This window comes from Tamandua tetradactyla, chromosome 1, assembly GCF_023851605.1.
Source record: "Tamandua tetradactyla isolate mTamTet1 chromosome 1, mTamTet1.pri, whole genome shotgun sequence".
Taxonomy (NCBI): Eukaryota; Metazoa; Chordata; class Mammalia; order Pilosa; family Myrmecophagidae; genus Tamandua; species Tamandua tetradactyla.
In genome coordinates, this window is record NC_135327.1 from 74,335,437 (window position 1) to 74,407,525 (window position 72,089).

The 72,089-nt window shown below is 36.0% G+C and overlaps 1 long non-coding RNA gene across 1 annotated transcript; it reads left to right on the plus strand.

The window, feature by feature from the left end:
- The first annotated feature begins 8,081 nt into the window (after positions 1-8,081).
- Positions 8,082-34,694, plus strand: LOC143684884 (uncharacterized). Its single transcript, XR_013176235.1, has 4 exons — positions 8,082-8,263; positions 28,716-28,851; positions 29,030-29,179; positions 34,482-34,694. It is a non-coding gene; the product is annotated as an uncharacterized LOC143684884 (long non-coding RNA).
- The last annotated feature ends 37,395 nt before the right edge of the window (positions 34,695-72,089 follow it).

A 72,089-nucleotide genomic window follows, 5' to 3' on the forward strand; every position in this document is an offset into this window, starting at 1 on the left:
AGAAATCAATATCCATTCATTGTGGAGTTTATATCAACAGTAGAAGTAATATATATTATGTCAATAGCTAAAAGGTTCTTGCATTATATGTGAAGTTTTATAATATCAATTCATGATGGAGAAATAATGATCACTATACTCTAGAATAAAGAAAAATAAAGGGTTATAGCAAAACTGTCAATAACATTTAAAATAGAATACTATGAATATTCAAATCTTCCAAAGAAGCCAGGAAAGAAACTGAAAAGAAATAGGAGTAAGTGTATAAATCTATAGTAAAGAAGCATTAGAAAACAGAGAAAAATCATTGAAAACAAATCCAGTTCTTTGAGAAGATCAATAAAATTGACATGAAAATAATCAATAAAATGGATATAAAAATAGCCACACTCATAAGGAGAAGTAACAAGATGACACAAATAAATGATACAAGGAATTTAGGAGGGGATAACACTTAAGATCTTACAGACACCATCCAGATAATGAAAGCATTTGTAAGAATCAAACTAGCTTAGTTTTCACAAAAGATGATGGCAGGCAGGAAAAGGAAGAGCCTCTGACACAAGCTTACACCTGGTGCCAAATCCTTAATGGCCAGAGTCATTAAAAATGTGGAACATAAATAAATAGGGAACTTTCAGCAGCAGTTCAAATTAGTTGGATTATCAGGATAGGCTGTAAACGCTGGGGCATCCAATCAGAGGAGAAAGAAGGGGGAGGTCGGGAGTGGACTTGCCGGTTGGATAAATATCGCTGCTTTTAGTTGCTCAGTGCGATGACCACCATTTTTCAGGTGGGTGTCCGTTCCTGGCAAGATCGTGAATAAATTCTTTTCTTCTCCACAATCTGGTGAACACTTGTTCTCTTTCAAGTACGGTGTTCTTTCTAGCAATCATCCAGATTATGAAAGCACAAATTGCAAAATGTTAGAAAATAATTGTGACAAATATATCTGACAAAGGGATCACATCAAAATATTTATTAAAAATGCAGGGCAAGATGGTGGTGTAGGGAGGTGTGGGATTTAGTTCATACTCTAGGGCAGATAGTAAATAGCCAGGTGCTGTATGGAATAACTATTTGGGGGATTTCCACGAGCAGATATGCTTCTTACACTAGGTTGGAAAGGGTGGCAAGGCGAGATCACAGCACAGACCTGTAAGTAAACTCTTCCACACTGTGGGGGCTGGTGGCCCTTCCGCACTGGCAGGGCAAACTGACTTGGAATCTCTCCCTGGTGGAAAACAGAAGCCTTGTCTACTAGGAGAAAGACAAGGAGAGCTCAACCAGGCTCCAATTGTGGATTTGATTAACAAATTCCGACTGCTAAATACAAGCTCTGAGCACAGGTAAAACTATAAGGCAAACATGAAAGAAACTGGGAGGTCTTTCCCAGCACTGATAAGGCAGAGCTGATATAAAAAAAAAAAAAAAAAAAAAAAAAACATTGGCTTTTGTAGTTGGCTGAGCTCAGAATACTGGAAAAAGGGCTGTGCCCCAAGAAAAGCAGCACAGGGTACAAATTCTGGCTCTTGATTGGTGAATCCAGGGTGTTGGGGACCAGCTCTGAAAATGATTTTTTTCTCATTTCTTTGTTTCTTTTCTTTTCTTTTTTCACCACTTTTCAGCAACCCATTAAAGAAAGCTGCAAGCATTCTCAATTTTCAGCACTGCCCCAGGCAAGGGTAGAATTCAGGAATTGATTGAGAGAAGAAATAATTTATCACAAGAAGGAGATAGTTCCCTAAAGGTAATATCTTCCCCAAGAAAAGGAAAGCAGGGCCCAGCACAAGTAGCAGCTCTCATTCATAGGATTTGAACCACAGGGGCTGGGTTATCAGCAGCAATTTTAACTGACAAAAATGGAGACCAGCCTCTCTCAAGCACACAACAGTTTCACCTAGAAAAAGCTGAGCTCAGCTTGTCTCAAACATATTCTCAGTAGGGAAGAAAGGGGGCTGCCAGAGAGACCTGTAATTTTTCTAGCCTGCAGGGAATATGGGGCTGAAGAGTGACTACCCCCCAATGAAAGGCAAGCAAGGCACAGCACAGTGAATCTTATGTAGACAATTCAGATCCCAGGAGCTGGAAAACAAAAACAGTTTAAGCCCACCTTCAACCTCAGCTTCTGTCTCAATTTAAAAAGTCTGCTGAGAATTAAATGCACCATACCTCTTAATGCCAGTTGGGGAGAAATGGACTGACAAGTGCTATTTTCTGGGTAGGACAGGAAAAGCACAGAATTAAGAGGCTTCACAAGAAAGACTGGCACCCTGCTGGGTCTCATCCATGGGGAACCTTGATACTGATATACTGATCACATCTTCATGAGACCTGAGCCTGTCTTGTCTGAGAAAATGTGAATAGGGTTGAACCTATTTGGGTAGAACCTCCTCCCAGAGTGAGATTTCCACGTAAAAGTTGCTATAGATATCAAAAGAAGTGTTGAAAACATATAAAGGAAAAAACAAACAAACAAAAAACAAATAGCAGATCAACATTCCCTGCTTTTTCTTGGGATGAAACAACTGTACACATGCAAAAAAGGGCAATCTCAAAAAAACTTCCTCATACCGGGCAAGAACTAGAAAAATAAGAGCTGAAAAATTCTGATCAGGTAAACAGAAGCTGCGCTAGAGGTCTAGGATAAGTTGAACTGAATATCAAAGAACAAAAAAACAAATCCAACTAAAGAGAAAACCCTAGGCAAAGGGAAGAAAACCTTTAGAATAAATTAATCAAGGAAATCAGTTGCCTACATGTGCTGGTTTGAAACAATACATACTCCAGAAAGGCCATGTTTTAATCCTGATCCATTCTTGTGGGAGAGCCATTTCATTTAATCCTGATTCAATATTGTAGGGTGGAAATTTTTTTATCAGATTGTCTCTATGGATATGAGACACACCCAATTGTGGGTTTTTGACTAGATGGAGATGTGACTCCACCATTCCAGGTGGGTCTTGCTTAGTTTACTGGAGTCCTTTAAAAGAGAAAACACTTTGGAGAAAGCTCAGAGCAGATGCAGACACTTAGAGAACAGCTGCTTCACAGCTGACAGGGACATGGAATGTTTAGCGGTGCTTGAGTACTGACAGAGAAAGCAGAAGCCTAGACATGGGCAGAGCTCAGCAGATGTTACCATGTACTTTCCCATGAGATGCTAAGCAAGCCAGAAACCAGAAGTGTATCCTGGAAGAACTAAGCGAAGGCGCCAGATGCTTAGAGAAGAAACAACAGGCATCAGAAGGTGGAAGCAATGGAACCTGGAAAAAGGAATAGCAGATGCCAACCACATGCCTTCCAAACTAATAGAGGTGTTCCAGATGGCATCAGCCTTTCTTAAGTGGAAGTAACCTCTTATTGGTGCCTTAATTTGAATATTTTCATGGCCTCAGACTGCACAGTTGTAATATATTAAATATCCTTTATAAAAGTCTTTCCATTTCTGACATAGTCCATTCCAGCAGCACTAGCAAACTAATGTACTAGATGTAAGAATAAAAGCATGAGTTAGGGCGGGCCACGGTGACTCAGCAGGCAAGAATGCTTACCTGCCATGCCAGAAGACCCGGGTTCGATTCCCAATGTAACAAAAAAAAAAAAACCATGAGTCATACTAGGAAGTAGGAAGATATGGATCAGGCAAAGGAACAAACTCATACTTCATATCAGATATAGAGGTTGACAAAACTAATTAAAAATGTTCACACAAATCTTCTAAATCAAATAAAAAAGTTGAAGGAAAATTTTACAAAAGAGATGAAACACATAAAGAATCACTAGGAGACCATAAAGAATAACTCAAAAACTTGAGAAACCAATGGCAGAACTTATGGGAATAAAACGTGAAATAGAAGAAATGAAAAACTGAACACATAAAATAGCAGATTTGAAGAGGCACTAGAAAGGACTTGTGAATTAGAGGACCAGAGATCTGCAATCCTACACACAAAAGAGCATATAGGGAAGAGAAAGGAACCACATGAACAGAGTCTCAGGGAACTAAATGATAAAATGATGCTCACCAATATACATGTTATGAGTGTCCCAGAAGGAAAAGAGTAGGGAAAAGAGTAGAAAGAATAGTTGAAGAAATAATCACTGAAAATTTCCTGTCTTATGAAATTCATAAAGTTACAGATCCAAGAAGCAAACATATCCCAAAGAGAATAGGGTTGAATAGATCTACTCCAAGAAACTTATTAATCAGATTGTCAAATATCAAAGACAAAGAGAAAATTCTGAAAGCAGTAAGAGAAAAGCAAACCATCATATATGAGGGCAAGTTGGTAAGACTATGTGTGGATTATTCAGCAAAAGCCATGGAGGCAAAAACACAGTAGTATGATATATTTAAGATACTGAAAGAGAAAGCTTCCAAACAGAGAATTCTATATTTGACATAACTGTCCTTCAAAAAATGAGGGAAGTTTTAAAATAGTTACATATAAACAGATACTGGGAAAGTTCATGAACAATGGACCAGCTCTACAAGAAATACTAAAGGGAGCACCACAGGCAGATAGGAAAAGACAGGAGAGAGAGGTCTGGAGATGAGTGTAGAAATGAGAATTATCAGTAAGGGTAGCTAAAAGAGTAAAAAGAGAGAAAAAAAATAAGATAGGACAAATAAAATCCAAAAAGAAAAAATGATTGAAGAAGTTATTTCCTTTTCAGTAAGATCATTAAATGACAATAGATTAAACTCCCCAATTAAAAGACATAGACTAGCAGAATGGATTAAAAAATCAGTTCCCTTGCTGTCTACAAGAGACTCACTTTAGACTCAAGGACAAAAATAGGCTGAAAGTGATTTTTGATAAGGAGGCCAATTTCACGCAACTGGAACAAAACAGCTTCTTCTACAAATGGTTCTTGGAAAACTGGACATCCATAGCCAAAATAATGAAAGAGAACCCCTATCTCATACCTTCTAGAAAAGTTAACCCAAAATGGATCAAGGACCTAAACATTAGAACTAAGACCATAAAATTTGGAGAAGAAAATGTAGGGAAAGCTTAAAGATCTTATGGTAGGAGGTGGTTTCCTAGACCTTATACCCACAGTACAACAATGAATGGAAGAAAAAATAGATAAATAGAGCTTCCTCAAAATTGAATACTTTTATGTGTCAGTGGATGTTCTAGTTTGCAAGCTGCTGGAATGTGATATACCAGAAACTGAATGGCTTTTATAAGGGAGAATTTATCAAGTTGCAAATTCACAGTTCTAAAGTCAAAAATATGTCCAAATTAAAGCAAGTCTATAAAAATGTCCAAATTAAGGCACCAAAAAGAGGTTCCCTTCACTCAAGAAAGGCTGATGAAGTCCAGGGTTTCTCTCGCATGCCTTTTGATCAAAAGGAGAAAAAGAAATGAAACAAAGCTTCAGTGGCTGAGAGATTCAAATTGAGTCAAGAGGTCATTCTGGAAGTTACTCTTATGCAACTTCAGCCAGATATTGCAAAGTGTCACAGAATGCCAAGCCCCAACCAACAGTATTTCGGAAAACCTTAAAGAATACCCTGGGCTCTAAGACTCTACAAAAATTTTTCTTAGTGAATTTATTTTTTCAGAAACTTAAGGCCTCCAGATTGTTCCTATGCCAGATAGTTCCTGACCCAAAGGTACCTATCTCTCTAACATCAACCAGTTTCATTTCTCTACCCATGAAGAAGTTTAAATGATCATTGTTCAGATATCCCTAAAGATTGGGAGAATGATTAAATGAGAGGGGGCAGCTGTAACAGAGAAGTCAGAATTTAACAAATGATTATGACTATTGATTCAATACATAGATATTTCTTTTTAGTTTCTAATGTATCAGAATAGCCACAAGAAAATACAGTACCTTGATCTTTGATAATGATGTTATCACTATACTGCTTTTATTATGTGACTATGTGATTTATAAAGCCTTGTGACTGACACTTCTTTTATCCAGTGTATGGGTAGATAAGTAATAAAATAAAGAAAAAAATAGAGGGTTTAGGGATATATGATGCTTTGGATTTTCTTTTTTATTTTTACTTCTTTTTTTACAATAATGAAAATGTTCTAAAACTGTAATGTTGAATGCACAACTAAATGATACTGTGTGAGCCATTGATTATTTACTTTGGATGGATTATATTGTGTGTCATTATATCTCAATAAAATTGCTTTTAAAATTTTTTTAAAATAATATATATTAAGAGCTTCTACAAATTAAGAAGAATTGTCAAGGAACCTATAGAACACCAAAGCATGTTCCTGAAAGAAAATTTCACATGTTGTGATGTCCAAATGACAATAACCATGTCTCCTCAAACATATTTTTAATCAGAGAAATGGAAATGAAAGCAGCAATGTGATATTATTACACATTCACCTGAATAACCATAATTAAAAATATATATATTTGTCAAAATGTGGATCAATGGAGGATCCCATACACTGATGGTGTGAATATATATTGTGATGCTACTTTCGAGAAAATGTGATACCTTCTATTAAACTTAAAAATTAGAATCCTGGGCCAGGCCACAGTGGCTCAGCAGGCAGAGTTCTCATCTGCCATGTTGGAAACCTGGGTTCGATTCTCAGCGCCTGCCCATGCATAAACAACAACAACAACAACAACAAAAAATGAATAATTATAATCCTGAATTTACCCTCCTAAGTATATACCAATTACATGGTATATTCCTTTTCCCAATGGGTCATGTGTAGAAAAGTTCAGAGCCACAATATCTACATTTTCACCAAAAAGAGAATAATAATGATGTCCATCAAAAAGATAGTGGTTAAGGTAAAAAGAGGAATACTGAAGAGTAGTAAATACCCACGAGTGACAGCTACACAGAACAACAAGATTGCTCTCAAATGATGTTTTGGAAAAAAAGGAGAGACAAGAATAAGATTACATTAGGATTCCATTTACATAAAATTAACAAAATTTAGATGTTTAAGTAAACTTTTTACATGTAAGCTTAGTTGACAGTCTTTGTAAAGAAATGCAAGTGAATATTTACCATAAATAGTGACTAACTTTTGAAGAGAAAGAAGGTAATGCTTGAAAGGGACCATGAGGGGTGCTTCTTGGCCCTGCTAGCAATGTTCTATTGCTTGATCTGGGAGGTGTTTCTTCTTTGATAAGTCATTAAGCTTTACATGGAAGATTTACAATTAAGAAAAACTTGTTAAGTTGAATGAGAAAATTCGATTAAAGGTCCCATGACAGAATCAATAAAGTTGCTTCTTCAGAATCAATAAAGAACCTGCTCATTGTGAATTACTATTAAGTAATTATTTCTTTATAAATTATAAAATGCCAGGTTGTAAACATGGATAAACACAAAGAAACTAAAATCATAAGCATTAATATAGAGAGCTATGTACAATTTTTTAAAATAAGAACTTTCAATATAGTAGAATGCCAATTCATGAAGAAATAATTTTGAATTTTGTATAGTTTTATTCAAAATATCAGTCTTTTTTCTTAAAAATGAAACAATAAAATTTATGTAAAATAATATCTCCATTGCAACACCCAAGAAAATGATGGAAGTGGAAAGTCACGATGGAGATTGAAATGACAAAATATGTATTTTGAAAATGTGCTACAGTTTGATTTCAACTCTGTTTCTGAAACAGGTATAAGTTTATAGAAATCAATGCAACTTTATGTAAAATTTTAGCTAAATAGGAGAGTATTATTTCAAGTCAATATGGAAATCACTGTTCATTAAGTAAATAATATGCAAATGATATTGCAAAGATCAATCAGCTAACTCTGTGGGAACAAAAAAGAATCCTTACAAAGAATCAACACCCTAATATATTTGACATGAATAAAAGATTTTATTCATGTTAAAGCAAACCATTAAACTGAACTTCAGATTATGTGGAGTATCAGCAGACAAACATTCATGTTAGCACAACCAACAGAGCAGAATACACTGGAGAAATTCCAAGTATGAAGACAATGGAGAGCTGTTGAGGCAATAAGGGCTCTAGGGCCTAAGAATATAGACAAGAACCTCTGAAATGTGAGAACACTCCCAAGAGACAGTTTCACATATGGGTATTTGCCAAGAGCAGGACGTCATGAGTTAGTATCATCAGTGGGGGCAGGTAAAGGAGTAGAGTTCTTGCAAAGGACTCAAATACTTGGCCAGCGCCTTCTTCTTTCCCTAGAAAAACACTGCAGCTGCATGAAATCTGAGACTAACTACCTAAACAGAAAGCTACTCTGAAGATCATAGACTGTTGGCAGTTCGGTAAGTCAAAGAACAGTGCTCAAGGCATGGTGGTGCAGGACGGAGGTTTTAAGTAGAAACCACAGTAGGGCTAGGGAGGACAAGTAAGTCTAATTAATGCCAAAATCTTCCCTCTCTTGAGTCCAATGTCATAATATTAAGATGATTAGGTACTACTCTTTCTCACTATGGAGGGATGTGTGAACTCTTGTGGGAGAAAAAAAAATTCATCTGAAAACTTTGTATTTTTCTATATATAGTTTCTGGAATTTAATAAAGAATGAATGTGCTTGCCAAAGGTAAAAGAAAGCAAGCATTTCAGCAAAACAATAGAAAAAATCTATACAAACACATCTTTGGGTGTTCCAGAAACTGTGAAGAATTATGAAATAAGAACTAGTGTTCATATGTTCAACTGAACAAGATGTAGAAATTTGATTAAAAAGAGAATTTCACAGATAATCTAGAAAACTATAAAATAAATAAAATTATATATGAGTTCCAGGACTGATGGCATATTTGAAATTAATGAATCATGAGAAATTTCTGAAGTAAGCATAATTGAAGACCCAGCTTGAGAGGAGAAAGGATGGAGCAGAAACAATATTTGAAGTGTTAATTACTGAGAATTTTACAAAATCATGTAAAGGTGTCTACCATATTCAAGAACATAAACACACCGACAGGACGATGACATATAAAGCCATTGTTATTGGACACATCATAGTAAGACTGTCAAAAAAGAAAAAAAGACAGAGACACAAGGAAACGCCTAAAAAAAGCAAGACAGTGAAGATCCAGTACCTATAATGAAGTAACAAAATGGCATGCCTGATTTCTTAACAACAAAGTCAGAAGACAATGAAACAGCATTTTTCTGAAAATGAAAGAAAATAAGGTCCAATTATTGTTCTACTATCAGAAAAATATCCTTCAAAAAGTAATGTCAAAGATATTTTCAGATCAAAAAAGATATAATTTGTCACATACTGAAAATAAATATAATTTGTCTGCATAAATGAAATCATATATGTAGAAATAAATGCAGAAATTCAGTAAGGAATAAACACCAGAAATTGGCATGTAAATATGAGGGAGAATATATATGCATGAAAATAATGGTATTAATATCTGGAGTTTCACATGTATGTAGATTTAAAAGGTATTTAAAAGGTACAATCATGCAAACATAAAAAGGAAAACTGAGTGAATGTGTTTGATCGGTCTAGCATTCCAGGGGAATGTAGTAATTATTTTATTAGATTATAATATGTTAAGGATACATTATATAATCTTTAAGGCAAACCTTAAAACAAAAGGAAAGAATCGATAACTAGCAATATAAAAGAGGAGAAACATAATAATATGTATTTGTTTAACCCGAAAGAAGGCTGAGAGATAAAACAGGAAGGTCAAGCATAGAACAAATATATAATGATTGGAAAATGATATATCATGCAAACATGAATGAAAAGAAAGTTGGTGTAGCTACACTAATAGTAAACAAAGTATAATTTAAGCAAGCAGAAATACTATACATGAAAATAATTTGCTAATGATAAAGACCTCAATTAATTGCCAACTATACAAGTTTAAATCTTAATTCACCACCAAAATGCAGAATTAAAGTTTATAAAAGAAAAATGATAGATCTAAAAAGAGAAATAGATACATCTGTAATCAAAGTAGAAAATGTTTTTTACTCTCTTTTCAAAGACAGATATAGAAAGCAAACAAAGAAAAGCAAGAATTTTATAGTAGAGAGAACAGGAATAACCATGTTGAAATGATGTGATATACCTTTTAAAATTAAAATTAAAATTTACTTTATATTTTTACAACACCCTTCCCCATCTCCCATTTTCCTCTGCCCAGTAACCCCTAGTCTGCTTTCTATCTCTGTGGATTTGCTCTTTCTAGTCATCTCTTGTGAGTGATGTGTTTATTTTTGTCCTTATTTGTCTTCTCCACTTCACTATATATAACGTATTCCAGGTTCTTCCATGTTGTAGCTTTCTCACAGCTTCATTTTTCTTATGACAAATAATATTCCATTGTGTGAATGTATAAGTTTTAAATTTTAATTTAAATTTAAATTTAAATTTTGATGAAAGCAAAGTATTTATTGTTTGTTTGTGTGTGTGTGTGTGTGTGTGTGTGTGTGTGTGTGTGTGTGTGTGTGTGTGTGTGTCTCATGCTTTTGTGTCATATCAAAGATCCATTGTGGGATTTCAGATCATGAAGATTTCCCTTTTGTTATCTTCTATGAGTTTTATAGCTTTAGCTCATACCTTTAAGTTTAAGCTTGGTCCACTTAGAGTAAATTTTTGTCTATGCTGTGAAGTAGGGTTCTACCTTCATTATTTTGCCAGTGGCTATACACTTTTCCCAATACCTTTTGTTGAAGAGACTTTCCCCTCACTGCATATTTATTTAGTAGCTTTGTAAAAAAATCAAGGCCATAGTTTTGTGGTTCTGTTTCTTGACTTTCAATTCTGATCCACTGATCAATTTTTCTGCCTTTCTGCCAGTACCACACTGTTTACATCACCGTCTTTTATAACCCATGTGTACCCCTAATTATTTTTAATGTGCATTTATTATACATTGAAATAATTTTATATTTTATCACCGATAACTTGTTGAATTTATCCTTTGCCTAATTTCAAAATATGGTCTTAAGATGTTTCTTACCAGCTTAGAAGAGTTTTATATATTAGGAATATTAAGACATTGTCAAATTAACAAATTAATATATTATTTGTTACTTTTCAAGATATGCAACTGATGAAATGATGACATATTTCCACATTTTGAAATATTCAGCACCTATTAAAATAATTGTATGAAAATCATTAATAAAATATGACATTAATGAGAAAAATTATATAAAATTATAGGTATATATTTCCAGTATTTAAAATATATCAATAGATTTGTATATATATAGTATAGGTATAAATGCATATAAAATATTAAAAATGTTTATGTCTGTGTTGTAGGGTTATTCATTTTTACATTCCCTTATGTCTTTGCAAATAAATATAACATTTTTATAGTCAGAAAAATCAATGAATTGAATATAAATTGGGATGTGAACCCTCCAACCCAGTTCTGCTTTTTCAAGAGTGCTTCTGTATTTAGGGCCCTTTGCAGTAGCTTATAAAATTAGAGTCTTGGTTTTTTCTTTCCTGCAAAAACATTGCTTGAATTTTAACAGGGATTGCATTATATTTGTATATAGCTTTGGGTGATATTGACATATTAACTCTTCCAATCCATGAGCATGAGTATCTTCACTTTCTGAATATGTAGCTACCAGGAAACTTAAACAGAGATAGAGAAAGCCACAGACGGAGCAGCCAGAAACTGCACAATCAATGAAATCTGGAAGAGAAGGGAGAGACCAGAAAATGCTGCCCTCCACCTTGCTATGTGACAGGTTAAAGACCAAGGATCCCTGACAGTCAGACTGTGGAATTTCACAGTCTTTGGGGAGAAAGCACAGCCTTTATGATGCCTTGATTTGCACTTCTATCTTAACCTCATGAGGTAATAATTTCCCTCTGTTTAAGACAAACCATTGCATGGCATTTGCTTGAGCAAGAAGTCAAGGAAACCCTGAAACAGTGGGTAAATAACTTTACTAAATCATATGTTCTTTGAGCCAGAAATTCCCCCTTAGGAATGAATCCTAAGAACAAAACAAAGAAAGGAGATTCAAAATATGTAGCCACCAGGATGTTCTTTCCATTACAATATTAGTAGAAACCACTAACTTTTCAAGATGTGCAACTGATGAAATGATGACATATTTCCACATTTTGAAACATTCAGCACCTATTAAAATAATTGTATGGAAAATCATTAATAAAGCATGATGTTAATGAGAAAAATTACATAAAATTATAGGTATATATTTCCAGTATTTAAAATATAGCAATAGATTTGTATGTATATAGTATTATATTAGCAATGTTTATGTCTGTGTTGTAGGATTATTCATTTTTACATACCCTTATTTCTTTGCAAATAAATATAATATTTTTATAATCAGAAAAATCAGTGAATTAAATATAAAACTGACAAGCAGTATTTGTTGCAAATAATATATTAATTTGTTAATTTGACAATGTCTTAATATTCCTAATACATAAAACTCTTCTAAGCTGGTAAGAAATACCTTAAGATCATATTTTGAAATTAGGCAAAGAATACAATTCAACAAGTTATTGGTGATAAAATATAAAATTATTTCAATGTGCAATAAAACCACATTAAAAATAATTAGGGGTACATATGGGTTATAAAATTAAATTTTACATAAAAACTGTAAATACTGGCAATGTAGAGTAACATAGGCATTCATACGTGGGGAGTAAAAACCTGAATTTACATAGCTCTTTACAGTTTGACAATATATATTAAAACCTTTAAAGACTTTCTTTCTTATTAATCTGAAAGCTACACATTTATAAATTTATCCTAAGGAGATAATGCAAAATGCTACCAGAATTTTACATGCAAAGATAGCTCTTGCCATAATATTTTCAACAGCAAACATCTAATCTCTACATTAATGCATCACAAACTTAAAGTTCACTTATACCCATTCCCATAAAAAAACAGAAATTGCATTTTAATAGTAGAATTCATTCTCCACACCATGCAATGTTACAAGAAAAACTGTTAATTTAGAAATTACTAAAAATAATTGAATATTTTAAAATCATCCCAAATATGCAAAGTAAACACACACATACACAAAGACAAGAAAAAAATAACTAATTTATTATTTCTACTTGTGGAATACAAATAAACAGCTATTTATTTCTTTTTCTATTGTTTTCTTAATTTTTCTATAAACATTTCTATAAAAAATGAAAAGGTAGTTCTTTAACATACAGATACAATTTAGTGTTTAAAAATATATCAAGTACTCTGTAATATTTCTATTTGAAATGGGCAATATTTAATCATATTAAATATTCACTAAGAAGTAGCTTGCATAATTAAAAACAAAATTTTGGCATGTTTTCTCAATGTTTGAATTGGATGAGATAATTAGATATTATTCTTATGAGGAATAGATACGTCTTAATAGACAAGTCCTATAAAGATATATGGAGAAACTGTATTTATACAGCAATGTGCTTTGTAATTTTAAATTAAAATATTACAGAGAAAAATCACAATAGATTTAGAATGTCAACATCTTCAAATATAGATCATACTCCAGAATGACATACTTCATGCTGGTTTTTTAGTCACAACTCATGCACTTTGTTTAATTTTGCCATCATTAGGCATTGTAAGACAAAGAATATCAAGCACTACTAAATGTGCTTTAGGTCATATTTTCATTTAAACATATAGAGTAGCATTGTACATGCTTATATAATACAAAATCAAATTATACAAAATACTTACCCATATAAAGTGCTAATGTCAGTGAAGATAGCTCGAACTTTCTAGAAAAGCATCCGAAATGCGTTGTGAAAACAAACCTTTTCGTTATAAAATTTCCTTTAACATTTATACTTCAAGTCTCTGGCAAAGATTTCCTCAGATTAATGCTATTTCCTAGTTAATGCTATAAATATTTTAATTATTATTGTCTACAACTTTTAGATGCTGTTTGTTTAAACCATTTTTTCTTTTTACATCTTAGTTTTGGTGATCTCTATTGCCTGTCTTCAAATTCACCAATTTTCCCCCAGCTATCTTGAATGTATTGATTGGTCAATGAACACACATCTTTATTTCTGATACTCTATTTCTAGTATTTCCATTTGACACATTTTATAATTTTCATCTTTCTGCTGTAAGTTCCCATATTTGCATATATGCTATCCACCATTTCCCCTAAATCTTTTAACAAATTATGCATAGTTATTCTAAATCTTTGTCTGATAATTGTGATATCTGAGTCATCTCTAAAACTAGTTCTGCTGATTCCTTTGTTTCTTAGTAATAGGTTGTTTTATTCTTGCTTTTTTAGTGGCTCAAAATATTTTACTGAATTTTAGGAATCGTGTAGAAAAGAATGAAGTACACAGAATTTTCACTTGAAATGGGCCTGTCTTTTCTTTGGTAAGACATTACAATGTGTGTGTGTGTCTGTGTGTGTGTGTGTATACAACTAGTAAGAGAGTTGAGATAGGTTTAAGATTTGTAGTTGCAATGGTTATCTTTGTCCCCCTATAGTCTTTATAGTTTCTAAAATACCTGTGTTTATGGTGGGGTGCCAGAAAGTTTTCCCTGATGAGTTTTGTTCTTCCCTTAGCTCTTATCTGTCCGTTTATGCCTATGTCACAAAGAATGAGTTTCTCTTCATTTTCTTGCCTTACCCTATGAGTGAATGATTGTCACATTGTAATCATTGCTTATTTGACTGTTAGGGGAAGGCAGGGGTGGTTATCAGTTGTCCCGGTCCATCTCCTTACTTTGGCAAGGCCTGGCTCCAATTGTAGAGCTTTTTCATTGTTTCTTCCCTTCTTTCCTGGGAAACTGAGCTTAGCCTTCTATTTTTGGCAGGACTTTTATTGGGAGAGAGTTCCCTACTTCTTTCTAATGTATTGGTATAGATTATTCATCACAGTAGCATTTCCTGTCCCTTCCCTAAGTGTAGAGTGATTTTTATATTATCATTCCCCAGCAACAATGGATCTTTATGGTGTCTCGAGGTGGTAAAGTTTTCTGCTCAACCCCTAGATGCTTAATTTGACTGCTCCCTATGAGAGAGGGATTTGTGTGGAGGAATTTCATGATTTTCCTGCTAGGGCAGTTGATCCCCTCTTGCTTGTCTGCTCCACAGAAGTAGACCTCTCTGGTCTTCCTTCCCTGTCCCCTACCTTTCTTACAAAGATACAATGGAGGTCCAAGGAAAATGTTTGTGAGTGAGAGGAAACTCTCTTTGTGTCTGGGTGACTGCAGTTTCTTTACTGTCATACTAACATACATACAGTATTTAGCAAAGCATTGGAATTTTAGCTGATTCTTCTTTACCTGTGTTTTATGACAGCCAATCCTCACTTCTTTGTTTTGCTTCTGGTTTGCCACTTTGCACATCTTTGCAAGGACCTGTCCCTCTGCAGATTTCAGAACAGGTTATGATTTTGTAATTTATTCAGCATTATTTCACTGGAGCATTGTAATATAGTTACACAGTTTCTAGAGCTCTGCTTCCTAGGATGAAGTGAGACCAGAGACTAATTTTTTTTAGAATCTATGTTGGGTTTTAATTATAGTAGATTCATCCACAAGGATGTATTCATTAATCTCTCGGGATCTTATTTATTCCAATATTAGAATAGGGTGGGATAATTTCCCATGAGATATCTATGTTTTATAGCTGTTTTTAAAATAAACAAATATAGTGTTGCTTACAAAAATATCTACAGTATGATGTAAGGCTGAAAAAAGAGAAAACTTCAATTGCAAAAGGGTAATAAGGCAAAGCATATCATAAAATCTTATATAATTTTAAAACATTGAATGAAATATGTTCTCAAGAAATAAACAAACCATTTTCTCAGGAAAGAAACATATATATTTGATGGGAAATTATTCCCTTGAGAACTCATAAAAGAGGGAAATTGTGATACGGTAGACAACACCTTAAACAGCATCCCAAAGATAAGCACGAGTTTTATGCAAATACATCTTCTTAGATATCCTCTATGGAAGTTGAGAGCTTCATGTTAAGCCTGCAATAAGTAAAGGTAGAATATCAAGTAATTGAAATCCCCATAAAACCAAACCCCACCCAAAATTCTTGTAGTATCTCTCTTTCTTGATCTGAGAATAAAGTATGGAATACAGAGAAGAAGGGGGCAAGGAAAGTATGAGGTATATGACTCAAGTTGCTCTTGGTAGATATGTTAGTTGATAATGGAGATTTAGGAAATATTGCTGAGGATTTACATATACTATAAGGAAGTTTGTGTGTGTGCATGTGTGTATATTAAGAACTTAGACTAGGATGTAGGCTATTCTATGATGTCAATTGGAGAAAATAAAAATTTCATAGATTCTTACAAAATAAAACATTCTAAAATGTGAAAACTGAAATATGCAAGCATCTCAATTTTGCATTATTAGAGAATACTGATTCAATATGCAGGAAGAGTCAATACTTTCCACCAATTCACGGAAATAAGACCTGGCAGCCCTGATGACTGATAATATGAAATTAAACTTGGTGTTGGAAAACTTCAGGACAGGACATAATATATTTGAAAACTGTTTTGCAATCTCTGTAAATGTATATATTTGAATTGGTCTTCAAATATGGTACTATGTCAATATTAGAGTCTCCTTTATATGTTCAACAATCTATCTGCTCCCTCATCTTCTATGTCTTCTCCCATGATCACTCTAATAGAACTGGGATCTTCTATGACAAAATGAAGTAGTTTATTTTTACAATGCACAAATGCATGCCTTACAGGAATTTATTTTCTATGTGTGAGGTGGGCACAAAGAACTTTATCTGTTCCACGTTGGCTGGAATATACCCTTCCATGGAGATACAGCAATAGAGAAATCTGACACCTTTTTGATATTATACTTTTTCTGATAACAAATGAAGTTATCATTAGCAAATGTTCAAATGATAGTGACATCCAAATTTTAAATTGACACCAGTTGATCATGTTTGCTTGAGAAGAATCTATAAGAACCATGCAGGCCAATTTATGTGACATTTGGTAAGATGATAGCTTAAAATTTAAGCCATAGTTGGTAACCATCTCAGTGATGGGTCTCACGCCTTTCTGTTGAAATAGCAAATGAAGTTATAGAACAATGAGGTTTAAATTGCATTCAAAAAGGATTTTTTTTTTTTTTTTTTTTTGCTATTTCTCTTCTACCTCTAAAGTAAATTGTGAAATAATTAAGCACCTAGGATAAGGCCAGATGCCCAAAGCATTATTCTTTAAAACTGCACATTTACTTTATAAACTATAAGTCTTTCAACTTTCACTCAGAGGAAAACTTAAATTCAACACATTCAGTCAAGTATTTCTGGAAGAAGGAAATGAAAATTAGCATATTCCTGATATTACACTTTCGAAATGGAAGCTTTCTCTATAATTTCAGAATGGGTGAATGTCCAATGACCACAAATCAGTATTTGACATGAAATAGGATTGCTATAGAAGTATTGGAGAAAGTCATTTCTATTAGGCAAAGTTCTGACAATAGATTTCATCCAGATGGCAGTTTAGAAATTCAGTTCCTATAGTTTCCAATTACTAGCTGCATCTCAAATACTACAGATAAGCTTGAAAATCCCAGAACACTTTGGCATGTTATTAAAATCCTAGGTAAAATAGTTATATCCATCATACCTGACCTAGCTTGAATAGCTATGGAGAGGAATAACTTAAATGTTGAAGAATCCATTTTTAACTGAACTGATAATATTAATAGAACATCACCACATACTACAAAAATATGAGTTGTAGTAATTCCCAAGGCTTAAAGCAAAAAAAAAAAAAAATGAGGATTTTCTTACATGGAGGAAATAAGATGTGCTGCTATGGAATGCAGTGTTTTGGGCATGATGCCAAGAATAAACAGTCTAAACACCATGGAGGGAGTTGTTGAATGGTGCTCCAAAGGAACTCAGGCTCAGGCACAATAGAAACTTTCAGCAAATGACCACTTTCTTATTTACACAGCATGAAGGGTCCGAAAGAAGAAAGGAAGAGATCCTATTGTGGTTTCCCCTGGCAAGGTCAATTGCTAGGGTCAGAGTCCGTGGAAGGCAGCACCATACAACCTGCTTCCCTTGGAGAGTTGAGATAAATCTGTGCCTTCTGAGGCAGGTGTTTATATAACCCAGGGGATAAACCCTGCCATTGAGTGTCCTGGCCTGATAAGTAGCTGGAAATGTTTCTTCTAGCTTTCAGGTTTAAGGTAAGGTCAGGTCTTTTCATTAGAACTTACATGTCCCCCCAGAATGGAAACGTGGAAACATCTCAACACAATAGAAAAGTGGGGAGAATAAACTGGGGAAGGTGACCACCTGTGTCCAGTATTTCCCCAACAAGCTCTGGTGTCAGGAGGTTAAAGATCCAGATGTAAGGACAATAGAGACCCACATATCTAGGAATTTCATTGCCTTTTATTTCTTTCAGCTTCTTGAACTTTCAATAATTTATTTATTTTTTTTCTTTTGCGAGAAGAACACAGTTGAGTGTTTCCTTTAGGGTCCATAGGTGAACATTTTATTCATCTGTTATTTGTCTGAAAATTCATTTATTTCACCCTTGTTCTGGAAATATATTTGTTCTGGGTTTGAAATACCAGGTTGACAGTTATATGTTTTCTGGCACCATTATTTACTAGCTTTTTTTGATAAGGTAGGATGTCAGACTTAGAAGTGTTCCCATGGAGATAAAAGTTTTTGGTCCTTGTCAGCACTCCCTTTCTCTCTTTATCTATTTATTTTAACTTTTTAATTTCTTGGTATCAATTTCTTTTTATTTATCTTGCCTAGGGATGGTCTGAGCTTTTCGAAACTTTGACTCAATATCTTCTATTAGTTTCAGAAACTTCTCAGTCATTGATTTTTCCAATCTTACATCTGCCCCAATTTCAATCATCTCTCCTTTTGGGATTCTAAGTACATATATGTAGCATTTTTTCCTTAGAGCCTCTATATTTTTTACTCTTCCTTTTGTATTTTGTATCTTGTTCATTAATTCTGCATTATGGTTATTTTCTTCTAACCTAGGTGAATTAAATTTACAATAACTCTATCTGCAGAATTTTTTAATTTCAGTGCTTTTTTTTGTTGCTCTCTATTTTCTATTCAGATTATTTTTATAACCTAATTTTCTGGCATATTTCTTAATATTGTCTTTAATCTTTCTAAATATAATAAGAAGTTCCTGTTTTCCTTCTCTGTTTTTAATATCCCTTTTACTTTATAATCTCAGTAGAGAGCAAATCAATGTACTTGATAATTTCATAACTCTATAAATCATCTTTGATTCAAAGGGGTTATAAAATTTAAATTTTCAGATTTTTAAAAACTGATTATAATTTAAAAATCTACAGAATAGAGACTATGGGATACAAATAAAGCAGCATCCACAGAAAATTCTCAGCTTAAATATTTATGGCAATACAAATGAAAGAAAATTAAGGAATAAAATTCCCAATTCAAAAAGTTTAAGGAGTGTCTTAACAACCTGGGGTCTACCTTAACAGAGTTCTACAACCTGGTGCCTTAAAACAAGAGAAATTTTCTTCTCATATTTCTGGAGGCTAAGAGACTGAAAAACAGGTGTTAGCAGAGACATGCTCTCTGGAGCCTGTAAAGAAGATACTAGCCTCTTCTAGTTTCTGGCACTTGCCAGTGATCTTTGGAGTTTCTGCGTGTGCAGGTGCAGCACTACCAGCTCAGCCTCTGTTGTCGCAGGGCTTTCTCCCACGTGTCTGTCGTAATTTTCCTCTTCTTCCAAGGACACCAGTCGTATCTGTTTAGGTCCTACCCTAATCTAGTTGGGCCTCATCTTAACTAATCATATCTTCAAATACCTTATTTACAAATAACTTTGCATTCCTGGGCTGGGGTTAGGACTTAAACATGTCTTTTTGGGGACACAATTCAATCCAAAACAGGGTGCAAAATGAAATTAAGCAGAAGAAGGAATTAGAAGGGCAAAATGAGAAAATAACAAGGAAGAAAAGAAAAACATGGTAGGGCTACAAAACAAATCAAAATGCTGGTCCTTGAAACTTTTGACAAAACAGATGTGTCATTATATAACATATCAAAATAAAAATGGTAAAATACAAATGCCAACATAAGTGGAAAACAATGATGATAACAGGGAAATGTTCAAAATAGAAGATTAACTTGAATAGGTCTTTGAAAATAAGTTTGTAAATATAAATGAAATGGATAATCTCCTAGGAAATTACAGTATACTGAAATTGACTCTGACTAGATAAGGCCACCCTTGAGAGACATTGAGAGCCTTTTCCATGGACTTGCACAACATATAACCAGGCCAAGATTTTTTCTCAAGGAAATCATATAAACCCTTGCAAGACAGACAGTTCCATTGATATATAAATTGTTCCAGAGAAGAGAAAAAATGCAGAAACATTTATCTTATTGTAATGAAGTAAATGTAATAACACTCCAATCTGATGAAGACAGCAAAAGAAAACATTTCAGATATATCATGCTTCCATATCGAAACGTAAAATTACTAAGTAAAATATATACAGAGAAAATTCAATAGAGTATTAAATGATTCACCAAGATAAAGAGGGATTTATTTCAGGAATATAAAAATGACTCAATATTAGGGAACCATTAAAATAATTCATGTATTTATGCATCTAGGAAAATTTTCTTGTGAATACCTCAGTAGAACTGAATAAGCCTTCAAAATTTTAAACACTCATTCAAGATTAAGACACTCGATAAAATGGAAATTTAAGAGCAACTCTTTATCACCACAAAATATGTGATTTACCTTGTTCAAAGTCCAAGAACTTTCTTAATGTGAAAATGCTGGGGATTTTCCATATATACATCTTAAAGAGAAAGGATATCCATTATGATTTAACATAATTTGGGAGAAGTTTGCATTTATAACCATTAGAACAGAATATTTAAATCTCTTATAAATTAATAATCCAATAATGTATCTGAAAATTCCCAGGGAGATGGCAGAGTAGGGTAGGCTGGATTCACACCTGCTCCATAGAACAAGATCAGGGATGGGGATAAAATGACCAGGGCTTGCAGTCTTGGTGGGTGAGTGACAGAAGAGGGTTTTCAGTATTTCATAGGAAGGAAAGAGGCAAGGAGAGAGGGACAGGGAGAGCAGGATGGGTCTGATTGACCATGACCCCCATTGGGGGCAGACAGTGAAGCATGGGGAAGTGTTATCTGAGGGAACTGGCCATTCCTCTGCTCCCGCCTGTCCAAACTTCCTGACTAAGGAATCCCAAAATGGCTTCTCAGCTAGCAGGGTCCATGGGGAGCACAGAGCTCTGGTCATCCAATGTGAAATGCTGTGCACCTGGACACTGGAATCAGTTGACTGACTGGGTGCTACAAATAGCTGTCCTGTCAGGTGTGGTGATGGGCAGTTCTGCCAGGCACTGGGTACTGTGGTCAGCTTCTCTGCCAGATCCTGTGATTGGCCGTCCTGTCCCACATGCTTGTACTGGCCATTCTAGCACTGCACACCAGGAGCCGCCCTCCTGCCATGCATAACGTCGTCTCAGCTGGCCACTGCAGTCACAGAGGGGTGGGTCTGAGAGGAGATGGTGCATCAGGAGCACCACTGCTGGACTGAAGCTATAAGTGCAATCTGGTAAACTCCCTGCCTGCCAAGGACATTTTTTTAACGTATATTTTTGCTTATTCATATTATTATTTGTTTTTCTTTATATATTTTTATTTTTTAAGTTACTTTTTAAATTTTTTCTTTCTTCTATGGGTACATCTCTGAGTTTACTCCCAGTATATCTTGGGGTAACTCTTTATGACTTCAGGATTACTATTGCTGAGGTATGGTTTTTAATATTTATTTATTTGATACTGAAAAAGCTTTCAATAAAATTCTGCATCTTATCCTGATAAAAACACCTCAAAATGTAGGAATTGAAGGAAGCTCCCTGAATATCATAAAGGGTATATATGAAAAATCCTTAGCTGGCACCATACTTAATGATGAGAGATTGAAAGCATTCCCCCTAAGGTTGGAAATGAGACAAGGATGCCCATTGTCACTACTACTATTCAACATTGTACTGGAGCAATTTAGACAGGAGAAAGAAATAAAGGGTATCCAAATAGGGAAGGAAGAAGTAAAACTTTCATTATTTGCATATGACATGATCCTATACTTTGAAAAGCCTGAGAAATCTATGAAAAGGTTACTTGAACTAATGTACAAATTCAGCAAAGTGGCAGGATACAAGATTAATGTAAAAACTCAGTAGTGTTTCTATATACAAGGAAGGACCTATCTATAGAGACAATTAAGGAAACAATTCCATTCAAAATAGTGACCAAAAAAAATCAGATATCTAGCAATAAACCTAACCAGGGATGTCAAGGACTTGTACATAGGAAACTACAAAACATCACTAAAAATAATTAAAAATGACCTAAATAAGTGGAAAGACCTTTCATGCTCATAGGAAGAAATGCTGAATGTCATTAAGATGTCAATTCTATCCAAATTGATCTACACTTTTAATGCAATAACAATTAAAATCTCCACAACCTACTTTGAAGACTTGAAAAAGCTAGTTATCAAATTCATTTGGAAGGGAAAGAGATCCTAAATAGCTTAAGATATTAAAAAAGAAAAGAAAAGTGGGACAACATTACCTAAATTTAAAGCTTACTATGGAGTCACAGTATTCAAAGCAGTATGGTACTTCACAAAGATAGATGCATTGACTAATGGAATCAAATCAAGAGTGTGGAGATAGACCACCAAATCTATGGACAATAAGGCCCCCAAATCCGTGAACTGGGACAGAATGGTCTTTTCAATAAATGGGCATGGGAGAATTGAATATCAATAGTAAAAAGAATGAACGAGGACCCCTATCTAAACCTATACAAAAATTAATTCAAAATGGGTTAAAGTCCTAACTTTAAGAGTGAGTAACATAAAATTTCTAGAAGAAAAATTTCTAGTAACATAAAATTTAAGTTCTAGCTATGAAAGATAGCTTCTTAAACTATAGACCTAGGCACAAGAAGTGAAAGGAAAATAGATAAATGAGAACTCAAAACCAAAATCTTCTGTGCCTCAAAGGACTTTGTCAAGAAGGTGAAGAGCCATCAATTCAATGGAAAAAAATATTAGGAAACTACATATAGGCTAAAGGCTTGATATCCTGTGTATAGAAAGAAATAATACAACTCAATAATAAAAGAGCAAACAACTCAATTATAAAATGGGCAGATGATATGAAAGACACTTTTCTGAAGGGTAAATATAAATGCTAAAAAGCACATGAAATATTCATTTTCATTAGCTATAATGGGAACGCAAATCAAAACAATGATATATCACCTTATACCTGTAAGAGTGGCTATTATTAAACAAACACACTACAAATGTTGGAGAGAATGTGGAGGAATTGGAACACTTATGCACTTTTGGTGGGAATGTATAATGGTGCAGTCACTGTAAAAACAGTTTGGTGATTCCTCAGAAAAATTAAATATTTATTGTCCTATGATCCAGCAATATTAATACTCCATATGCTGGCCTGAAAGGATTATGTGCCCTAGAAAATCCATGGTTTAATTATGATCCAATCTTGTAGGAGCAACCATTTCTTTTAATCCCTATTCAATAATGTAGGCTGGAATATTTTGATTAGATTATCTCCACAGCGATGTGACACACAAAATTGTGGGTATTAACTTTTGATTAGAGGGAGAGGTGACTCCACCCATTCCAGGTGGGTCTTGAATAGTTTACTGAGATCTTTTAAAAGAGGAAACATTTTGGAGAGAGCAAGAGAGTCACAAGAGAACAGAGCTATGAGAACCACGAAAGCCCACATAGCCAGAGATCTTTGGAGATGAAGAAGGAAAATGCCCCTGAGGGAGTTTCATGAAACAAGAAGCCTTGAGAGAAAGCCTTGAAAGAGATGTTGCCATGTTCACCATGTGCCTTTCCAGTTGAGAGAGAAATCCTAAATGTCATCAACCTTCTTGAACCAAGGTATCTTTCCCTTGATGCCTTAGATTGGACATTTCTATAACTTTGCTTTAATTGGGACATTTTCACGGCCATATAACTGTAAACTTGCAACTTAATAAATTTCTGCTTTTAAAGGCCATTCCATTTCTGGCATATTGTATTACATCAGCTAGCAAACTAGAACACTTGGTATATGCCCAGAAGAGCTGAAGGCAATGACATGAACAGATATTTGCACCCAATATTCATAGTGGCACTATTCACAATTGCCAAAAGATGGAAACAATCCAAGTTGCTACCAACAGATGAGTAGATAAACAAAATGTGATATATACAGGAAATGGAATACTACGTAGAAGTAAGACAAAATGTGGTCCCAAGTGTATCACAATGGGATGAAGCTTGAGGACATAATAATGAGTAAAATAAGGCAGACACAAAAGAACAGATAATATATTACTTCACTATTATGATTCTGGTAAATACAGTTTTAGAGGTTGCACTGTAGAATATAGCAGACCTAGAGGTACACAGAAACTAGAAACAAGGGAAAAGCCACCCAATGAGGTTGAATTTAAAAGCAAGGGATGAATAGAAGTGATGGTAACTAATTAGTGGGGTTTTAAGTAACATTGCCATTTTGAAGGTGACTATGATTGAAAGGATAAATAGTGCCATGTAACCCACTGATTAAATCTACAATTATAAATAAGTACTTGCATGAGCTATATCAAAGTTTTAATATTGGACAAGGAGTCAACAGTAGAGGGGTGTAGAGGGAAACTAAAATTTCATGCTATGGCTTATAACAGGAAGACATCAATAGTACCATAGCACTACCAGGGGCAGCCATTTGTGAGTAAAGGGCAAGAGATGAGCAGTAGTTTTGATGTGATATTTAGTGACGCTGTGTCTCCATGGACAAATGAACATTTTCAAAAATTGAGAGTGCTGCTAAATGTACAGCCAAGTGAGGATACTGTAAGGCATGGATTGTTTACTTTGACCCTTGTCCACAAAGCCCAATAGATGGAGGGAGTCAAAGAGTACAATGACTGAGAAGAATGGTGAACCATGATCCGTTTATGACGTAATATGGTGTGCAAAAAGGAGGGATGTTGATAGCACACAATGAACTGAATAAACGTTGGGAATAATGTGTTGTGCAAAATAAGACAGAAACAAAGTAAAAATATGCTAAAGTCTCTTTCAGAACATACTTATAGGAAAATTGGAGCCAAGATTCTAAGCACTTTTAGTAGTTACACATAGTCTGAAGTTGTGAGTATATTTCTAGATTGTGAGACACTGAATTATATGTGTATCAGCTGGTATTTACCTTGAACTTTGAGTAACTCTGTGATACCTAAGACCCAGAAATGGAGTGCTAAGACTAGGAGGGCCAGGCTTAGCTATATAAAATAACAGTTAAAGTAACTGAAAATCTCAATTAGATATAAAAGTGAAGCTAATCTGGCTGGGACTGAGGTAAATGAGAATACAGGGTAAAAGACGGTAATGTTTGAACTCCAGACCTCCACCTACTGTATGAGACCAAACGCAAGGAAGTTTATTGTGTCTGAAACATAAACTCTCTGATACATGCAATCTAAACCAGCCTGCATGCTTAGTTCATTTAAACAACCCAATCCCCTGCAGTTCAGAACAGGTATAAGACCTTGCAATTCTGTATAACTTAAGGCAATAGCTGTATACAACCCAGACTACGGTGGACTTATAATTAAAAGTATTGGTAGGGTCCCCTGAGAGTCTGAAGGAAAAAAAAAAAATGGAACTATTCAACTTTCCCATCTAGGAAACCTTGAGTTCCCTCTTAACCATTGGGAACTCCCAAGAAAATAGGCCAAAGTTTTTATTTTGAGGCTTGCCCTTATAAAAATTATTTCTGTTGTGGAGAAGCTAAGACCATAATGAGGCCTAAGTGTTGCTTCAAGGAAATCTATTTTTCTTTTGTTGCTCAGATGTGGACTCTCTCTCTATGCTCAACTCTGCAAGGAAAATTATTACCTCCCCCTATCCCTGCTACATGGTACATGACATTCAAGAGTGAAAACCTCCCTGACAATGTGGGACATGACTCCCAGGGATGAGTCTGGTACTGGCACCATGGGGTCAACAATACCTTCCTGATCAAAAGAGGGAAAAGAAATGTAATAAAATAAGACATCAGTGACCAAGAGAGATTAAATAGAGTCAAGAGGCTATCCTGGAGGCTATTCTTATGCAAATTTATGTTAAATAGGGTTAATTGTCATGGTTTACTAAACCCCAACCAATATCTTCCTGTTAAATCTTAAGAACCCTTAGGCCTCAAACTGAGACTTTATAAAAGTGTCATGCACTAAGTTTGTTTTTCTGGAAACTAACATTTCCAGAGAGTTCCTAGATCAGATAAATCCTAAAACCCAGAGGGACCAGCTCTTCAAGAATATCAACTAATTATAGTCCCCATCCTTTAGTGTCAACATCTCTTGTCAGCATCAAAAAATCAGAATTGACATTGCTAAAGATTCCTTAGATTGAAAGAAGGAACAAAGGGGAAGGAGTCATAATGGAGAGAATGGGATTTAACAAACAAATATGACTCCTGAATCACTATTTTGATATATCTTTCGGCCTCCAGTGTTTTGGAGCTACTAGAAGGTAAAATCTCAAAACATGAAATGGTAACCCATAAAAAACTCTGAAATCTGTTCTGTAACTACTTATTGAATTGTACTTTGAAAATTATTGCTTTCTCTTTCTTTATTTTGTATATTTATTATATTTCACAATAAAACATGCTTAAAATATTATATCTGGGACAAAACTGAAATTATAAATGAAAAATTTCATCTAACAATTTCAAAAATTCAACAAACATTAGTGAATTTCACATATTCCCCCATCCCATATCCCACAAAAATGGATCCAAACTAATTTGCTGACATGTACTAAGAAAATTACTTTCACTATGAAAACAAAAACTAAAAAAAAAATCAGGGATCAAAAAAGCATAATAAGATATGTCCAAAATTTATACAATAAAACTTGAAATGCCCTCAAAATACGCAAAAACAGAGAAGAAATGGCAACACATACCTTATTTTGGATTATATACTTTCATAAAGTTGTAAAATATTGGAAGACAGAAATATTTAAAATCAATTATCTAAATTTCCACCTTAAGAAGCTAAGAAATGATGAAGAAACTAAACCTATATTGAGTAGAAGGAAATCAGTCCTCAAATTAAAATAATAAATTATTGGAACTGGAAAATAATAGGAATATTTACAATCAAACATATATTTGTGAAAAAAATTGATAAAACTGATAAACACATAGTTGGACAAATCAGGAAAAAAGAGAAACATACAAGTTGCCAACATTATTGATGAAAGAGGAAACATTACCATATATCTCAAATTCTAAACTGCTAATGAGGAAATATTGTGAATAACTTTTACCAATAAATTTGATACTTCAACAAAACAGGCATATGCAGTCAAGAACAAGCAGAACAAAACTGGATAAAAGCATAAATTCTCAATAGACATATACTTACTAAATAAACTATATTCGTAAATGAAATCTTTCCCATAATAAAAATCCCAGGCCAAGATGCTTTTAGCGGTGAATAATATAAACAGTTAAGTAAATAATGCCAACTTTATACTGGGAGGTAGTTAAAATGGAAAATTTTGAAATATATATATTTTACCACAATAAAAAGTTCATATATATATTATATATACACTCCTATGCATACTCATACATTACATATATACATTCATATATATGTATATATAAATGTGTAACAAAAGCAGAGAAGCTTTGTAACTATTGTCAGAAAGAGGTGATGGAAGAAGGACTCAACCTTTGCTGCTAGCTTTGAAGAGGAAGGCAGTGAATTTCTGGTAAAGGGATGTGGGTGGTCTCAAGCAGCTGACAATAGCCCTCAGCTGACAGCTAGCAAGGAAAGTCCAGCCTTAGTCCTACAACAGTAAGAACCTGAATTCTGTCGGCAATCTTAATGATCAAGGAATCAGGTAATTTCCTAGGGTTCTCTGAAAGAAGCACAACATAGACACCTTGAATTTAGCCTGAGACTGTGTTGGGCTTCTGACTTACATTATATGATAACAAATTTGGGCTTTTGAAGCTGCTCAATGTGGTAATTTGCTATGACAACAAAAGAAATGTAACACAAGCATGTCTGAAGAAAACTACAGTAAACATCATACGTAAAGGAAGATATTGAACATAAGTTATTTAGACTGAAAATAACACAAGGATGTCTGACCTCTCCATTTCATTAAATATTTTACTAGATTTCTTACAAAGTGCAATTAGACAAGAAAAAGAAATATCCATATTAGAAAAAGTACAACTGTATTCATTCAGATATATGGCTGTCTAGATACAAAATGCTAAGGAAACTACCAAATGAAAAAAACAAAAACTGAATTTCTTGTTCTAGCATCGATGATAATAAAAATAAATTTAAAAACATTATCATTTCAAAAATGAAAAGGTGAGCCACTGATTGGTAGTAGCTGGAGTCACTGGGAGTTCTCTGCATAAGACAAAGAACTGCTATTCAGAATATATCTTGAACCCTTACAATTCAATAATAACAAAAGTAACCCAATAAAAATAGGATAAATTATTAATTTAATTATTGGCTTTTGAAATACATTTTATTAATTAGAAATTGCACAAAAATGATAAATATGTATGTATATTCAAATTTTCTTAGCACATGTTAAAGGAAATGAGAAATTAAAACAAGAATGAGACACTGTGCCAAACCCAATAGGATGTCTGAAGTTTGGAAGACTGGAAGCCATGTGTTAGAAAGGATGTAGAGCAACTGGAACTCCCATACATTGCTGGTGAGACCATAAAATTATACACATATTTTAGCAAACAGTTTGGCAATTGATTCTAAAGTTCAGTATAAACTACCCAAATGACCCAACTTTTACATTTCTAGTTATTTGATGTAGATAAATGAAAACTTATGTTTATGAACGGAAGCCTAATTGAAAACAATCTGATATCCCTCAATAGGTGAATGGATAAACATGCTGTGCTATATTCATACAACAGAATACTTCTCAAAATTAAAATATGGAAAAACACTGATGAATCCAGCAACAATATCCTTGGACACAAAAGAGTATATTTGTTTGATACCATTTGAATGAACTTCAAGAACAGGTAAACAATAATTTGATATACAATAAAGTATTTAGAAAAAAATCAGTAACATTTTTATATAATAGGGAGTTGATTGTTACAAAGGAAGATAAACCATCCAGCATAGTAACAAAAAATAAAATACCCAGGAAAACATAATAGGAAATGTGTAGAATATCTGTGGAAGATTTTTAGAAAATATTTTTGAAAGACAGAAAATAGTCTTGAACAAAGGCCATAATATTTTTAGTTCTTGGATGAAATGACTCAACTTGATAAAGATTTCAATTCTAATAAATTTTATTAATCTTAATAAAACTTTTCTTCTAGAGATGGATACATTTATTCTATTGATGACATGGATAAATACATATGCAAGAATATAGAGGGATATTCTAAAAACCATGCAGATAAATCTTGGAGTTTACATAGTAGGTTTTTTGTGATTGTTAAATGTGTCATAATTTTAAATTCTTTATATTGTAGGATAGAGAAAAGAAGTAAAAATATTGATAACACTGGTGTGTTTTGTTTGCTAGCTGCTGGAATGAGATATACCAGAACTGGAGAGGCTTTTTAAAAAGGGAAATATAATAAGTTAGAAGTTTACAGTTCTATGCCCATGAACGTGTCCAAACCAAGGCAGCCAGGAAAATAAACTTTAATTCAAGGAAGGCTGATGAGCCAGTAACACCTTTGTAAGCTGGGTAGTCATGTGGCTGGCATCTGACAGTCCTTTGCTCCTGGGCTCCATTGCTTTAGACCTCTGTTCCTGTGGGGGTTCCTCACTTTGTTTCTCCAGGGCTGGCCTTCAACTCTTGGCTTCTCTTGGCTCTTTCCAGGTTCTGGCTTGCTTAACATTTCATGGTGATGTCTGCTGGGATCCAAGCATCTCCAAACATCTATGTCTGTGTCCTCCATGTGCCTTCATCTTTATCAGCTCTGTGGTAAAGTTTATGTTGGCTCTGAGGCTTCCGTTGTTTCTCTCACTTCTGTTGTGAGGTTTCTGTTCACTATGTCATTCCTGACATTTCTCCAAAATGTTTCCCTTTAAAAGTCTCTAGTAAACTAATCAACACCCACCCAGAATGGGTGGAGTCACATCTCATTCTTGTCAAAAGTCACATTCAAGATTAGGTGAGCCACATCTCCATAGAGATAATCTAATCAAAAGTTTCCAATGTACATTATTGAATCAGGATTAAAAGAAAAATTGTTTCCACAAGATTGGATCAGAATTAAAAACATGGTTTTACTAGGGTACAAAATAATTTCAAACTGGCACATTTCATTATCTGGATGCTAAAAAAGACAAGTTTATTCCATATTCAAGACATATTCACTCAATCACAATATCTCAAAAGCCTTAAACCATTTCGGTAACAATACAAATACAATACAAAGTTAAAACCAGTCCAAAATTGTATCAAAGTCGGCTAAAGACATGTTCTTTTCTAATGCAAAAATTTTATTCTGGCTCTGGACCTGTAAAACTCAGAACCTGTTATCTGCTGCTAATATACAAAGGAGGGCAGTCATAGGATATATGTTTCCATTTCCATAGGGAGACATTGGAAGGAACACAGGGGTCACCAGAACCATGCAGTTCCTAAAACTTGCAGGGCAAACCCCAATTAGATTTCAAAATCTTAAAGTCATTTATCCTTGGAGCTTTAGAAGGAAGCAGTTCCATTCTTTCCAAGGGTCTAGGCAGTGGCTTTGCTCTCTCCAAAAACTGGGGTGGTTGCAATTTGGGGGGACATTGGGGAGATCACCTTTTTCTAGGCTCCACCCTCTCCAAGCTTTGGGGAAGTACCTGGGATCTCTGTTATCTCCAGGGCACACACTCAATCCCTCTGAAACAGTTGTGTGGCAGCCAGACTTCCCCAATTGTCAGTTTATGTTCTCCACCCTCTCCAGTGCATGGGGTGGTGCAGCTCTTCATGAGCCACAAAGCCAAAGGCTTTTCCTCTGCTCCTGGGGCAAACTCATCCTCTCCACATATATGGGTGGGTCCACTCTCCTGGCCCAAGGCTTCTTGGCTTGAGACCTTAGCTTCCAAAGTTGTCACTCCATGAACTCCAATTTGTCTCTTTTCTGTCTCTCTTTGTCCAAACTGGCATTGGCTCCATTTACACCATCAGTCTCTTCAAAGTATTCCAGGCCATCTTCATCAAGCTCCTCACAGTTCTCCAAAATCTTCCTTTTACCCATTTAAAAAGCTGTTGCAACATGTTTACTATTTGCAAACTGCAGCAGTACCCTACTTCTCTGGTACCAAAATCTGTTTTAGTCTGCCAGAACTGCAGAATACAACACACCAGAGAAGGATCAATTTTTAAGAAAGTGATTCATGAAGTTAAAAATTCATAGTTCTTCAGAGGAAAGGCATCTAACTTTCATCTGACGTTCTCTGTTACATGGGAAGGCACATGGTGATGTGTGCCAGCCTTCTCTCCAGGCTTCTTTAATGGCTTCTCTGGGGTTCAGTCCATTCTGTTGGCTCTCTCCAAAATGTTTCCCCTTTTAAACTCTCTAGTAAAATAATCAAGACCCTCCCATATTGGGTGGGGTCACATTTCCTTCTAATCGAACATCACACCCAAGATTTGGTGTGCCATATCTCTGTGGAGATAATCTAATCAAAGGTTTCAAACATATGTTATTGAATCAGGATTAAAAGAATGGTTGCTCCCACAAGATTGGATCAGAATTAAAATGTGGCTTTTCTAGGGCACATAAGAATTTTAAACCAGTACACCTGGTAACCAGTGTTTTCACTATAGAAAGGAGGAACAAATATAGAATGTGGAAATATAAGGAAGAATCCTAGAATGTTGGATTTGAATTAGAGGTGTCAGTATGAATGCATGAATTTTAAAATTATGCTTTTTGCTCTGTTGAATGAAAGCTTAGAAGCAAGGGCAATCAATTTAATGAGAACCAGATATTGGATTATAAATATCTTTTCATTTAAGAAGGAACTAGAACTCCTTGGAGAAATGCTTGATTACAGAATTGAGGCAGGAAAAATACAATGTGAACACAGAACATTTTGTAGGTCAAGAAAGCAAGAATAATGAAATTTTTCTTTGCAGACTAATGTCAAAGCAGCACTATATGCATTAGCCCCAAACTTTTAACAGCCCCAGAGTCCATCAATAGTTGAGTGCACAATCATTACTAGGTTAAATTTTAAAACAGCTCAATAAATAGTAGAATTATCACCCCTTTCATTCAACCAAGACACTTAATATCCCTCTTGTCTTTGTATACGATAGATTATTCTGAGATGCCGTCCCTCTTTGCAATCTCCCCATTGCAACCTGCACTGATTGTGAAACAATGGCCAATAAAATAACATCCCACATCCCATTGCTTTGCATCTTTCCTTTACTCACTTCTCTTTTTGCGAATTTGCCATCCTATGGGCTTCCATAGTTCTAATAAAGTCTTGACACCTTAATCTTACCTCAAACTCTGTTTAAGCTAAGACAGTGTATTTTCAAATAGACTTGATTTTGCCAAGTAGTTGGTTATGTGGTTAGAACAATTGCACTTCCTATTGCAAATAGGAGAATTCTGTTTACTCCACATGCTTGAACAGCACTTGTTATCATCAGCTCTGTAATTTTAGCTAATATGGTTTATGTTTAGATTTCTCAAATAAACAATGATGCTAAGCATCTTTTCATATACATGTGGTCATTTGGAGAACCTTGTTAGAGAAGTGCCTGCTCAAGTGTTTATGCCGTTTTTAATGGCTTGTGCCTTTGAAATTGATTTTTGGTAGTCACATTTTCAGGTTATAAACCCTTTATAGATATGTGCACTATAACTATTGTATCCCATTCTATAGCTTTCCTTTTCTTACTGGTGTCATTGTTAAAAGAAATCCAAAATTTTAATATAATCTAGTTGACATTTATTTATATTGACTAATGCTTATTTTTTTCCTATTTACGTAACCAAAAGTCATGGTGATAATCTTCTATGTGTACTACTAAAGTCCTCAAAGTTTTGTCTTTAGAATTTAGACCCAGATTTGGGAATTGACTTTTTTTATATGGTATGTGGTAGGAGTCAAGATTCCTATATGGGTATCCAATGGAGCTCGTATTTATTAAAAAACAAAACAAAACACAACAAAACTTTTTTGCTACTGATCTATAGTGTCACCTTCGTTATAAGTTCAGATAACCTAACCAGGACCAATCAAAGAAAGGTATATGGAGGCACTTTCTATTTAAATGACTGAGCATCAAAGTTGTAGAGAAAAATCTTTAAATCAGCCAAAGAAATCTGCACATAAATGACCACTGTCTTATCAGAAGCAATAGGGATCAGAAGACAAGAATACATTTTTATAGTACTAAAAGACAGACAAAATTATCAGCCCAGAAGTAAATATCCTGTGAAAATATCCTCTAAGAATGAAGGTGAAATAAACACATTTTCAGATAAGTAAATTAGTCACCAGTTGGCCTGCCCTACAAGAGATACTAAAAATGATCATTTAGACTGTGAGAAAATTATACTAGATAATAACTTAGAAGGCAAGAAAAGAGAACAATAGAAATGATAAATATATGTATAAATGTCCAAAACCATTTTCATCTTAAATTATTTAGAATAATATGACTATTTGATACGTTTGGCAAATGTAGCATAAATAATAGGAGCCATGAATAAATGAACCTGGAAATTATAAGGTTTTTACATTTTATGGGAAATGATGCAAAATACTCTAAACTGGGAAAACTTAGGCACATATATATAATCTCTCAAGTAACCCAACAAACTAATGTAAAGACACACAGATTTTTTTTAAATAAGAAATTAAATGGAATTTTTAAGTACCTGATATATAAAGTGTGTGCAATTACAATGGGAGAAATGAAAGAACTGTGTTTTGAGACGTGTATAGCTCCATGGTTTGTAAGACTAAATATATTTAAGTTATCAATTATCTGAAAAAAATGAATTATAGTTTCAATCAAATTCTAATTAAATACTCTAACAAAGTATTTCGTGAAATTTAACAACTTTTTATTAAAATTTATATATAAGTGAAAATATTAAGAATAATTGACACATACTTGAAACACAACAAGTGGAAAGTCACTTAACCAGATATTAAGACTAAACATAACACTATAGTAATCAATATGGTATGATTTTAATGTGAGAAGAGACAAATAGATTAAGGAAACAGAACACAAAGGCCAGAACCAGACCCCCTGCACGCGGTTATACTCAGAGGTGGCACTAAAGAGCAGTGTGTAAGGAAGAGTCACTTCAATATTTGTTGGTTGGACGACAGGTTTCCCATGCATAAGAAGAAGGAAGAGAAGGAGAAGGGCAAGAAGAAGAAGAGAAACAGGAAGTAAGAGAAGGAGGAAGCGGAGGAGGAGGAGAAGAAGAAATTTGATCTGTACTCTGTATGGAAATATCTTCAGGTGGACTACAGAATTGACTATTAAAGTCAAAATTATAAAGGTGTTAGATCATACTGTATCCTAGGATGATTAGGATCTTGGAGTATATAAAGTTTTCTTAATAAAGAAAAAGCTATATAAACAGAATTAAAACACCATCAAAATTTTAAAAATAATAAAACATTTTGGTCTCAAGAGAATTTCAATTTAAAACTATGATGAGGCACTCTTAGAAACTACCTGATAATAGAAAATGTACAATTCAGAAAATACCAGCTAAGTATGGATAGAGGACAACAAAGATTCCCAGATGCTGCAAGCTTGAGCATAAACTGGTGCCCATCCGTTAGAATATTGTTTTGCAGGCAGTATGTATGAAAGTTGAAAAAAAAAAAGCCTTATGACTTAGAAATTTCATTTGTGAATAAATGTCCTAGTAGAACCCATTCATGTGTACTCCAGATACGCACAAGAACGTCCTCATGGCTAAATAGAAGGAAAAACAACATTAACAAATGTCCATCAGAATTACAACTGATAATTATGTGGTGGCATGTTTATACAATCAGATATTCATATAAATACTATAAAGAAATGACAATAAATGAACTATTGCCATTTACACAAATATCGATGTGTAATCCATATTTGCAGTCAACATTTTGAGTGAAAAAAGCAAGGAAGAAAAGAATACATAGAATATGGTTCAATTTGTTGTAGCGTGCGAAAAGAGACACAGCCAAATATGTTTTTAAGGTAAGCACAATCAAGGGATAGATACATTATTACAAAAAGAGAAAAATGAGAGACATTACCAGAAAATTCAGTGGGTGTTTCCCTCTATGGGTTTGGAGGCTGCAACTGGGAAGTGGCACAACAGGCGTTTTTAAGGTGCTGTGGCTGGTTTTATAGGTGCACAGTTTTATAAATATTTCTAAATCAGTACAATACATTTTATTTACTTTTCTTCACATGCATTGTATGTTACATTAAAACATTTTAGACAAAACATCCTGCCCCTTTGTTCCAGAGGTTATCTATCACTTGCCTTCCACTGGGCTCGGGATCCTGGACTACAATATCTAGGTCGTCTTCACACAGCTCAAATTTTATGCATGGTTTCAGAGGAAAGCTCAAGTGCTTCACCTCTGAAAAAGATCCTTTTCCTGCACCTGCACAAGAGTCTTTAATTGGGCAAACCACAGTCTCAATGTATCCTAAGTTTTAGTTAGGTTTCTCAGGAGATATCTATAAATACAAGATTCACAAAAGTGTCTCACATAACTGTGGGGATGGATGTGTCCAAAATCTGTAAGGCAGGCTGCCAGCTGGCAACTGTGATGATTGTCCTCAGTGACCTCTCCAGGAGAGGGTGGCTGGCTGAAGTGGAGAGAGAGTCTCTCTTCTGAATGTTTCTTTAAAGCCTTCAGGTGATTAGATTAAGCAGCACTCATTGCAGAAGACACTCCCCTTAGCCAACTGCAGATGTAATCAGCCATGGATGCAACCAATGTGCTCATGATTTAAGTCCACGAAACGTCCTCATAGCAACAGATAGGCCAGTGCTTGTTTGACCAGACAACCAGGCACCATCTCCTGGCCAAGTTGATATATGGACCTAACCATCACATCATATTCTTTTATTTGAAGACTTGTTGAAAATAGAAAATATTCATAGAATTTATGCTGATTTTCAAAATGTTATCTTCTCACCACTGAGTCAACATTGATATAACTCTGCCTACCTCAAACTAAGGGCTACAAATATTTATCCCACTGAGTGGAGAGGAGAGAGACAGAGGAGAGAAAGCTCTGTTTCTCTGCACTGGGTGATAAATAAGTAGCCTCAAGTATTTTCCAGAGTGCTTTGGAAGCAAATACTTCCTTACAATTAATAATACTGATGATGATAAAAACCACATGACAACAATATAGTGATGATGGTGAGAGATGGCATTTGCTGAAATCTTATGATATACCTTGACCTTTGCAAATAAAGATATCTACCATGGGATTTCACAACCTCTGAATAAGCAGTTGATAAAGGTAGGTAATTTTGTTCCCCCGCCCCCCGCCCCTGCAAACATGTATTACATAGAAGTCCATTAAATGCAACTTGTGAAAATAGAGGCGCTGTTTCATTCAACACTGGACCTAAAGGGTAGAAAACCTCAACCATTTCACTGTATTTCACTTAGCTATGCCCCAGGTTCACTTGGCCCATTCATAGATGTATGTGATTCTTTGGGTGCGTGTGTGTGTGTGTGTGTGTGCACTACTTGCATGCCTACACTGGCAAAGAATTTCAAATGTGCAACAAATATAATAGTTATTTTATACAAGCTATTTTTAAAATGTTAAACAAATTATTTTCAATTTAAGTAAGGGATTAACAGTAGTTTACATTCTCCATATTTTGTGATGTTTATATGCCTTTGGCATTGACTCCTTTTGGTTATTTGATAAAATTATGTTACTTTTTACTTAAAATTTTGGAAATGATTATATCCCAACATTTTTTTTACTTACAGTATTTACAAAATATCCAATTACACTAAGAATGAGTTTTTTGAAAGGTATTTTATTTCATAGAATGCATATTTATATAACTTCGGTTATCAAGATTTTAGAAACTTTAGGACAAGCTACCATGTTTTTTTTTTCTATCTGTCATCAAAATCATAGTGTTATATTTATAAACAAATAATGTGATGAATTCAAATGCATGTTTTACTGGAGAATAGATTTCAAATGCATGTTTTACTGGAGCTCACAGGATGATTCTGCATCTGATTAAAGAACAGAGCAAGACAAACTATCTCTTTGTCAACGTAGTGTTAGATTACTACTGCATTAGACTGTCAGCACTTCTGACAGCAACAGTTTCTTATTCATATTAAATACTTCTAAATATCTCAGTATTTTATATGATAAAGTTCATATGATCTTTTCATAACTAAAACATGCGTTCCTATTGAGTTCACCTGGGCACACATTGTTAATATATTATATTTTGTTGATATATAATTAGTTCAAAAATAAAATTATTCTCATTTACACAGGGTCCTTCGCATGAAAATATATTTTAGAGGAATGATTGTTTTATCAAATCCATTCATTGCAATACTTAAAGGTGCCATAGTTAAATACTTTGTCATATTCTCTAACATCATTTGCTATTTGAATGAAATTTTGTTTTGACTCCTGGTACCTTCCTGCTTTGTTATGAAAACAAGATATTTTAAAAGTATGTCTAAAATTATTTGTTACAAATTTTGTCGGCAATTTGAAACCTGAAAATACACCTGTATACACCGTACTGGATAGTGAGGCCGAGTGCCATCCTAAGAGGAGCAGATGTACAATATGACATGCACTGGGACAATGTGCAATTGGGATTTGATGATGGCAAGAAGATACACCTGCAGAAGTTGAAGTTGGGTTCATTATTCACATTTGGATATACATTATCTTCTGAATATACATACATAGATGTACTCCATTGTCTCTAGATGGAGACATTGTCTCCAAATACCCTTTCAGGGAATTTCTTGCATTATATCACTGTTCTACTCAAGGAAAAATTGTTTGAAATAAAACACAAGGTAGCTATATAAAGAACAAAGAGAAGAATATATCTTCCTTTCCTTCCTTCCTCCTTTCCTCCCTGCCTCCCTTCTTCCTCCCTCTCTCTTTTTCTTTCTCTCACTACTTTCTGTCTCTTTCATTCTTCCTTTCTTCCTTCCTCTGTCCCTCTCTCTTTTTCTTTGAACTGAATTATATTTTCCCTAAAAACATAATTATTGCAGACAGTTCACTGAAATATATGCCTAAACTGCACCTAAGCATTAGGATTTTAAAGATAAAACAAAATGTGATTGATTGATTGCACTGCTGCTATTTCACACGTGACTTTCAATGTGGAAATGTAAGACTTAAAAATTTAGAAATTTCAAATCAGCAATTTCAATGGATTTTTAGTTAGTACATCACTCTCTAGACTAGAGGATAACTTTGGAATCCAACAGCCTTGACTTTGAACATTAGTTTCACATCTTAGTTGCTGAGTGAAACTACAATTGTATACCAGTACATAGCCTCAGAATGGCTAAAATGAAGAGGACTGCCAATCCTAGAGTTGGTGAAGATGTTTAACAACAGGAATTCTTATTCATGATGTATGGAAGTACAAACAATTTGGAAAACAGTATTCCATTACATGTGAAGTTTAAGCATGTGCATACCTTACATCCAGTTGAAGTGCATGCATCACGTTATGCACAAAAATTTTCATTGCAGCATTAGTTGTAGTAATAGAAAGTTAGCAACAACCCAAATGTACATCAATAGTAGAATTGATACATAAAATAGGATACATTCATGCATTTGAAAGTATAAATCAATGGAAATGAATGCATAACAGCCACATACAATATAATGTTGAGCAAGAGAAGCTCACTTTAAAAATTCTATTTAAATAAGTATCAAATAGACACAAAACCAACTTATATTATTGTCTTTTGTATTTTTTTTTTTTTTTTTGACATGGGCAGGCTCAAGGAATTGAACCCAGGTCTCTGGCATGGCAGGCAAGAACTCTGACACTAAGCCACCATTGCCCGCCCTAACTTACGGCCTTTAAAGGTGGGATTTGGGTTACATTTGGAGAAGCCTGATTAAATTGGCCCCACTTTATGGCCTCCAACTCACACCCTGTTTAAGTTTCCTAAAGCTGATGAAATCTATTATATCAGAAATTATTTTACAGTAGGGATTTATTGCCTTACAAGTTTACTCTTATAAGGCAACAAAAATATCCAAATCAAGGCATCAAAAGGTGATGGTTTTTCCCCAGAGACTGGCTAGCAGTGATCTGGGACCCCTTTGTCACATGGCCAGGCACATGGCAAGTGTCTGCTGGCCTTTCTCTCCCAGATTTTGTTGCTTTCAGCTTCTGTCTATTTTCTCTCAGCTTCTCTCTTAATTCTCTCTCAATTTGTCTGTGTTTCTCTGAATTTCAACTCTTATAAAAAGATTCCAGTAAGAGAATTAAGACCCTCCTAGGCCATGCCTCAACTGAAATAACCTAATCAACAGGTCTATCTACAATATGTCTGCACCTACAGGAATGGATTTGCTTTAAGAACATGATATTTTCTGAGGTACATATGAATTCAAACCATCATACAGCCAGTGGTATAACTGTCCTTCATGGGTAGAACAGTACACACACATGAGAGCGGTGTTGCACATAGAATATCCCTCTGCCTTGGCCTTAGATTGAGACACACTTGCTATAAGGAACTGATATCCACTACCAAAGCTGATTTTCTCTGTCTCTTCTCTGTGTGAGTAAAACGTTTTTCCATCCAGTGCTTTGTGAATTATGTTTCTATTGGAGAACCTAACATCTGCAAACTGGTGAATGGGGTGGCTCCAGTAAAGGTGAGTTCCTGGTGGCTGGCCCCATTTCACTCTTGCTACACAAGATGAGGTGACATTCAACCCCTAGAAGTGGCAATAGATGTCTCTCATTCTGAATGCAACAGCAATCACTCTTTTAGCTTTTATTTTATTTTATTTTTCTCTCTAGGTGCAGAGCTCCAATTATTCAAAGGCTGGGCCTCCTGAACTTTAATTTTAGTATATGCTCTATTCCTTTATTTGTTTCTTTTACTTCCTTGGAGATATCTTCAACTTTATATTCCAATCCTTTTATTTGTTTCTTCTCTCATGTTTTAAATTTACAAGGGTATTCTTATATTCTCTGAATGTTCCTATTTTTGTCTTGTGGATGCAATGACTTTTATATTTATGGATATGCTAACTGTAGACTTAAGATACTTTTTCCCTTCCCAGAATGTTCCAAGCTAGTTTATTCTGTCTATATCTTCCATATTAAGCATTTTTCTCCCGTGTCCAGAAGTGTTTGTCTGGCTTCACTTAATTGAAAATAAGAGAACTAAATAGTGATTAACAGCTCAGTGCAAGTATGGGGGGTTGTTTCATTTGAGGATCACTGTAGGATGCTATTTGTTGGAGAACTTGCCTTTCTCTGTTTTTTTTTTTTTTAATTGTCTTTTAGAATGACCCAGAGAAAAATTTTTACACTGATCACCACCGTGCTTGGATAGAAGGGAGGAAGATGTCTAGAGAATCTCTTTAAAAAGGATTCTAAAGTTGTATAACCAGCTCAGCATGACTCCATGGGGAAAGGACCAAGGAAATCAATAGCTCAATCTCACTCTCCTATTTCCTATCTCCTGCTGGGCTTCCTACTGGCTAAATATAATGAGAAAGCAGAACACAAGAGGGTCCCAGTGAGGTAGCCTATAGATGTCAGTCTTCTGGAGCAAAGAACAGTGTGAGAAAGGTGAAGAGAGTATTTGTGGAGGCATATTGAAGATAGCCAGTAGGGCCCACCCATTTGTCTTAAGCACCCAAGTGAAAAATGTATGTCAAACACAGGTGGCAAAGTCCCATCAGATGATGAATCATCTTGGGGTCACATCAATTCAAACATATTCCCTTAAGAAGACTTAAATTCTTAGTCACTATCTATATACTTCATATATATTACCAAGAGAAATAAGGTAGAAAGTAGTTAATTTTTATAGTGCTTGTTTTGGTTTGCTAAAACTGCTGGAATGTAATATATCAGAAATAGAACGACCTTTTAAAAAGGAAATTTATTAAGTTGCAAGTTTACAGTTCTAAGGCTATAAAAATATCCAAATTATGGCATCCAGAGAAAGACACATTGATTCAAGAAAGGCTGATAGGTCTGGAACACATTTGTCAACTGGGAAGGCCCATGACTGACATCTGCTAGTGTCTTTGCCTTCTCAAATGGGGGCATTTTCTCTCTTCATCTCCAAAGGTCTCTGGTTGTGTGGGCTCTGAAGCTCTTTCCAAAATGGTTCCTTCTTAAAGGGCTCCAGTAAGCAACCCAACCTGGAATGGATGGAGACACACTTCCATGGGAACCCCTTCATGAAAAGGATCCACCCACAATTGGGTGGGTCGCATCTCCATGGAAACAACTTAATCAAAAAGATTCCACCCAGCAATATCGAATGAGAAGTAAGAAACAGCTTTTCTGGGCTACACAACAGTTTTAAAGAGGCACTATGCTTATTTCTTGAAAGCCCATTTCTTTATTAATATATTTTGTGTTAGTTCCCTCTTCTAGCCTTGGTTGGGCTCTTTACTTTTCCCTTCTTTGGTAATTTAGTTTGTGTTGAATTACCACTGTTTTCCATTTATTAGGACTGGAAAGTGGTATGTTGGATAATCTCTTGGGCTCCAACGATGAATTTCCATCATGTAATCTGTATCAATTTCTCTTTACAGTGACTCCATTCCCTACCTGCTGTTTTTCTAGTTCTAGTAGACCAAGGACTACTGGTCAGAGCTACTCTCCATTTCATCAGCATCATGATGGTATTCTCATTTGAAAGCATCTCTCACCTGGGTGGGAACCAGCAGTTTGTATTCACCAAACTCAAGGTTACATGGACAAAAACTCTTAAAACATCTTTAAGTGTGTTTTTACTAAGGTAAATATATAATTTACCATCCAAAAAAGGGACACTTCTGCAGTGACAGGTAATTAATAATTTTTTCAGACAGAATGCACAAATTAGGACTAACTCTGGCAAAACAGGATGCATGGTCAATTAGAGCAATTAGAGCTGGCTGGAGAAAATACTGGTAGACAGCAGCAATCGCTGCACAATGTCACTAGTTTACCATTTGCAGTTTCCTTTTTTAAAATATATTGCACTTAACAGTTTACAGCATGTTTTTTTTTACATTATCATATGAGATTCACTGAGTCCTCTCAATAACTGTGAAAATCATGCACTGATAAAACTACAGAAAACTAAATATGAAGGATAACTGTGATAATTTGCAGTGAGTGACCTTTGGCCAAAAGTAGACTAATTCAGAGCTGATCTTTAATAGCTGTGCATTTTTCCATAATGCACAAAAGATTTGTGTGTTTGTGATTTTACAGAAATGCTTTTGCTTCTCAATAAATGCGAATAAGGACCCATTCAATAAATACAATTTGAATTATAATGAAATGATTTCAGTGGAAAATATAAGCGGATTTCCTTTCCATTCCATAGTACACATAGGAATAATTAATCTTCATCTGTTTTCATACATGGTACTTAAGATATTTTTTGCGGTAAGATGAAAATACCCTATGAAAACTTTATAAATAACTTCCACATATTCCTTGAGAAACTTTGCATACCAAGGTTTTTCTAAAGTAGTAATTTACATGATTGTAGAAAGCTGTTTCCTCAATATAAAACATTTCAGTTTAAGAGAGGTGATTGTAACTGCCCTTTTGACAAATCTTGGTCAATTTAAATTCTTGGACTGTTGGTTTCTTCAAATGCTAAAAGGAAATAACTAATTTTACTTTTTACAGTAGCAGCAGAATGAATCTCCATAATGGGTACAACATACTTGACACAGACACTGAAAAAGTAGGGTCCTTTCTTCTCTTTGTTTTAAGGAGCTGTTAATGCTAGGGGCAGTCATGCAGCCAAACAAAAGGAGTCTACCAGACTCAAAATGAGGATTAGCTGGCTGGATGCCCAAATTCCACTTGAAGGGGAAGGTCTTACCCTCTGAATTCAAGAATGTCACGGTGAGCTGGCCTCAGGAGAGGCCTCCATCCCACCTCCCACACCAACTTTCTGGGACCTCAGACAAGTACTTCACTTTCTTATCTGTAAAATAAAGGGATTCGTTTCAGTTCTGAAATGTCTATGATTTATAATTAGTGATTATCATTTCCACATTGTTCTCAGTTGTGTGTTTGAATTCGAATCACAGTATGAAAAATAGCTTGGAAAGTATGATTAATTGTAACAAAAATAAAACATTCTTTGAGCAGAATTAGCATTTCAAAATAGAGTGAACCTGAATAATGCTAATAAAATCTACCAAAATCTAATTTAGGGAATTTTATCCGGTTTGCTCATAATTTTGGTTTCGATGATTAAATTTGACTAGTAAACTGATTTAGGAGTTAAAATCTGAGGCAGAGTGTCACAGCAGCTATGTTACTAATATTTACTAAGACCTTCTCCAAATAGTGCTATTCCCTTATTTGTAGAACAGAAATGCAAAGTGTTGCACCATATTTCTCATTGTGAAGGGATTTCTGATATTTCCCTGACTATTAGACCTTTGGGAACTTAACCAGCATGGCTGAGAAGAACTTGAGCTGATTTAACTCTGGCACAAATGTGTCATACTCCGTTGATCTTTACTTTTGAAACAGCCAAATTTAGCAAGATGCAAAAATGTGTCTCTCCTTCATCTTTCGAGAATTTGTAGTGACTCACTTCTGCAATCCTAGGAATGCAGTATTTAAAAGCAATACTTTTTATGCACTTGGCAGGGGCTGGGGTCATGGGATAAGATGCTAGCACGACACTAACAGCCATGCCTTGGAATTTCCTTTTAATGTAAAAATATTCATGACACCCACATCAATTGTAGCTGCTATGATGGAAAGTGATGAAAATAAGACTGCTGTTTAATTACATCTCTGCACAGGTAAAAACAAAAATCAAACCAAACCAAAACAATACGAAAATCCTGTGATGCCACAAGATGTACCCAACTGTCTCCTCTGTAAGAAAAAAAAAATGATTGCCTCTTTTTAAAAAGTGAGAGCTTTAGCACTTCTCTGTCCTCCCAGATGAAAGGCTTTAAGATACTGTGCTAGTTTGAAACGGATAAGTACCCCAGAAAAGCCATGTTCTTTCAATCCTGATCCAATCTTGGAGGGCCAGGCCTATTGTTTAGGGTGGAAACTTTAATTAGATTACTTCCATGTAGACTGACCACTCAGTTTTGGGTGTGATCTTTTGATTAGATGGAAATGTGACTCTGCCCAAAACGATGGTTCTTGATTAGTTTACTGGAGTCCTTTATAAGAGGAAACATTCTGGAATTTCTTCAGAATTGACAGAGATCCAGATGTTAAGAAATGCAGAAACCCCAGGAGGTACCAGGACCTGAGAGCTGACAGAAGCTAGACAGGAACCAGAGCCCAGCAGATGTTTCCATATGCCTTTCCATGAGATGCTAAGCAAGCCAGAACCAAGCGTTTTGCCCCAGAGTAGCCAACTGAAGGCCCACAGATGCTTAAAGAGGTGGCCACTGGAATCTGGAGCTGGAAGCAATGGAACAAAGAGCAAGGACCTGAAACGCTAGTCATGTGCCTTCCCAGTTGACAAAGAAATACTGGACACCATTCAACCTTTCTTGAGTCAAGGTATCTTTCTCTGGATACCTTAGTTTGGTCATTTTATGGCTTCAGAACTGTAAACTTGTAACTTAATAAATCCTCTTTATAAAAGACAAATCATTTCTGGTATATTGCATTCTGGCATCTTAAGCAAACTGAAACAGATGCCAATCATAGAATTGTTCCTGGTTCCTGACAGCATCCAGTCCAAATCAAAGGCCTATTTTATTTGCCTTCCCCGATATTATTTATTATAAGCCCAAATGCTTCAATCATCTCCTCTGACTAAAAAACTCTATGGCTTGCCTTAGAATGTGGTGTCCCTTATTGCACCAAATTGTATATCTCAATTTGGTAATTGTGTGTGTGAAAGAGTCACCCATAGGCTCTGGAGGTTGACAATAGTCATCCTGGTTAATGGCTATCCCAACAAAATGTTAGAGAGTTTGTTGGCCAAAGTTTGTGGATGTCACAAGAGACAGACCTTTGGCAGTGTCGAAGGGTCCTTTTTCAAGAGGATGTTGCCTTTTCCACAGTTTGAAGTACTATAGCTCTGTGAGCTGGCAATGACTAGAACTCATAAGAGGTTGTGAAATTTCACTAAGGTAAAGTGAATTATGGTCCTGACCATCATTCCTAGAAAATTTATATATAATAATCTCTTAATACATTACCTATTTATTTCTTTTCTGGGAACTCTGTCATCACAACAGATCCTTCAGGTCAAATCACCCTTACTGCCAGATCCCATCATTTCCACAGAGACAAGGAAACTAATACCACTGCACCATTAGTGTCTCTGACCTACATATGACAGCAATTTTTCAAGGAAACTGTCGGAGCCCTTATTACATTATTCCATAACTTTGAAAACTGCCCTCCATTAGGAGTGTGGTTAGGGCTGGGTGATCAATGTATACATATTCCTTTCAAACAATTCCATCTGTTTTACTCCTTCCTAAAGTGTACCAGAAATGTCCAGGCTGTTCTAAAGTATACCAGAAATGTCCAGGCTGTTCTGCTTTATTTATTTTATGTCAATATGGCATCTAGATTTCAATTAGTCAAGCTTCAGAAAGTAATGGCATAAACTATCATGCTTTGGATTCAGTATGTAATGTGTTGCATATTGGATCCAAAGTGAATGTACCCCTTTTAATGAGTCCACCTGATCTAGCCTTGTATTGCCCTAAAGCTCTCACAATCCACTATTGTACATACTCTATAGACTGCAGCCTGTACAAAATTGTGAAGGCCTGTAAATATTTTTAGCTACATGGGTGAGCTCCTCATGTAGAAGTCTTGTTCTCCCAGTTGAGGTCAGTGTTGGGAAGTAAATCTCACTACGAATCTTGAGACACTAGAGGATAGCAGGGCTGGGGCCTCAGGGGATTTGACACCTGCCTATGTGGAAAGTTCTCCAGAAATAAAAGTAGAAATCATTTAAGCAGGGTATGATTCCTTCAGAGAGACTGGATTCAAATTTCTCTACAGGATTGATTTAATGTTCCCATACCTTATCTCACAGTCCCACTCCATCCACATCAGGGTCAGTTACCCTAGTATCAATGACATTTACCTTCAGGCTCTGTGCTAGGTACTCAGCTGTATCTGTCTTGGAACTACATAAGGGAAGAAGCACTCCTTCAAATCTATCAGAGAGATTTCTGAATTTCCCTGTGTGTGATCAACTGGATATCCATAGTTTTAAATTTCTTTATTCCTGGGGTTGTACATCCATCAGAATCAGTCAGCCAAGGTCCCAGTTTTTACTGCCATTTTAGACACTAGAAGGATACATTACCTAAGGTCCTGGGCCTCCCAAGGCTGTAGGTACTACCTGCTCTCCAGGTCTTGCTACCCATGGTGACAATGTGAGGAATCATGATTCTATCATATGCCAAAGACCATCTGTGTTCTGTCCTTACCCAACCAGTGAGTCACCCTGAACTTCTCAAATAGAGGAGTAACGAAATCCCACATTACCGTGAAGGTTTATGGTCTGGGGTCACTCCTGGTACCAATTACTTAGCCGGTCAGGGTCCTGAAATGATAATAGATGGTTGGCTCAATTTGAATGCTTTTAGGAGTATAATGCATGAAGTGATAAGCAAGATTCAGGGAAACCACAAGTGATTGTAATAGATAGGATTAGTAAGAGTGTGGTGCATTTCTATCCTAAGCCTGAAAGTAGGGAAGGGAGAGGTTATCAGCAAAGAGTAGAAGAGAAGTAGAGGAGAGGGTGAGGGAGTGGAAGAGGAGGGAAAGAGAGAGACAGAGAGGATCTCTTTACAGAAACTGTGAATTTTTGTATAAAGTACTCAATCTACGGTACCCACTCATGGATGGAGATAGGAGAATAAAGCTGGACTTCACTCTTTTCCCTCCCTCCTGCTTGGGTTCCCTTTTGTCTGAACCAAAGCTGGGACAAAGGAGGCTATTGAAGCTGAACATGTATTTCAGCCTTGGGGTACAGAGTTTGGTGAACAAAGGAGAATGGATATGACAAGACAATCAGAAAAGTTCCAGCTAGTCAGTAATGACCAGGCCAGTTTCCTCTTGACCATTTTTTCCCCAGGTCTTTGTATTTTTGAATATCTTATTCTTTTCAAATAAAATAAAGAATACATGGAATTGTTGTCTTTGATGCAGTTACTAAAGATGGTATTTCCAAGGAGTTTGGATACAGAAGGAGTGAGAGAAATCTGGCAGCTAGTGGCAGATGCAAAGTTAACGGTGTGCCTTTTAAGCCAAGCTTCTGCCTGATGTGAGTACCCCACTCTTCATATGCAAAGCATGCAGTTACTAAAATCCAATTCTTAAACTGCCTTCCTCAATCAACATTGATGGAACCCATATCTTACCTCGTTTTTGGTCTCTGCTTGCCACAAGTCAGGCTTCTCCTTCAATCTTTCTAGTTTCCAATCACATTGATTTTATAGTATTCTTGGTTTATTTGTTTCTTTGGCTTATGAAACTGATTCAAATTTAGGCCAGCTTTCTTTTGAGTCCTTTTTCCAAGGCTGCATGTGTTTTCTTGTGTGTATATCCATACCTTTATGCATTCCCTTCCTTTTCTCTGGACCTCTCCCCTGGCTGCTTCACCTAGTTAATTCCAGATTATCTTTAAAACTCAACTCATCTGTGACATGATCCCTTATAACCTCCAACTGGGTCATTGCCTCTTTTTGATTGTCATAAATCAGATAATTAGTCCTTATGCACCCCACAGAGATAAACATTGTAAACACCAGTCTACAATGTTATCACATAGCAGAGTTTTGCATTACCTAATTTTAGCTTGCCTTTCTCACAAAATTAACTCTGGGAAGGACACACATAGTCTGGCAGAGCATATCTTCAATACAGTTTATTGACCAATTACGTATTTAATGCTGCATCATTCAAAACATTTTCTGTGGTTTTGAGCTCTCTAATTTAATCTCAGGATCCAGGAACTGGGGGAGAAAGACAGAGTGAAACCTAGATGGGACAATGGCAAACAAACAGTTGGAAAACCTTTAGGATTCAGATAATTGGATTAAAGTTTGACGCAGGGACTCATTACATACCTGGTGCTTATTGATTGCATGACTACTGTAAGGCTGATTCAACTCAGGCTTGGGGATCTGAATAGTCATTGTAGATTGCATTGAAAACTAGAATATGTAGATTGTATCATGGGGACTACCTTTGTTTGTGACTGGATACCAATAGTTATGGGTCAGTATTTCCTTTTCCGAGTCACTGGAGTTAGAGAGATGTGTGGAACGCCATCATCACTCACTTTACCCAGGGGTCGATGGCTTCTCTGTCGAAGCATGGGCTCGCTTTCTTATCTGAGTGCAAAGCTGCTCAATGTTGCTTGATTCTATCATTTATCGTGGGAGCCTGCATTTACTTGCATATACATAATGAAAATTTCAGTAAAACAAAAAACACTGAAAACCTCATCTTTCAGTATGAATATTAAGTTGTATCTGCTAATAGTTATAAAGTGCGAACACACTCTAAGGGTGATAGAAAGAAAGAATACCTAACTAGCATCAGGGCTTAGGCCAAATTGAAAAATTCAAGTAAACATAAACATTAAAAATTTTACTTTTGGTTTTGTTTTGAAAAAATGATACACTAGTGCTATGAGAAATAATGAAAAGAAACCCCAAATCTGTTTGCATGTAAATTATTAACAATTGCTGTTATACTGATGATGATACAAATTTAGAAAAAATGCAGAATGATTTTTTTTTAATTCCATGTGTTTGTTATTCATCCAGATATTTATTTTGTGTAAGCGTCTTTCAGATAATGGAAGGCAAAAAGAGGAAATTTAGATCACAATTTAGTGATTTTGTTTGTTTGCTTTTCTATAAGAATAACTTTTAAAGATAAAAAAGTACTCACACTAACATCCAATCAATCTTCCTTAGGAATTTTAAAGATAATATTGTTTAGGATAGTTTTAAGGAAATATTAAAAGTAGTTAAAGTATAACTTTCCATACTTTATGGCTGAATCTACAGAGCTTGCAGAAATCTCAGAACTCATTGTGAGCTCATCTGCATTACTGGATATTTCTTGCTTCTTTGCTTCTTTATTTTTTTCACTAAAAAAAATCAATATTCCCTACTTTTAACCCTGATACTTAACATTCAACATATTCTGGTGCCAGGAAATGTTAAGTAGCTTTTCATTTATAAACTTGGTAAAGCAAAAATCTAATATTATAATTATATAGATGTATTGAATATATGAACATATGCATGTATGCATGTTTATAATATGTTGTACCTTCCATGAAGGCAAGATTCTTTCTTTTGTATCCAGTGCCTCATCTCCAATGTCTACCCTGGTACCATAATTCCATAATATCATAATTACACTATATGCGCACTTGTTTTATATACCTGTTCTAATTTGCTAGCTGCTGGAATGCAATATACCAGAAATGGAATGACTTTTAAAAAGGGGAATTTAATGAGTTGCTAGTTTACAGTTCTAAGGCTGTAAAATTGTCACAATTAAAACAAGTCTATAGAAATATCCAATCTCTGGCATCCAGGGAAAGATACCGTGGTTTAAGAAGGCCGATGAAGTTCAGGGTTTCTCTCTCAAGTGGAAAGGCATGTGGCAAACAGTCAGAGCTTCTCTTTCATCTGGAAGGGCACATGGTGAACACAGCATCATCTGCTAGCTTCTTCTCCTGGCATCCTGTTTCATGAAGCTCCCTGGGAGGCATTTTCCTTCTTCATCTCCAAAGGTCGCTGTCTGGTGGACTCTGCTTCTTGTGGCTAAGTTGTTCTGCTCTATTCTCTCTGAATCTCTCATTCTCCAAAATGTTTCCTCTTTTATAGGACTTCAGAGACTAATCAAGATCCACCCAAACGAGTGGAGACACATTTCCCCCAATTCAGCGTAACAACCACCCTTGATTGGGTTACATCTCCAGGGAGATGATCTAATCACAGATTCAAATATACAGTATTAAATAAGGATTATTCTGCTTTTATGAAATGGGCTTTAGATTAAAACATGGCTTTTCTAGGGGACATGCATCCTTTCAAACCAGCACAATACCCATCATCACTTTTAGTGACTAGCTATGTATTGATCAGTACATAGATAGTATCATTTCTTAAAATAAAATTACTCTTTTTTACTCCTTTTGCGTACATATTGTAAGGGAACATTTATGTCATGATAGCACCGTGTGGCTTCCATTCCACATGGGAGTTTTGGAAGTGAGCCAAGGGAGTAAACTTGTCCTATATCCAGTGATTAATGCAAAAAGATGCAAGATGCAGGAAGGATGGGTGAGGTGGCTATGTTCTATATCATGTGGCTTAAGTGATGAGTAAAAGCAGAAATAAGAATTAGAGTTTGAAATTTAAATTCTTCCTGAAGCTCAACTAAATCCTTGTCCAAGAGACAATTCCATTGTCCCATCTTAGAGTCCTTGGAATACTCTTTGTTCATTCAATAAAAATTACATTGCTGAAAATACGGAATGATTACACTTGATCATCGGAGAAACCCTTGATAGTGTCTCAGACAATAGGGACTCACAAATAGGCAAAGCTCTTGATCTTTAGACTTACTCATATTTCTGTAGCAGAGAAGCTAAACCTACCTATAGTTATTCCTAAGAATTACTTCCAGAAAGCCTATTTTGTTACTTGAATGTGTCCTCTCTCTGCAAGGAAAATCATTACATTCTCCACCTCCCCCATGTGAGACATGACATTCAGGAATAGAAGTCTCCCTGGTAATATGAGACATGACTCCCAGGGATATATAGACAATGCCTTCCTGACCAAAAGGGGGAAAAGAAATTTAATAAAATAAGTTATCAGTAGCTAAGAGAATTCAAATAGAGTCTAGAGGCTATTCTGGAGGCTACTTTTAATGACAGTTTTCAGCTAGATATTGTTAATTACCATGGCTTGCCAAACCCTAGCCAAAACCATTCTTGTTAACCCTAAAAAACACCTAGGGCTCTATTTGAGATTTTAGAAATGGTACACACACTAAAATTACTTTGCAGAAACCTACAACCTCCAAATGGTTCCTAAGCCAGATAAGTCTTGAAACCCAGAGGGACCAGTCTCTCCAGAACTTCAAGTAGTTCCATCCCCTTAGCTCATGTTATCAATACCCCTTTCCAACATGGAAAGTTAGAATGGGCATAACTCAGATACTCCTAAAGACTGGGAGAAAGATCAAAGGAGAAGGAGGAGCTATAATAGAGAAGTTAGGATTTAACACATGAATATGACTGTTAAATCATTATATTGACAGTTTTTAGTCTCCAATATCTTGGAACAGCTAGAAGGAAAAATTTGAAATTTCGGAATTGTAACCCATAGTAAACTCTGAAATCTGTTCTATAACCACTACTTAAAACAATGTACTTTGAAATATATTGATTTTTTTTTGTAAATATGTTATATTTCACAATAAAAAGTGTTAAAAAAACTGTATTTCTGTGTTTAGGGTACAACATGAATTGCTGTCCTGTGGAGTTTTGCAATTTGGTAGCTTTGGAGAAAATTATTCTTTTTAAATTTCCATGTCTAATGTGTGCAATTATTTAATCTACTCCATCTGTACAGACAGATGAGTAAAAAAAAGGATAAAAGTAAATGAATAATAGGGGAAGGAGATAAAGGGTAAAAGTTGGGTAGATTGAAATACTGTGGGTCAATGAGAGGAAAGGGAAGGGGTATGGGAAGTATGAGTTCTTGTTTTCTTTTCTTTTTCTAGAGTGTTGCAAATATTCTAAAAATTATCATGGTGAAAAATGCACAACTATGTGAAGATATTGTGGGCTATTGATTGCATAATATGGTTGGACTGTATGTGTGTGTATATTTCTGAATAAAAATATTTAAAAATAAAAATTATATATTATTCTTAACTACCTTCATTACCACTTATTAAAGCATAACCTTAAACCATACTTTGTCCATTGAATGACAAAAAATGTATAAAGCATTAAATTCTCAAACTTGCTAACATATTTAGCTATTATTATATAGTCATATCACATTTCTCTTCAAAAAAAATAGTTATATACTCCCATAGCCTAGAATTTAAGGTTTTCCAAATATATTCTCGAAGTATGAATCTATCTTTATAGTCACTTCTCCCAATAAGACATTTAAATGCCTCTAGTGACATTTCTTAGAGTCCACCCAAATAAGCCCAGATTTTTCCAACTTCGTTCTTTCTGCACATTCTGCTTCCCCCCTGTCAGAAATATCATTGTATGGACAAAAGGTTCAACTGGATACTGAGTTGCCAAATCGTAAACCTCGGTGGTCTACTCATCTCTGCATAATATATAGGGATGGCTTGGATTCACCCAAGAGATGAAAACATAATTTTGTGTAACACAAATGACTCATAATGGGTCACTTTTAATTGCAACTCAGTCTTTGGCAAGTACTTCCTAAATTTTCCCAGTTTAACTATGAATGGAAAGGGAATAAATACATTATGCAATTGTTATACCAGTGTGGGAAGATAAGAAGTGGCCTAAAAGAAAAGTGCTATAACAGAGAGAGGCAGCAAAAATGGTAATATATTCCCCACAAAAGAGATAATCTATCATTTTCATCACTATCAATATTGCCATCACTTAGGACATTACTCTAGTTACATGTTTGACCCATGACATAAATAGTCTTCCATAGGGATGAAATAATAGGAAAGCTCAGAAATGCTGTGTATAATATATAGAGTTAAGAATGAAAATCTATATTATATTATTCTCTTCCAACAAGATGATTATGACTTTACAATGGATTGTATCTCATTCATTTTGTAACCTCCACAATATTGAACATGGTGCCTTGCAGAGTTTGGTTCAATATATATATATATGCTCAATTAATCCATTCTTTTGAATAACCACACTTTAACAAAGGCATAAATCCCTCAAATAGCACCCCTTTATATTTTCACAAGGAATCAGTTACTCATTTTGGGGATGAAAATGAGAATATCTGAAATGGATAATTATAATATAAGAATAAGTAAATATTGACTTGAGTAGTCATATAAAATACACAAAAATATATGACCCCTAATAAGCTTAGTCATTTTTCAGGCAACTTTCATGTCTATGCTGGGTCTTCTAGTTTACATGGATTGACATGTTATCACAACAAAAATAAATAGTCAAATTATATAATTTATTGCCCAGACTTCAAAGAAGAAAAGGACATATGCCTTAAGATTAGGTTGAGATGCGTGGCATAAAGCAGGTGTTCTGGATAGCCTGGGATAGTCACCCTACTATTACATTGCCTTTGCAAACCCAGCTTAGAATTTTCATGCATCAAGAGATAAGCAAACACTAAAGAATACTACTTAGACAAGCTGGCATTCAGAAATATGTTTCTTTCTGGAAGAATTTTATTTTTAGAAGTTGTTAATTATTTAGCCACATTTTCCTTTAATATTTCTCATAAATAAGTTGAAATAGAAAAATACTGATATAATGAATAAGAAATGTAGATCTTTTTAAATGAGGCATATTTTCAAAAATGAAAAACATCAGACAAGGTAAATGCAGAAATTATTTGGAATGAATGACTTAAGCATATGATCAATTATGTCATAGAAGGTAAAAATTTCAAAACATGGATGAAATTCTGGACATATATAATCAAAATTGTGGTTAAATGCCATATCAAATTAGGGATTTATGTTATTTTCCTCTTTGAGAGTGTGGAATGCACTAACACTGTGGATAACTACTTAATTAAGTGTATTTACATAAATTTGCACATTTGCTTACTAGATAGATGATAGATAGATAGATAGATAGATGAAGACATAGATATAGCTATAAGTATAGGGATTGATATAATATCTGGAAGATTGGAAGCAATTCTTTGCCAAAAAAACAGTCTGCCAAAAGCACCTTTCCTAAGTACTAAGAATGGCAAATGCTGAACATCATAAACAGTATGGAGAATAAACCAAATAAAAAATTGCTTTCTCAGAGTAAGAAACAAGCTGTGTTCAAGTGTTTATAGTAATTGAGTTTGATAGCATAAGTAAAATAGATGTGTACTGTTCTGTAATAGATATAAAATGTAAGGGCATAATCACCAAATGTAGGAGAGTGCAGGATGTTAGAATCTATAGCAGACAAAGCAGAGTCTCCAACTGAAGACATTCAAATTCCACCATCAAATATTGTGCAGACCAAAGCAAATGTAAGGGGTAAATGTGGCTGGCAGACTAACCCTCTGCAGTTATGTTTTGGGATAAAGGAAATCCAGGCAAGGGTGGATGAGAATGAATATTCGTCAGTGAAGTTTGCTATTTCCTTACAAACTCAAGCATGTTTTAGTCAGACATATACACCATTATCTGATCTCTATTTACAAATAAGGAAACTGAGGCTTAAAGCTTTTAAATTATTGTTCTGCAGTTATCCAACCAATGTGTAAACAGTTACTATTCTACAGAAGGTTTTCTGACACTGAAATGTATTAAATGTGATAATAGCTTCCTTTGTGTTCATCTTCAACTTTTAAAAGCAATGCTTTTAACAATCATGCATAAAACATTCATAGCACAATTCTGAGAGACTCAAAAGTTGAGTAAGATAGTATATTAGTTCGAATCAGGAGAGCATTCTTTTTGTCAGTTGATAAAATATTATTGTAGCCTTGAAGGAATCTGTGCATTTTGACTTTAGAAAATAGTCTTAAGACCATTTGAGTAGTCTGGCAGATTTCATTAAAAATGAGCCCTTTAAACACTGTTATAATGCAATTCCCGGTTAAATGGAAACATAACCTATGGCAAGAGTTGGAGCTTCTAAATCTGCTAAGATTAATGGAATGAATTACCATTGTGTTCCAAAGGAATATGTTTGGGCATCAGTAAAAAAAAATCAGTCTAAATCCCAACTGGAAGCTCCCACATTTCTTTTAACAATGTATAAAAGATTTAGGTCTTGCAAAATCTCTTTAGATCTCAGAATTACTGTGTGCCTTTGACATCAGTTGGGTGAAGCATGCTTATAGATAAAGCACCTAGGAAAAATATTTTCATCAAAGATAGGAATTGTTTAAAACATGCTTAAGCTCAAATTTCAACACACAGTTTGAGAGTTATTAAGTATTAAATAGTAGGGCAAAACCAAAGGGCAATGAATGGAATAATTATCAAAACAATACTATATTTATAGTAGACACTATGCCAAGTTATTTAAACGATGTGCTTTATTTATTGTTGTTGTTATTACTTTTGTTTTTCCAAAAGGGGAAAAACCATTAAATAAGCATCTTGAACCTTGGTTTTCAAATATAGAAATTAAGATTCAAAAGGAAGGAGTCCATGTCCCTAACCATGCGGTGTTTTGGTAAGAGAGAATCACTGTCTAAGGGAACAGAGATCAATGGCAAAGAACTCTTAATTACTTTGCTAAACACCATGAGTCTAAGTATACAAAAACAAAATCAGAGGTAGCTCAGTGGTTAGAATGCCCACCTTTCATGCAGGAGACCCGTGCTCAATTCCCGGACCACGCACCCCCCCCCCCCCCCAAAAAAAAGAAATCACTCACTCGCTTCATTATTCAGGTTTTGTTCTTCAGAACATTATATAAAAGAGCAAAAGAGAACTTTTTATGTAAACGTGAAAATAAATATCAATATGTTTTCACATAGACATATATAGAAGTTGGTTTAGTAGCTGGGTTCAATGTTGTGTTGATAGGACTGAAACATATTCTCTATGTGCAGATAGAAAAGCAAGGTAATCCCAACAGATGAAAGTAACAGAGTTTCCACAACCTTCTGAAGCTCTCTTAGCTGATTTAGAGGATGTATGCACCTTAGAAAAGCCATGTTTTAATCCTAATCGAATTTTGTAAAGGCAGCCATTTCTTCTATTCAGGATTGTATGCTTGAAATTGTAATTAGATCATCTCCTGGAGATGTGAGTTAATCAAGAGTGGTTGTTAAACTGGATTAGGTTGAGATGTGTCTCCACCCATTTGGGTGGGTCTTGATTAGTTTCTGGAGTCCTATAAAAGAGGAAACATTTTGGAGAATGAAAGAGATTCAGAGAGAGCAGAGCAGAATGACATAGCCATGAGAAGTAGAGTCCACCAGCCAGTGACCTTTGGAGATAAATAAGGAAAATGCCTCCCAGGTAGGTTCATGAAACAGGAAGCCAGGAGAAGAAGCTAGCAGATGACGTTGTGTTCACCATGTGCCCTTCCAGAAGAGAAAGGAACGCTGACTGTGTTCTCCATGTGCCTTCTCACTTGAGAAAGAAACCCTGAACTTCATCAGTCTTCTTGAACCAAGGTATCTGTGCTGGTTTGAAAGAATGTATGTCCCCTAGAAAAACCATCTTTTAATCAAAATCCCATTTCATAGAGGTAGAATAATCCCTATTCAATACTGTATGCTTGAAACTGTAATCAGATCATCTCCCTGGAGATGTGGTTTAGTCAAGAGTGGTTGTTAGGCTGGATTAGGTTATGACATGTCTCCACCCATTAGGTGGGTCTTCATAAGTCTCTGGGTTCCTATAAAGAGGAAACATTTTGGAGAGTAAGAGATTCAGAGAGAGCAGAGAATAACAGCATAGCCACAAGAAGCAGAGAGTCCACCATCCAGCAACCTTTGGAAATAAAGATGGAAAATGCCTCCCAGGGAGCTTCATGAAACAGGAAGCCAGGAGAAGAAGCTAGCAGATGACACTGTGTTCACCATGTGCCCTCCCAGATAAGAGAGAAACCCTGACTGTGTTCACCATGTGCCTTTCCAGATGAGAGGAAAACTGTGACTGTGTTCACCATGTGCCTTCTCACTTGAAAGAAACCCTGAACTTCATCGGCCTTCTTGAACCAAGGTATCTTTCCCTGGATGCCTTTGATTGGACATGTCTATAGACTTTTTTAAATGGGATATTTTCTTGGCCTTAGAACTGTATACTAGCAACTTATTAAATTCCCCTTTTTAAAAGCCATTCCATTTCTAGTATATCACATTCCAGCAGCTAGCAATGTAGGACAGTATCTTTCTCTGGATGCCTTAAATTGGACATTTTCTCAGCCTTGGAACTGTAAACTAGCATGTGATTAAATTCCTCTTTTTAAAAGCCATTCTGTTTCTGGTATATTGTATTCTGGCAGCTAGTAAACTAGAACACTCTCAATCTCTTATTTTTGGTCAGGTGTAGGTGCTCTGTGTGTACCATGGCCACAGTTCATAGAAAGGATTCTCATTCCCTCGTTACCCACACCCGTAAAGGATGAGAGGGCAAGAAACACCTATGACTATATAACTAGGGAAGCCCCCTAGTTGAAGAAGGGATCTTACTGGAAAGATGGGTTGGTTGAGGGGCATGAAGGGGATATTGCCCAAAATAGACTTGTTGGAAAGGCAGGGCCTTGCAATCAATTCTAGTGCCTGGTATCTGTCAGTTCTTTTGAGTTGCCTCAGAGCCACAGATCTTGCTCTCTGCTAAGCTTCCAAAGTCATAGAAGAGATGGAACTTCTGGAACCATCTGAATTTTTCTCTTCTTAGCTAATTTGAAGAGAGATGAAAAGGTGATCCCTCAACTGGAGGAAGCTCTTCTCACATGGAAGGTCCTCATCATCCCATCAGTCCAGGGGTGATCTCTTCAGGGATCTGAGGCTCTGAACACCAATGGAAACCAACTTTTCTTAGCTTTAGGGGCTTCTGTTTGAAATGACCAAAAATGGTGTTTTTCAGAGCATGAAATGATATCCTGGGGTTCTGATACTCCAACTGTGGGGCACTTACCCTGGTTTCTCATAGACCATGGTGCCAAAGCATAATTTGCCACATTCATTATTATACCCAAACTACTTTGCAAATATCAGTTAAGATTTTCTTCCTTTCGTTGTCTTGCTGTAGGGAAAAAAATGTTCTTTCTTCCATATTATATGAAGTTTCAGAATGCTGTAGCTGCCCACTCTCTTGATAGTAATATTGCTCTCTGCTGTTTGTAAAGCACTCTATTACTTCAAATTAGGAAATGATAACAAATAGTAAAATTGCCATTTCACATCTGAAAGAGGTGTGGTCTGTTGTGTGGTCAAAAGGTATGATTCAAAATTAAATTCGAGTGGGCCAAATTAGTGTGATAATCTAACTGTCTAAATATGCAGAGTAAGTGGTTATTTACTTATTTGTATGTGCAATGATTATTCTTTAGATAAAATATAAATGCACAAAAGTAGTACATTTCAAAGCATAAAAAAAAACTTTTTAATAAACAGTCATGCAACATATTTCAACGTATGGTATGGGTTACAGTTCCACGATTTCAAGTTTTTTTCCTAGCTGTTCCACTGGAGACTGAAAGAAATACCAATATAGTGATTCAGCAGTCATGCCCATTTGTTAAATCCTATCTTCCCTGTTATAACTCCTTTTTCTCCTTTGATCTTTCTCCCAATCTTTAGAGATAGTTGGGCTATGCCCATTCTAACTTTTTCATGTTGAAAAGAGGTGTTGACAATATGGAATGAGGGATGGAAGAAGTTGTTGTTATTGGAGAGGCTGGCCCCTCTGGATTTCATGACTTATCCAAACAAGGTACCATCTGGAGGTTATAAGTTTCTGGAAAGTAAACTTAGTGTGTGGAACTTTTGTAGAGTCCCAAACAGAGCCCTAGGTGTTCTTTAGAATTGACAGGAATGGTTTTGGTTGGGATTTGACAAATCGTGGCAATCAGCAATATCTAGCAGAAGCTTACATAAAAGCAGCCTCCAGAATAGCCTCTAACTCTTTCAGGACTCTCTTAGCCAGTGATGCCTTATTTTGTTACACTTCTTTTCCCCCTTTTGGTCAGGAAGGCATTGTTAATCCCACAAGTGCCAGGGCCAAGCTCATCCTTGGGAATCATGTCCCACAGTGACAGGGGGATGACGTCTATGGCATCCAGTGTCCCCTGTAGGGTGAGGTAATGATTGTTGTTGCTGAATTGGGCTGAGAGAGAGGGAGAGAGAGAGAGAGAGAGAGAGAGAGAGAGAGAGAGAGAGAGAGAGAGAGAGAGAGAGAGAGGGAGAGAGAGAGAGAGAGCGCACATCTGAGCAAGAAAAGAGGTTTTTCTGGAAGAAACTCTTAGGCATAAGTATAGACAGGCTTAGCTTCTCTGCTACAGAAATAAGTTTTATAAAAGCAAGCTTAAAGATCTAGGACTTGATTTATTGACTTCAGATATCCTAATGTGTGAGAGAATATCAGGGGCTTCCCAGGTGGGAAAGTTTAACAGTTCTATATTTTTTTCTCCAGTTCCTCAGGAGATTTTGCTAACACTTTTTAATTATCTACCCAACAAACTCTGGGATGTATCTAGGTATGGCATTTAGCTATATAGAACTACAAACCCTCATTCCTATTCTGGGCTCTGTGTGTTTGGTTTGTTTAAATGAGCTATGTAGGCAGTTTTAGTTAGATTGTGTGCTATAGAAAATTTAGGTTTTGGGCATAATAAACCTCTCATCTTTTTGTCTTGTACTATAGGTGGGCACTAAAATATAGACAATATCATCTTTTGCCCTGTATTCTGATTTACTTTAGCCCCATCCAGATTGGCTCCATTCTTATCTCTAATTGAAGTCTGATCTCTTTTTTTTCATCTTCTTTAACAGTTGTTGCATGCAGCAATACTGATTTTCAGAGCTGCAGAACTCCAACTCTGATCTTAGGTGTCACACAGTTACCTGAAGTTCCAGGAAGATACCAGCTTATACACATATAGCACAGCATCTCAGAATCTAGACATAACACAACTCCAGACTAAATATGACTGCTAGAAAAGTTTACAGTCTAAGCCCCAATTTCCTCCTAAGTATTTTCTAAAAGAGACCATATCATATTTGTTCTCGTGTTTCTGGCTTATTTTGCACAACATACCCCAAACTCCATTCATCTCTTTGTTTTATTTTTTTAATAACTGAACTAGGCATTTATTTTCTAGGAAGATACCACCTTGATGCAGAATTCTATTTTTCTGAATTCCATTTCATCTCCAAACAAAACCTACATGCAATAAGTTCTTTTGAATTCCAAAATTAAAAAATCCTGGGAATTGAGTTCTGGAAAATTAAAAATTATATATCTCAATCAGGGCTAATAATTGTTCAGCATGATTCTTCTAAAGTATACTTTGGGTATAATGGAAAATAACTTAAAGACAATGAAAAGGAAAACAAGGATATCCCCAAAAATATATGCATAAAGGCAATTAAAAATGTCCTTTGCTCTATCTACTTATTCAATAGTCAAAACAACTGAAGGATGTTGGTTTGTCTGGCCATCTGCTCAACAAAAATCTGGAAAGGTAGACACTGAAATGACAAACAGACCTATAATATTGGTCTATCATAAATGAGATTAATAAAGAATAGAGAACCTTACAATATTTAAGTGATTTCTTATATCTAATCCATTCATAAAGGAATAATTATGAACTCACACTAGAAAGTCCTTTTATTGTTGCTTTTAAAATAATTTGGATTTCACAGAAGGAATGGAGTCAGGGATCTTGATTTTTCTTTATATATGTGATCAGATTCCTTTATATGTGGTTATCATATCCTCCAATCTATTTTAATTCCACTTGCAGGAAGGCCATCACCATTTTAGATAGCTGTGTTTCAGTTCAAGTAAGAACAGTTTTGCTCTTGTAATTAAACATTCCTATTTAAGCTTGATGTTTTACTCTTAGGATGTATTTCTTTTTTTTTTTTAACAGTTATGTATCTGTCATTAAGAAACTTAACAAAATATTTATGCTTAAATTATCTCCTCTTAATCTTTCATGAGCTATTCTGTTATTGAATTGAGAGGAGAGTGAGATTTTTGGCTTATTGACAGTTTTTGAATCTATGCTGAGCTTTATTATTATACAAGCTGTTATTTTAGCATCATATTCACTGGCTCTATAGCACACACTGCAGAGAAATGACTTGCAATACTGCATTCAATATGCTAGCACATATTTTCAGTTATGGGTATGTATTTTATCTGAAAAAAGACATGCTGTTAAAGAAAACTTGTATTTCATTTTTTCCCCTCCTTTGAATTCTACAAGAGAGACAAGCCATTTTAAATCTTGCTCCTGGGCTGATGCTGCTTTGGAAATTGGGGCCATCTTGAACTCTCAGAGCGAAGTTATAAACTCATGTAAATTGGAATTAATAATGGAAACAGCATGATACCTTGACTGTAACTGCACAGGCCAGACTTCAGTCATACAAAATAAAACAAAGGGCACAGCAGACCACCCTCCACTGTACTTTTATTAACTTTTTATTTCCAACACAAGAGTGATCATGTCAGTAATGAAAGCCTATCAGCTGACTTCCTCAGAAAGCATTTTGCTTTATATTTGCAAGTCACTGAGTGTGGCATTTTACTTCATAAACCATTGCACTTTTGAGAACCACTTCAATGTGAGAAATGCAAGTCTAAGATTTAAACTCTCAGTAAATATGCAGAGAAATATGATCCTTCCACACTGGATTGGAAAGCTGAATTTGATGGATTCCGGGAATAAAGCAAAAATAGTGTTCTTTTATGTTCAAGAGGTATAAAACTTCAATTTTCTGTATTAGTTAGAAAATGAAAAGATATTAAGTAGGCAAAGGGATGAATTTCAGTCTCCACCCTAAGGGAAATGTTAGGAAGATCGACACTATAGGCTGAGATTTAATAATTCAAAGCTTTAGTTCCATTCACACTTTCTTATTATTGGCAGTCAGTAAAACACAGAAATCAGCCCTCTTTTGTCTCTCGGCTCTCTCATCGACACATTCAATTTTTGAGAGACTTCCTCTAAAGTGATTGAGTGGATAGTAATGGGTATTTAGGATCAGACTAGAGGAGAAACTAACAAAGGAGAGAAGCACTGTATTCAAGCACATAAAATCCCTCGTCACAATATAGACTTCCACTTTCATTTTGGAGGTAAGCAAACTGGAAAAAATGCCACTTCAACCTTTAAAAAATGTAATAATCAAGTTTGCAAATTACAAACTTTTCTTGAACCAATCAGAACACTGAAGTCATAGAACAAACAATTAACCTGAAATCTAGAGAGGGGAAAGTCTGGAGAGAGAAACAGGACCTGAGCATTTGCTCACTGGAGACAGATGGCAGAGATGCTATACGAGTTGGTAGAAGATTCATCTGTGTTTCAGTTCAAGTAAGAACAATTTTGCTCCAGGTGTATTATGGGTGAGGAGCCTCTGTTGAACACAGATGTAAAAGGTTTATACCTTCTTGCAGACTTTTTCTCAACCCGACCAGATGCACACAGGGAAGGTGGGAGAGTACTGGGAAAAGGGGAACAGCAGTCACTGCCAAAATTCTGCCCAGACCCACCTTCCGTATTTTGCTATATGAGCAAAAGTCTTAGTTTGTAAGAACAACAGCAGAAATCTGGCACTGCCTGAGGACACTGTTGAAAAGCCACTGAAATTTGGAGAGAGAAAGAGAGAGAGAGAGAAAGAGATAAGGGACGATGGAATTCTACCCACTGGGACAAGGACAGCAAGAGATCTATGCTTAATGTTGCAGCTGGAAAGGAGGCATAAACGCTTGTGAAGTCCAGACCTGAGACCCAGGTTGATACTGCCTGTCTAAGACTAATGCTTAATCAGAACATCAGAAAATTATTTCCTTTCTTGCCCCAGCCACCACACTTAAAAACATTGAGTGAAACCCAAAGTAGAAAATAGCTGGGAGAGCAGCAAGGAACAGATTCTCTCTGGGGAGCCGGAAGGGAAGGCCCAAAGCCAAGTCTACATTAAACATTGTGGAAATCCCTTTAGCAAGTCCACCCACACCATAAATGCTCATTTCTAATTAGAGGAATTGAAAGCCTCTGGTGCAGTGAGGGTAACCTTGCAAAAACAAACATTAAACCTGGCCAAATTCCTAAGTAGATTAACACAAACCCATCTACTAAAGCCCTGGCAGAAGGAAAGTCATGCTTATCTTGAAGAATAACAATTATTTTCCTCCTGTCCTATACAATGTTGTCTGGCTTTCAACAACAACCACAAAATGGTAAAGCATGCAAAAGTCAAAGAGAATACTCATTTTGAAGAGGAAAAAACAGACTGAGATATGACTTGTATGCTGAAACTTTCAGAAGGGTAAATTAGATAAGTATAATTAATATGTTAAAGACTCTAATGGGAAATGTAAGCAATATGAAAGATCAGATAGGTAATTTTGACTGAAAAATAGATACTGTAGGAAAGAATCAAATAGAGATTCTGAAATCAGAGATGAACCATGTCTCTGATGGGCTCCTTGGTAGACCCAACATACTTGAAAGGAAGAAATAAAACTGTCTTGATTTACAGAGAACAATGACCATCTATGCAGAAATCCAGAAAGACACTACAGGAAAGTTTCTACCTGAGTTTATAAAAGTCATAGGATACAAGTATATATGTGAAAATCCATTGTATTCCCATAATAAAACAGCAATGAACAATTGGAATTTGAAATATTTCCAGTAGCACCAAGAAATGAAATGTGAAGTAGATGATTGCCACTTCATTCTCAGAGCAAGAGTCAGAGCAGCCAAGCATTTCTCTTAGTTTTCCTGATCCACCATCAGGTTCAGGTAGGACTACATGCCTACACTGCAGAAGAGTACTCTTTTAATTCTGCTCTGCATGATCTTTCTTTTATACATTTGGAAGTCCTAGTGAAAAGAGTTGATGGGACATCCCTCATGCCAGTCCATATGGCTGCATTCTTCTTACTCATTATGGTTGATTTCTCCTTTTTTTTCTGCCATACTGCTAACAAAATTGTACTGTGCCCCATCTTTCCTTAAAAAGCGTGTCACCTTTTAGATTTTAGTTCTTTAAATTACCTTGACACCTAAGCTTCTGATAGGCTCAAAAATTATTAAAAAAATAATTTTGTAGAATATCTTACACATTTTCATATTCTAGAGTGGGAGTGATGCTATCAAACAATTGCCCCTTCCACTTGCGGGAAGGGGCAATTGTTTGACTTTTCTTTAAACTGTTTACATTTAGCCAAATAATGCCAGCCTTTTACACAAGTTCATTGCATTATAATTATGTTACTTATGAGATAATTAAGCTATTTTAAAATGTAGCTCAAGCTGTATCCTAGCAATGTCCTCTGGTAAGGAGAATACTATTTAAAATTGTGTGACATCTGCTTCCATCTCACTTATAAAGCAACCATATAAGTGAAAAAAAAGTATTTAAAAAATCTTTAGATTTTTAAAAATCTTCTAGGAGACATTATAGTGTTACCTATGCATCGTGAGAGTCCAAGATCCAAGAGAGAAAGGAAATCCTTGAGGTAAGCTCAAGATCCCATGCCATTTTTCCACCTAAGCTATCTCTGGATAACTAACCATATTTGGTAAGGATGAAAATGCTAGCAGAAAGCAAGTATAAAAGGTAGACATGCAGAAAGATTTCTCTAGAATTTTGAAGTCAGAAAGAAAAAAAAATGAAATCCAGGTATGAGCAGGGGGGACATCCTTGGTAAAACCCTCAGTTATACAATTTTTATCCTGAAAGACCGTAATGTGGGAATAAGTAAAAACTGAATTAGAGCAACTCTCATATAAATTCACCTGTCTTTAGATCAGCTCAATCACTGACTGAATTAAATTTCCTTTCTGTGTAGCAACTACCTGCAAGAAATATAGTACTGCCATATTAGAAGAAGATAATCATGACACATAACTTGGCACTCAAGGAAAAAGAAAAAAAAAACTTTAGGCATAGCAAGAGAAAAACAGGAAAGATAAAAGACCTTCAAGCAATCCAAATATTGAATTCATCAGCCAGGAACTTTAAAATAGTTATGATTAATATGACATAGAATATATGTGATATAATAAAGGATTTTACCTGAACACTGGTACTTATAAATTAACAGTGGAATGGGAATTCTAATACAACAACAACAAAAGACATAAACCAACTGTTATATGGATAAATTCATTTGATGAATTTAAGAGAAAATAAGACAGCAGAGAAAAGATTTTATGATATGAATTGTGGTTTAATAGGAAATATTCAAACTTAAACATGAAAAAACATTTTAAATGCACAGTATATGATCCAATACAGATAAAATAAAACATTCTTATCTGACATACATATAAATGGTGTCCTAGATAAAGAAAATGGAGGACATGGGACAGAAAGCCTTTATGAAGAATAAAAGCCTGAGATTTATACAAATATAAAATATATCAAGCCAATGATTCAAGAATTACTATGAACCTCAAGAATAAAAACATAAAAATGACAATAATATTTAAGTGTATTATGAGAAAAGTGTTAGAATTTAAAATTGCAAAGACTACCAACAGAAAGGGCACATTATTTTCAAAGGTGCAATAATACTATGGGAAGTTGACATCTCAGAAGATCCTTGGCAACCAGAAGGTGAAGGAATGGTATCTTTCACATGCTACAAGAAAATAATCACTTAGTTAAAATTGTATACATAGTGAAAATATCCTTCAACTTGAGAGTGAAAAGAAATCTATTTTCATATTAACACAAACTGAGAGTATGTGATATTAGAAGATATATATTAAAATTCATGGGAATGTTCCAGATAGAACAAAATGGCAAAGTAGGCAGTGTGTCTTTAAACATACTTTGGCTCCACCCTTGGCTGGGGAAGGGTTTAAAAAAGGTCCTTGTCTCAGGCAGGATAAAACAGTGGCTCAGAGGCAGGACCCAGTCGCTCCAGTCGAAAGTGGTGCTCACACCCATTTCCACCACTTGATTCCTGGACCCATGAATCCTGGTTATGGGAGAAACAGCACCAATGTCCATAGAGTGGACACTGATTCAGAGCACATAGCCTCCTGGAAAACATGGCCCGAGCCCTACAAGATATAGTTAGCAGCATAATTGTGTCTTCAAAAGGCCATTCCACCTATCTATAAATCCAGCTGCCTCTGGATGATGGGGAACGTGGTAAGACCAGAGAATTCCATGAGCATGTGTCCACACCCACACTTTTTTTGCTGTGAAGTGAGTTCCTTGATCAGAAGCAGTGTTGTTTGGAATACCATAATGGTGGATAAGGCATTATGTAAGTCCATGTAAGGTAGTTTTAGCAAGGCAGGCAAATCATATCCAGAGTATGCATCTATTTCAGTCAGAACAAATCACTGCCCCTTCCATGATGGAAGTGGTCCACTGTAATCAACCTGCTACCATGTAGCAGGTTGATCACCTTGAGGAATTGTACCATATCAGGGGCTGAATGTGAGTCTCCGCTGTTTGCAGATTGAGCACTCAGCAGTGGCTGTAGCCAAGTAAACTTTTGTGAGTAGAAATCCAAATTGCTGAGCCCATGCATAGCCTGCATCCTTACCAGCACTTTGTTCATGAGCCCCTTGGGCAATGATAGGAGTGGCTGGGGAAAGAGATTGACTCGTATACACAGAAGGATCCCCTATATCCATTTGATTATTAAAATCTTCCTCTGCTGCAGTCAGATTTTGGTGCACATTCACATGGGACACAAATATCTTCATGTGCTTTTCCCACTCAGAAAGGTCTCTCCACATACCTCTTCCCCAGACCTCTTTGTCACCAATCTTCCAATCATGCTCCTTCCAAGTCCCTGACCACCTAGCCAAACCAGCAACAGCCCTTGAGTCATTATACAAATGCAACTCCTGCCATTTCTCCTTCCAACCAAAATGAACAACCAGGTGTACTGCTCGAAGTTCCACCCACTGGGGGGGAATTGTTCTCACCCTTGTCCTTCAGGGATAGCCCAGAAAGGGGCAGCAATGCTGCAGCTGTCCACTTCCAGGTGGTCCCTGCATATTGTGTAGAAGCATTTGCGTACCAGACCCGAGTTTTCGCTTCCTCAGTCAACTGACTGTAAAGAAATCCCCAAGAGGCCATAGCTGTGTGCTGGGAAAGAGAAGGTAATGTGGCAGGAGTGGGAGCCATGAGAATTTGGGTCACTTCCTCATGTAACTTACTTGTGCCTTCAGGATCTGCTTGGACACTATCTCATATATGCCATTTCCATTTTATGATGGAATGCTACTTTGCACACCCAACTTTATGACTTGCTGGGTCAGACCACACCCAACTCATTGTAGGCAACTCAGGTCTTATTGTAACTTGGTGGCCCATGGTTAAGGAGTCAGTCTCTACTAAGGCACAGTAGCAGGCCAAAAGCTGTTTCTTAAAAGAAGAAGTTATCTGCAGAAGATGGCAAGGCCTTAACCTAAAATCCTAATGGCCTGAATTGTGATTCTCCTACAGGATCCTGCCAAAGGTCTCAGACAGCATTTCCAGCACCATTGGATCTGCTGGATCATGCGGTCCAAGTGGCAGAGCAGATGAACAGCAGCGTAGACCTGTAGCAGAGCCTCCTTTTGTTCTGGTCCCCACTCAAAACTAGCAGCTTTTTTAGTCACTTGGTAAATGCACCAGAGTAGCATACCTGGGGGAATATGCTGCTCCAAAATCCAAAGAGACCAAATAGGTGTGCCTCAGTTTTGGTTGTAAGGGGGCCAGATGCAACAGCTTATCCTTCACCTTACAAAGGATACCTCAATATGCCCCACACCAGTAGACAACTAGAAATTTCACTGAGGTGGAAGGCCCTTGCATTTTTGTTGGACTTATCTGACATCCTCTGACATGTAACTGCCTTACCAATAAGTATAGTGCAGTTGCTATGCTTTGCTTACTATGTCCAATCAACATATCATTGATATAATGGACCAGTGTGATGTTTCTTGGGAGGGAGAAATGAACAAGTTACCTGTGGGCAAGGCTATGACATAGGGCTGGAGAGTTGATATACCCCTGAGGTAGGAGAGTGAAGGTACACTGCTGGGCTTGCCAGCTGAACACAAACTGTTTCTGGTGGTCCTTACTAAGCTATTGAGAAAAATGCATTTGCAAGTTCTATAGCCACATATCAGGCACCAGGAGATATATTGATTTGTGCACACAATGATACCACAACTAGAACAGTAGCTGCAATTGGAGCCACCACCTGATTAAGTTTCTGATAATCCACTGTCACCCTCCAAGACCCATCTGTTTTCTTCACAGGCCAAATAGGAGAGTTGAATGGGGATGTGATGGAAAGAATCACCCCTACATTCTTCAAGTTGTTAAAAGTGACACTAATCTCTGCAAGTCCCTCCTCAAATCTGGTATTGATTCTGACTTACTTTTTGTTGGGTAGAAGTAGTCTTAGTGGTTTCCACTTGACCTTTCCTATCATACTAGCCCTTACTCCATGAGTCAGGGAACCAACGTGGGAATTGTGCCAGTTGCTCAGTATGTCAATTCCAAATACACATTCCAGAATGGCAGAAATAACCACAAAATGGGTCCAGGGATCCACTGGACCCACTATGAGATAGACCTGAGCCAAAATGCCATCATCACCTGACCTCCATAAGCCCCCATCTGACTGGTAGACCAGAGTGATATTTTGGGTCTCCAGGAATTAACATTACTTCTGAACCAGTGTTTAATAATCCCCCAAATATCTGATCATTTCCTTTTCCCCAGTGCACACTTACCCTAGTGAAAAGTCGTGGGTCTCCTTGGGAAAGGTTGGGAGGAAGATTAATTGTATAAATGTGTGGCAGCCTAACAGGGTCCTTCCCCAAGGGTACCTGGCCTCCCTCTCATTCAAGGAGCTCTGGGACTGTTAACTGTCTCAAATCTTAGAATTGATTAAGGGACAATGACTCTCTGTTTTTGCAATTCAAGTTAGGCTTTTGTCCACTTGGCCTAGAACTCTTCTACTTATATACAGCTTAAACAAGCATTTAGTAGACTGTCCATCTATTGCACTTCTAGCACAATCTACTAACCAATGCCATGAGTCTCTGGGTGTCAGAGTTTTTGACGGCTGCTTTGAGTCTGATATTCATTATGATAGCCACACCCACCTTTGTCCTGGCAATTAACTGCTGCCAAGTGGTTTCTGCCAAATCAGGATGCATCATCCCTACTGTGTTTAAGGATTCTATCTCAGTGACAGTAGATGCCACAGTAATATCTGGCCTACAGACAATGGCAACTACAGAACTCTTCAGGAATGATGGAACTAGTCTTGCAAATTTATTTCCCATATTTCTGGTAAATGGTGTATCCTCTGGACATTCCTGGGGTGTGTGGGCAGGTCTTTCATGATAAGGAAACTAACATTCCATTCTTTCTAAGTCTTTGGGGTCCCCTCATCCACATTATACCAGGGCAGTTCTGACGTTTCAACTTCAGGTAATGTTGGCCACTTTTTGATCTATGTTTCAGTCAGCCACCCAAACAGTTAACACCCTTTTTAATCGCCTTGAGTTAAAACATTGAATGCAGAATCTCTGCTTAGTGGGCCTATATCAATAAATTCAGCCTGATCCAATTTCATATTCCTTCTACCTTTATCCTACATCCTTAATATCCATTCCCACACATATTCCCTGATTTTTCTATACAAACTGGAAAACTCATACAGGGTCCTGTTGGGACTTTATTATAGTTCTAGGTCTTGAAGGAAAGAGGGGCGGTTGGGCTGTGTCATGAAAAGAAATAGAAGTGTCTTTCTAGTCAACTACCTCAGGTATTCCTTTGCAGTTTCATCTTGAGAAACAGGATTACTATCTTCAGACAGCAGAGTGAGTGTTGTTCCCCCAGGGGAGGTGCTTACAGGTTTACCAGGAACTAAGGGTTAATCTCCTCAGGTGGATGTGGATGGCAGACTCCTCAGGGTGGAATAGAAGATAAGATATTGTCTCCTCAGGGCAGGCTGGAGGTGGAGTGGCTGTTTGCTCAGAACAGGCCATTACAGGTTTATCTAGAAAAGTCTTGGTGGAATCTAGGGTTTCCATGTGCCCATTGCCATCATTATCAGTCCATATGTCCCCGTCCCCATTTTCAGGATCCCACTCCTTTCCAATCAAAGCCCTTACTTTAATAGCAGACACCCTGCAAGGTTGAGATTTACATTGTAAATCTGTTATTTGAACAATGAGACACTGGGTCTGGTTTCCTGCAGTCACAAGCAATAAGATTTCCTTTCAGGGTACACATAGAAATGTTTACATATTTCACATGTAGAATAAACTGCAAATTTGAAGCCTTCAGCTCATCCCTTTTCCTCATAACTGTATTAAGCATATCTAGGAACAACCAGCCATCACCATTATATCTTTTAATTCCACAAAACTCCACTAAGGTGTCAAAAACACAATCACGCAGAGCCTTGCCTCATATAAGCATCCAATTAGCAGAATCAAATGTTGATATTTTGCATATCTCCATTGCTGATTCATGTCATGGACTTTGAATGCTGCACTGATTATTGGAAATAGAATCATTAGTGTCTTTGAATCTAATCAGTATAGAAAACGAATTGTAAAACCCATTTTTAGGATTCTGATTTTCAAGAACTACTTCTGGTACCAAGCTGTATTAGTTTTGGTTCTCAGAGAAACAGAAACGATAGTAGATATCTATAAATATGAGATTTATAAAAGTGTCTCACACAACCATGGGGATGAAAGAATCCAAAATCTGTAGGGCGTCCTGTGAGCTGGTAGCTTCAATGAAGGTCCTCAATGGCCTCTCCAGGAGAGGCTGGTTGGCTGAAGCAGAGAGAGAGAGATTCTCTTTTCTGAATTCACCTTAAAATCTTTCAGGTGATTAGATTTAGCATCACTCATTGCAGAAGAGCCTCCCCTTAGCCAACATCAGATGTGATCTGCCATGGATGCAACCAACATGCTAATGATTTAAGTCCATGAAGTGTCCTCACAGCAACAGATAGGCCAGTATTTGCTTAACCCAGCAACCAGGCACCAGCACCTGGACAAGTTGGCACATGAACCTAACCATCAAAGCAGGCTTAGCTTCAACATTGCAGAAATAAGTTCCATAAGGGGCAAGCCTCAAGATCAAGAGTTTGGCTTATTAAATTAGGAACCCCTAATGCTTGAGAAAATATCAGGAATTCCCCAGTTGGGGATGTTTAATAGTTTCACATTTTTCCCCAGTCCCTCAAGGGGTCTTTGCAAATATATATTTTTTATTTTGTGCTCAAATAACTCTGGGATACATCAGGGTATTACATTAATCCATGCAGAATAAGAAGATTTCGTTCCCTATTCTTGGTTCCTTATAATTAGGTTGTTTAAATAAACTGACAGACAGGATAAGTTAGATATGCACTACAGAAAAATTGTATTTTGGACAGAATTAACACCTTTGATCTCACACAGAAGTTGCAGCTTTAAAGGACAACCAATCCTCCACCCTGTATTCTGCTTTACCTTAGTCCTAACTACATCCACTTCATATGTCTAATTGAAGTCTGATCTTTTTTTGGCATGTGCAGGCTCAGAATTGAACCCTGGTCTCTAGCATGTCGGGTAAGAGTACTACTACCGAATTACCCTTGCACCGCGAAGTCTGATCTTTTTTTCAGCTTCTTTAACAGTTGCTGTAAGGATTAATGCTGGCTGTTAGAGCTGCAAAAGTCTAACTCTGAGTCTCAAGTGTCACACAAATACCCCAATTCCAAAGAGCTATCATGTTCTACGCAAAGAGTCCAACATCTTAGAAATAACAGAAGAATAAATGTGACTGCTGTGAGAACTTACAATCTGGGGACCTTTACA